Consider the following 72089-nt stretch of genomic DNA (forward strand, 5'->3'; position numbering starts at 1 on the left):
AATAAAAGGTGAAAAGAAAAAGAAGAAGAAAGGGAGAAAGTAGAAATCCCAACCTCCAAAAAACCACTGAGGGAAAAAGAAAAAAAAATGAGCCTAGGAAAATTCCTCTATATTTTTGAATGAGTGACTTCTCTCCAGGATCTGCAGCAAGTCATGATTTTCTCTGCCTAGTTTTATGGACTGTGGATTTGTAATTTTTCCCCCAACCCCAGAGGCCCCTCTATCGACACACTCCAGGCTGTGGCAACCACTCAGGGCAACACATCACTGTTCTTGTTGGTAAATGGGGAAAGCAATCAGGCCACTGGTGTCTCCTCTGCATAAAGGCAATAGATTAGAGGTTTGAGCAGACTGCTGGATTTAAATGCCAGAACTTTTAGCTCAAGCTACCTCTGAAAGCTACTCTAGCCAGGCTTGGTTTCTCACCCTAGAGTGTGGGGCTTGTGTCTTTTCCAGCCTGAATCTAAACTTCTAAGGGGTCCTATCTAGTCAGCATCCTCTCCGCATCTGTATCCTGAGGCTGCCAGTCACTGTTGGAGGGTCATATGGGAAACCTTAAAGTGAAGTTCTGTCAGTCTTCATCCCTTTCCAAAATGGCACCTGAATAAACCCCTTGGCAATATGGTGGGTGCTATCCTGGGTTTCTTCTCCAACTCTGGCCTACTATCAAGGAGTCACTTTCAGAGTAAAACCCCATGACATTTTTGTATAGGCTTTTCATCCGACTGGCACTGCTGGTGTGGTTTGTTATTTCTTCTTGGAGCTGCCAATTCTCTGTGGCTTACTTTTCCTCCCCTGGCACTGGCCTCATCCATGAATATGCCAGTTGGTTTGTCAGTGCCCCTGCTGCTCAGTGCCAAGGAGAAACAAAACACAGACCCATCCCACATCTGGCACAGGTGGCTGCAGCCAGGGCCCAGAATTCATGGGCATGGAACCCACAGGCATAGAGTTGGTAGGGGCTCATAGTTACATCTGATCCTTAAGAAGTATGGCTCTTTCTGGCCAGGGGAGGATATTGCCAAATAATTTTAAATCAACATTTTAAAATTTAAAAAAATCTGATTAACATCTAAAAATTAAAGGAGGGAAGAAAACTAAAATAAGAAAATCTCCCTCACACATACCCTAACCCCCTCGCCCCAAGCTTTCACTTTAATCTCAAACACTGCTGTGAGAACTTCAATCGCTTACTTTGTTTTTCAACCTAAAATACTGAAGCCAATGTAAATTTAAGTCAAGGGAGGAAGGGAAAGTTTTAAAATGCTTCTCTAATAATAAGAGTCATGTTGAGGGCATGCTTTCAAAAGAAACTCATACCTATACTCATTTATATGGACTAACAGGAAAAAAAGTTTGAAGTGCATCAAGTGAAACACCACCTCTGTGCACTCCTGCTTGGGTGTGTGCACACAAATCCAATCTTAAACCAGCAAAGATACCAGACAATTAACAAAAAATATCCTTCAATGCTGCAAAATATGCTAAAATCAAATTTTAAAACAGGAATAAATGGGAAGAAAGGTAAAAGCATCATACAAGTAAGAAATGTAAGATGGGGCCAGGAATGAAGTTAGCTTTAAAAGAAAAGAAAATGAAAAGCCTTGTCAAATCCTGTTTATTTGCTAGATGTAGAGAAGCCTCAAACTAGGAATTGTATCAGTCACCCCCGAAAGGAAAACATAATCAATTAATTACACATTTTTCAGTGTCCATAAAGTGAAACCCACCAATTCCACAGAACAGAAAGATATTTTTCCCACTGATCTGTAATGGAGCAAATTACGTGAGGTAGTAAACAGCACCCTTCACAGCAGCCCGATGGTAAACATGACCTACTTCACAACACCTTCAACATAGTTAATGATATAATGCTACAGTACAACTTAACAAAAGCCCTTCTGCAGTGAAGACCAAAGACAGAATGACAATATCTGCTCTCTTCTTATATGGCAAGAATCAATGAGTGATTTTTTTTTTTTTGGAATGGAAGCAAACCCTCTGGGCAAAACTACATACATGCCTTTTTTTCAAACAGCTTTTTTTTTTTTTTTCCGCAAGCATTGAGCAATAGTGAGCCCCAGATACCGCCTCTATGTAATAGCTAGGTTGGTATTATTCCAGGTTCTAGGTTAAGCACAGCTGCCTAGGTTTTAACAGCCAACTGAGCTGGAGTAAAGCTGTCATCTTATAAAACCAATGTGTTTAAAGTACAGTTGACTCGGAGGCATCGTTACTTCTGCATAGATGCAGCCAAAGGGGAAGCTAAGTGCTCTCCTTGAGCAATGTTGCTTAAAACTAGCTTAGTTTCAAACCAGGAGTTTTGGAGCCTTTGCTGCTATCATGAGCAACTTATGCTAGAATACAATTAAAACTAACATATTTCATTGTAAGCTAGGGGAAAACAAAATCTTTTTAGAAGTACAGACACTTAGCAGCATGGTGGCACATACCTAATAGCAATAGGGAAGGCATAGAAGGCTGAGGCAGGAGGACTGTCACAAGTTTGAGGCCAGCCTGGGCTACATAATGAACTCAAAGCAAGCCTGAACTACATAGCAAGACACTATCTCAAAAAAAGAAAAGAAATATATACTCATAAATAAAAATAAAAAGGAGCACTATTTCCTTTTTAAAAAACCAAAAATCTGATACATTTCATGCCAAATATTCTGATTAAATACCAAAATTACAATATCCATAACTTACTACAATGAAATTTTCCAAAGACACTAATTAAATATGCATCCCTACTTGTTTGTATCTGTCAGTGTTTACTAGAGAAACATACAAAACAAGATACAAAAATATGACAACGTACGACAATGGCTTATGCTGGCCACCCACAGTCAGGTGAGAAAGAACGCAGAGGGTGCCTGCACCCTGGAGCCCGAAGGGCCCACCTGAAGGTCTGGAGCTCACCGCAGTGCCCTGTGCCAGTTCGTATCAGGGAGCAGAGAGTTTGGGATGGAAGACCGAAGAGTCTGCACAGGAAGCCAGGAGATGTCACCCAAGGTGAAGGCAAAACTGGAGCTCTTCTGAAGATCCAGAAGCAAATCTGTCCTTTTTCCTTTTCCTTTTATCCCATCCAGGTGACTAACTGCCCTCGTGTGGGTCTCCCAGACCCCAAGGTGTGCAATTACTGAGCCAGCTTAGTTGAGCTTCTCTTATTCAAATTGACACAATCAATCAACAGTCTCTGAAGTTGTCTCTGAACCCAAAGGACAGAACCAGCCTTTCACATTCAAACAGCAATTGGAAGTGCTCTGTCACACCATTTATCACCCTGCTGACTGACGGTTTCTATGTCTGTTAGGACATCAACTTGAAATAACACAGAACCTAACAGTGATTCAAACAAGAGTTTATTTTTCTTACATAAGCGTTAAGTTGCAGATAAGGGACTGTTGGCTTTGGTTCAGTAACTCAGTGATGTCTCTGATTTTCTTGATGTTTCCTTATGGTCATGGGTACCTAGATCCTCCTACATTTAAGACACAGAGAAAGGATGAAAGAGGAGAGAAGGGGTGGTGTATCTGTTTTACTTACAACAAACATGTCTCCAGAAATCCTTCCAGAAAAGTTATTTCATCTTATGTCTCCTGTGCCCTGCTCTAAATTCAAGGAAGGCTGGGAAAGAAGAGGACGGCATGACCACAAGTGACTTCAGAGTCCAAGCTTTAGACTTACATGTTCGCCAGCTGGTCTGCCCACCACGGGGGACCAAGCACATTAGAGGACCGGGGAGAATGTAAAATAGATACTTCATTTATCATGTACATCTACTTCCTGAATTAGATGCAAACTTCTTGACAACAGAGATTATATCTGCTTCACTTCATTGGTTCTATCAAAATACAAAAGCTTGTCCACCAAGCAGAACACTACAAGGAACTTTTTCCTCCAGAACCCAAAGAGGTATCTGACCAGTAAGGTTCAGCAGGCCTTGCAAACAGAAACACTCTAAATAAATTATTTAGGGAAAACATCAAGGAGAAGAATAACCATTTGTCTTTTTAAAAGGAACAAGAAAAGTATGACGATGAGACACATAATTTGTGAAGCAATCACTGAAATGCAAGCTCTATATTGGATTTAAACAAGAACTCGCATAGAAGTTAAGGAAGTGTTCTTTATGGATTTAATTAAAATGCTACATAAGAGACCTTTCTAGTCTTACTGTTCTGCAACTGTATTAAGACACTCAAATCAAAATATTTACATTTAAATATTTTATAATGCCAGTTTAAAATATTAATGATGCCACAAGTAATCAGTGACATTTCTATAGCCTTTAGTATAGTAAGTTTGCAAGAAAACAGCAGTCTACCCATGTTATCTCCAGTCAGCTATTTGAAATTCAGCTTAGCAAACACACCAGCTTGCCCATGTCTACAATTCTAATGAAAACTCCTCTAAGAATTTAACTTCTTGCTATCACAATTTGTTCTTATTCTTTCTGAATAGTGGCATTGGAAGGAGGAAAAAGAACTATTCTCATGTCATTAAACGCCACTGCTGAGTTTATATATGCTCCTTTTCAGAGAGAGAGATTTATTGAAAGATTTTATTAAAAATGTGAAAAAGGCAACTGTAAAACATAACAGACAAGCAAGTCAGTGTTAATGGAATGTTCTGTAGTAAAGAGATCTTTACAAAGACCTCAGTGCCATTTGGGAATGGATCATGCTGCAAAATATTGCATTTGTACATAAGACAGGCTTTATAATCACAATATTCATTTCTTAACATTTCCTCCTTGAAAGCCCTGGAGAACTGCTACCTCTCCAGAGCCACAGAAATAACCTTTTCCCTCCCATCCTTTCCTTTGTCAGTGGCCAAACAACATGGCAACTGAGGAAGACATGACTCAAACCCTCATCTTTTATTGTTTATAGCAAGTCAGGAGTAAGTCTTTCTGTGATGATAGAGTACAGATATTAAATGTAAGGAGAATCATCGTAAATATGACAGGTGATTATTCCATTCTGTGCTCCTTAGAGAAAACTAATTATTAGGGTTAGTCCTGAAGGAAGGTAATGACTAGAAAAATGGTGGCCAAGTGACAGGGATGCTGCAAAACATGCCAAGTCCAGCACGTATTTACCAAGGGATGTTAGATATCTGGCTATCAGTTTTCTCTACTGCAAAAAATAATGGAATACCATTTCAGAGTCCTTTGAGAAGTTTAAAACACATTACGCTATTTTCATGTGAAGTTGTTTATGCAGGTTAAAATAGCACTAGTCTTACATTTGGGGTTGAGATAGGAAACATACAGTAATGTGATGGCAGGGGGTTTCCTGAAATATAAAATAATGATGACCCAGAGAAAAGTATTAAAAAATCTCCTAATAGTTTATACCACGGATGTAATAGGAGGTTACTACTTTCCTTATCCTAGAATCAGCTTTCAAATGTTGTTTGCAATTACCAGCTGCACTAACTTTTTAATCCTTTTCATGCTTCCATATTCTCTTGAAGAATACTTTTATTAAAGAGAATTTTTCCCTTCTTGAAATTCAAAACATTTAGCACACAGCTAGCATCCTACTGATATCAGAGCTCACATGTTTTGTATTTCTTCAATACAAGAAATATGCTTACTATATTTCTTTAAAGTACATTTAATTCATTTTAATTAGAATTTTTAATTTTTTTCTAAACAGTTACATTACTATTATTGAAAAATAGACTTGATTTTTTGGGTCAAACAGCCAAAATTAGGAGGATAAAGGAAAGAGAGACATCAGTACAAAGAAGCCCATAAGCATGCTATTTTATTCCTCATTCAGCATTATTTACTGAGCCTTACCAGTAAAAGGCATTCCACAGAACATGCATGACTTTTTCTCTATCTTTCAAAAATGCATATTCAAAAGCCCAATGTCCCAGAGCAATCACTACCCAACAACAAAAACAGATTGCCTGAAATAGCTGGACAGGTTAGTTGGATCACACTGAATGCTTCTAGACAACTGAGAGGACATTTTACTTAGCTTTTTAGATTGGAGAGTCCAAACTGAATTTAAAAATAACTCACCGGACATGGTGGCACATGCCTGTAATCCCAGCTCTTGGGAGGCTGAAACAGGAGGATCATTGCAAGTTCAAAACCAGCCTGGGCTACAAAATGAGCTCAAAAGCAGCCCGAACAGCTGCATAGGGAGACCCTGTCTCAAAAGACAAAAAAAAATCTTTTAAGACAATAGCACATTTCATTCTTATCTTTCCACCATAAAAATTTACTTTAAGAAGAATTTAACAATAATGTACTATTATAAAAGCTATAGAGAACTCTGGCAAAGTAGAAGATACTAACCTATCTTCATGTAGCTAATAATCAAGCTGTACAGAGAAAGCACAGCTACTCATTACCCAACACAGCAACAATAACATAATTGTGGTGGGCAGAATTGTAAAATGGCCCCGTAATCTCCAACTTCTCTTATGGCTCTGTGATTAGGTTATGATACATGACAAAAAGAATTTTGCAGATGGAATTAAGGTTACTAATCAGTTAGCCTAAAGATGGAGCCAGTGTCTAGATGGACATAATATACCAACATTGCTCTTTGAAAGCAGAAGCAAGTTTTCTCTGATGAGTGCCAGAAAGAGTCAGAAAGATTTCAAGAAAGAAAAAGATCCGACAGGTCATTTCCAACCTAGGGATAAAGAGGACCATGTGCCAAGGACTATAAGAGGCCTTTAGAAGGTGAGGACTCCTGCAGAAGGCAATAACAGGAAATTCTGCCAACCACCACCAGAGTTTCCACCTAAAATTCCAGTTAGAACTCCTGGATTTCAGTCTTGTGAGATCCTAAGCAAAAAAATATAGTTGCACCCCTTCAACTTCTGATTTGAAAAGCTGTTTTAAAAAAGAAAGAAACAAAGGAAGAAACCTATGTCATTTTAATCTGCTAACTTTGTGGTAATTTGCTACCCAGCAATAGTACCCTATTATATATTTACTGCCAAATTAGTACGAGCAGTCAGAGTGTATGGGAAAACTTGAAGGAAAGATTAGTGTGGCTAAAACAGACAGTGTCCACCTTGTTGGTTGCAAGTTTGCCCATCCCTACCCCTGGGCCTTTGCATATTCTATTCTTCTGGGGAGGTTGTTTTGTGTTGTTGTTGTTGATGGTGGTGGTGTTGGTGGTGGTATTATTTTGGTACCACAATCTAACTCAGGATCTTGCGATTGCCAGGCAGGCACTGTGCCACTGAGCTAATATCCTGGCCCTCTTCTTGTCTCTCATTGCCTTCACTTTCTCTATTAACCATTAACCACCACCAGATCCACATCCTCACTCAAGCATTTTCTCATATCTTGATCCTATAATGCTACCTCCTATGAAGGAATTTCTGCCAAATCACATTATTTCTAAAACTTCTCTCACCAACAATTTCCTTGCTCGTTTCAGTGTTACATGTATTTTCCTGTCAGCTTCCAACCTGATGAGCTCAGTTCTCTGTGTTCCCAAAGAAATTAATGTTAAATATTTGGCGTAAGTCTTGATAAAATTTTTGCTCTTACTTTACTGAAATCAAATTAAAGCTATTTCTTTCTTCCTTCATACTCATAGCTAAACACTTAAGCTCCCTCCGAGTCACATTTTAAAGTCACTCTGTGAGTAGCTATGTATGATTAGTACTGACCCCGTATTCACCTTCTCTGAAGACACAGAGTGGTAAAATGCCCTTTCTTAAAAACTTGCATACTCAGGGACTTATTTCAGAGCTGAACTATACCAAGACACTATTTTTAGCCATGCTACAGTTACTTCTTGAGAAATTATTTTGGTAGCCTCATCTACTTCTCAGACTCTAACAGCCTTAATGTCAAAATATTGTTTTATATTCTGTTGATAAGGGGCTGGTGGGCAACAATTTGTTTACTGTCATCTGAAAATACTGTCTGAAGCTTTAAAAAAATCCTTTTCTCTCCTTTGTTTCTGTCTTGTCCTCAAGTGATTGAATGTTTTGTTTTCCCATTTTAGTTCTTCACAAGATAAATCCTGCAGAAAATCAATTGTCTCCAAAAAATGTTGTTACTAAAAAGCAGAGAATGTTTAAAAACCAACAATTAATACTCCTTTAAAAATCTTCAGAAATGTAGATTTGCACAGCACCAACACAAATCTTTAAAATTTGTGCTTTTGAAAAACCCGATTCATCTCCCAAAAAGCTTTTGTTTTAATGCTTTAACAAGCTTTTCCTTGTTTTTTTTTTCCCATCCTCCATGATCTTCCTCACAGGAAGTTAAGATTCTCTGAAAGAGTTTGCAATTGTTGCCAAATTCATACAGAAATGTCATTAAGAACAATAAAGAATAAGTGTCTTCAATGTCACTTTCACAGAAGGCATACATGGATCATGGTGAGACAATACAGGCTTTAATTCAAATCTGCCACTTACTGACAGTACCATCTTTTCTCTTTCCAAATTCTAAAATCCCATGCCGACCAAATAGAGGTAATCATACCCACCCAGCAGACATCACAGAATGACAGAATAAAATTAGGCCAGACACATTAAAGTTATTTAAAAGGCAGCAAATGTCTCATGGTTTCAATGCACCTAACTAAAAGTAAATTGAGATTAGAAATTATATATTATGTGCTTGAATAGCAGTCTTGAAATCTTATATTTCCTCAAGTCCAAGTTAAGTGGGTTTTAGATCTATAAACATTTATTGACTAACTGAATGAAAACATATGGCTCAATGTGATTAAACTAAGATAACAATCTGATTTAAAATCAATCATAATTACACACTATTATGTGTGTTAGTTTTCAGTTGCTATGATGCGTTTTACATTTATTATGTTATTTAATCTTCACAATAACCATAATCCTAACCAAAACTATAATCCTAGTTTTAAAGATAAAGCATCCAAGATGCAGAGAATGACAGAGATCTGCCAGTCATGTAAATATTAGGTAAAGGGGCTGGAACTCACACAAAAGCATACAGTCCCATAATCCCTACAGCTTTCTACTTTGCACGCATGAGACAACAATAAAGATCATAAAGCAAAATCAAATTATATGATACCTTTCATAAGTGCAAAAAGAAGAGGATCTGGAGCAAAAAGAGAAGGCCTCAAAAAAAGCACAAGAATGTTACAATGGAATATGATACGGGACTTTTAGGTTAGTGATTGTTACATGCAGCGCTAAGTAGAGATCATGTGCAGAATGGATTCTTAATATTTTCTGAGTAGAAGGAAACTATGCCTTCCTGTGAGGTAAGCACCGCCACACCGATGGGAAAGAGCCCCAGCCAGAGGAGAAACTAAGCCTTCCCATGAGCCAGCCTATGCATGGGCCGAAAAACCAGTAGAGCACCCCCCAACCCCACCCCACCCCAAACCTGCCGCCTGATTCTTAGGACTCTGGGTGAGATGACAGCAACTGAGGGGAAGGAATAGCTCAGTGCTTGTATTGTTTGGTTGACTCTGCAGGTCTGGGGCTGGGGTCAGAGCATCTACCTGGAGGGTGGCTATGTGCATTGTGTCAACTGTGGGGGGTTTCCTCCTGTCATGTCTTTGAAATCCAATGTTTTGTTGCATTTTACTGGTTTGTTTTATTCCTGCATCTGGTAACCTGAGCAACTATTTTAAAGATAACAATGTGTAGTATTGTTCTGTTTTGTTCTGATTTATTTTGTTTTATTCAATGTTATATTTTGATTGGTTTTATTGTTTTATTTCATTTGATTTTGCTATGTATGATGTTATGGACAACTATTGTGAAGATAGCAAGATATATTATGATAGCCATTGTTGATTTCCTATTGTCCTGTTTTGAAGTTCTGTACCACTTTCACTGCTATGTTTTGATTGGCTTTATTCTGTTTTGTTGACTTTTGTTCTTTTTAAAATAAAATTTTAAAAATTTATGACGAAATAAAAGTGATTTTCCTAAATGTGATGCATAGCACTTAATTTTAGGAACCTACTCTATGAGTTCATTGCCATTTGAGGGAGAAGGAATAATTTTTTTTTTTCAACAAATGGTGTTAGAACAACATTCTGCTAGGCAAAAAAGTGAAGCCAGATCCCTGCCTTACACTGAATTAACTGAAAATGAATCACAGACTTGTAAGTGCTAAAATGTAAGTGCCAAAATTATGAAAGTCCTACAACAACACAGAAATTTTCATGGCCTTGGGTGAGGCAATGAATTAAGTATAACATCAAAGAAAAAGCAACAAAAGAAAAAGATAAATAAATAGCTCAAATTAAACACATTTGAGCTCTAAAGGCTATCATGAATTAAGTACAAACCAAAGGGTAACAAAAAATATTTGCAAGTAATATAGAAAAGAATACAAATCCTAGGAAGAATGAAAGAAATAGAAGCTTGCTGCTTCTCTGATTTTCCTGGCCTGCTCAACGTTTAGTTTCTATGGCTCAGACATACACAAGACAAAACACTGAGCTCCTACTGGTGTTATCATTTTGAAACACATTCAGATTGACAATGAGTCTTGTAAAATTCTCCAAAAATTAGTTCTGGGTCTACATATGCAAAATAACTTACTCTAAAAAAAATGCTTTACAAAACAAGGCTGCACAAATGATAAAGAGAAATTTTCAACTGGTTAAATGACAAATAATTAGCCTTTAAGTGATGACTATTATACTCGTCCATCTGGCAAACTATTCATTTTTGCCTTTTAAATTGAACTTCAAGATCATTGGACAAGATTGTATTTCCCTGTTTTACATTTCTCGATTTCAGTCAGTATATTGTTAAGGCCATCACACAAAATGACAGTTTTGTGTATTATTCTTTGCTAAATGGGACAATCAAAGCAGTTAAAACTATCTTTTTCTCCAATCTTCAAAAATTACCACCCTATATCATTTAGAATCCTCACTTTGTAAGTAATGGAGAACTCAGTTCAAATCGACTTAAACAAGAGAGGATTTATCAGCTCTTGTATCTGAAAATTCAGAGCAATGGAAGACAACACCGATTTATCAGCTCAACAATATCAAAAACCTGGTTTCCTTTCCTCTCCTTTCTCTCTTCCTTCTAATAGGCACTATCTAATGTCTTTCTTCTCTCATTGTGACCAAAATTAATTCCTGCATTATTTCCACATATTCAAATCAGGAGAGGAACACTGACGCATCACTTCACATCCTATAGCCTAGATTTTAGGCACGACTCTTTTCCAGGCCATTGAAGAAAGCACCCACTGATTGGCTTTGACTTTTACTCCCTCTGTATAGAGACAAAGGGGTAGGTTACCTTGTTACAACAAAAGAATTATTACCCACCCTACAGATCTAGGATTGCTGAAACAGCCATTCTTTACCCTGCTCGTTCCAACCCAAACTGCATAACCACTGCCTAATAAGAAAGAATAGGAAGGATGCACCAATCAGGTCAAACAGCTGTTTCTCACATTTCAACAAACTACTGTATGTCCACTTGATTCCTTAATTCCCAAGATGGTCTAGGAGCTTTCTTTCTCTTTTTTTTAAATTCGGCTTTTCTTTATTTTAAGTTGTGAAATGATTTCATGATTACAGAAGAGTTCAAAGATATTAGAGAGAATTCCTATATATTTTCATTCAATATCCCTTACTTTTAACATGTTACATAACCATGGCATAATTATCAAAGATTAACATTGATACAGTAGTATAAATTAAACTTCACACTTCACTTATATCTGACCAATTTTCTTAATCATATATTTTTATTTCCCTTTGGGTTCCAGTCCAAGACTCCACATTACATGCAGTTTTCATGACACCTTAGATATGTCAAATCCAGGTTTGATTTTTCTACCTTTCCTCGTTTTCCATATATTGGAAACTTGGGTATGCTGTTCAAGAATTTTGCACCAAGTTCCTCATTTTTGGCTATTTCAATGTTTTCTCATTATTCAACTGGTAATATTAACTGTGGAAAAATTGCCAACAAAATTAATTATCTTTCTATTTTGATGTATATTTGTATATCTTAATGGTGTATAATAATGCACTTATACAGTGTATAATGATAAAATCAGAGTGATAAGAATTTGCACCTCTTCAAACAACATGTGGGACCAGCCAAGATGTCCACCAATGCATCAATGAATGAAGGAATGGTGTATATATATACATATATATACACACACAATGGAATAATATTCAGCCATAAAATGAATGAAATTCTATCAATGATAGCAACATGGGTAGCACTAGAGGTCATTGCAATGAGTAAAATAACCTGGACACAGAGACACACAGCACGTTTCCCACTCATTTGTGGAAACTGAAAAATCAATCCTTAGAAGAATGAAGTGGAAGAGACTAAGAAGAGGGAGGGAAGACGGAAATAAGTTAGATCCAAGGTGCCAAAACCCTGTTAAAGAAGAAGGGTCAATTCTGGCTCTTGGCAGCACAGCGGCATCTCTGCTTCTGATCGCCAGTTCCCCAGCTTCCTTCCTCTCTTTCCACGCTCAGAAGTAGAGTCACAGTGCTCCTTCATGCTCTGTGGAAATGAATGGAAGACAGAGAAGAAGACAAGAAAGCAGATTTTACACTATAAGCCAAAGTTAAAGAAAGACATGGCACTACCAGTTCAGCTAGGGGTTCCGTACACTGGCTTATCAGACATAGATTTCTGGACTCACCCACTGTATGTGATCTATCACACAGGCACCCCAAGCAGGTACCCAGGAATGGAGAGAGGGAAACAAGAAGCTCTCATTTCTGGCACAGCGCCTTTCAGACCCCGTGTCCACACCTTCCTCAGTGGCAGGCATCTGGACACCAGCTATAATTCTACTTTCTTTATCAGTATTCGTCAGCATGGTGCCAACCTGCCCAGAAAATGTGCTCCATGACAGACTGTGACTGTAGCAATTTTAATATTAACTAATACAACTAAATGCCTTGGCTTAGTCCCTCAAGGGGATTTTTTTCCAGAAGATGAAAAATTAATAATATTATGTATTCTAAAATGCATTTATTTTTCCAGCTTTTAAAAAAAAAACACTGCATGAAAATCCTATCCTGGAAACAAAAGACATACAAAGAAAAACAACAAAGCAAATGTCTGTGAAAGATCAGAACATGATTTAGTTTGAGCAATGCATTTTGAAAAGAGAAAATCATCATTGAACTAAGCAGTCATCTGCATACAAAGCATGACACATTCCCAATGAGATTTCTTTCTAGCTTTGTTTATGTAACAACTTTTATTATCACCCTCAAATGGACCTCTAGGTTCTGAGCCCTGAATTAGAAATGATATATGTAGCAAGGTTTCATAAAATTTGCCCAAAAAGTAAAGCTTTTTAATTCTATTTAAATGTGGTTTGTCTAGTAAACAAAATACATTGTCTAATTTAAACTCAAAGAAACCTTAAGTCATTTAAATGCCACATTGATTACCTCTTCTATTGATCCAATGAAAGAATTTACTAACATGCTGAAACAGTTGAATGGAGCTTCTTTGCTTTTTTCCTTATTTAGTACACAGTTATTTTTTAAAAAATCACAGGATAATGTAGAAATCTGTTTCTACGTACCAAGTTCCACAATTTCTCACATAGCCATTAATATCGAGTACAATTGTATGGTCTTGATTACCTTCCTTTATAACTTTTACTAACATATTTTTTGCCTTTTAGTAAGAAACCATTTTCTCTCTCAACATATTATTCTCTATATCTTTCCCAACAAAGAACAAAGTCTTTTCAAAAACAGTCAACAGCTTGGAAGTTCTAATACATTATCTATTAGACAAACCTTTTTTTATTACAAACAGAACTATACTTTTAAATTAAAACATGTTTTACACAAACAAGTTTTGCTGAATATTGGAAAGAAAGATTAGAGTTTTAGTAAATCTATCTTCTAGTTAGGATAGGCACTGAGGTAACTGTAGCTCTTTTTATTAATAATTCTACTACTATTATTATTTTGGTAAACATTCCCTCTTGAGAATTAAATATGCTTTCTAATCATCATACATAACCACTGATATTTTCAAGTAATCTGGTTGCTGATCTGAGTTGGAATCTGGAGACCTTAGCAAACCTCAAAGTGAGGTACTGTATCCTGGCCACTGGGTCAGAGGGAATCCCAAAAGTTTATCAAGAGATTATGTCCACAAAATCTAGTAGATGCGTCTGCACATAGAGACTACGCAGAGATGAGCTGGCAATGATAGATCAGAAAGAAGGAGGCATGAATGGTAAAAAGAGCCATCAGACATCTAAAATGGATATTAATCTAGGCTCTTTGCATACCGGGATACCTTTTTGAGTACCTACAACTTCAAGGAGTGGGTAAAGAGGATCAACCAGGGGGTAACAAGCTACCTCAAACATACATGAATAGATTATAGATGTCTCTGTTCTTTTTTTGCAATCTTTTGAATCATTCTGAAAGTAATTTCATTTTCACAGAAAGCATTGAACAACCTTGTCAAAATGATCTATAATTTTCCCTAGGAAAATATGATGTTGTTGTCATATATAATTTTTTTTTCGAAAGTCCTAATGGGAGACAAGTGAATTTCTTCCAAGGCTCCCTTAAGATTTTGAAAACGCTTCTTTCTCTCCCAAAGAAAAATGACAACTTCTAGTTTTCCTGAGACCCACACAAAAAGAACCTATTTCTAAGTTTCCATGTAAGAACTGGGACTCCAGTAATTCTACCTAGACCCTCAAATTGTTTTTTGGCTCCAAAATTCAGGCAGCTGTCTAGGACAACCCAAGGCCATCCCATGACCCACGTGAGCGCAGGCTGCGGCACGCTTTCCTGTGCTCTAAGCGCCAGGGCCAATGCAGGCACACACGGTATGATTCTGCAAAGCCCTCTGTGGAAGATGAAGAATCAGACTGAAATTTTTCATACCAATCCTTTCTCCTCTTCTGAATTTTCCAGGCAAATGCTTCAAAATAGCTCTATCCACAAACTCTAAGAACTTACAAGTAAATGACAAAAACAGTGTCCCCTAACCTAGAGACTAATAGTGGCATCAAGGTTTAAGGGTCCTCCATTGTTAAGCTATTCAGATTTCCATGACTGGAAGCTAAGGAGACAGCCATAGTTCATGGTTTCCCTACAGAGTCAAGGAAAAATGGCTATTGGCCCTTTCAGATGGACCCAACGCTCTCTGTTAGCCCAAGTCAGTAACTAAAAAATAATTAATAATGGTTTCTTTCAAATACATATAACATGGTAATTATGAAATCAAATTACTTTAAGTTTCAAACATCTTTTAAAACACAGTTAAGTCTGGTGATCACATTTTCTTTGAAATACGAGTCAGCTTTCAAAAACCTTTCTTTTGAAATGCACCAAAAGTCTAAAAATGCATATTTCATCAGAAAGAAATTTTCATGAAAAGTGTATATGGACTACATCTTAGACAGCATTTGCATTTCTGGTACAAATGTCTAAAAAATACAGACATCTACTATATTTGCTGACTTTACTCATAAAATTCAAAGCCATGGAACATTAAGGTATAGATCTTGTACCTAACAGAAAAAAAATCAATTCATGTAAGTTCCTGCTTTATCAGACAAGATATTATCCCAATTTAGAGATGAGCAACAAAAGGCTAAAAAAGCTTAAGTGACTTATCCAAGAGTCCAGGTTAGTAACCAGAGGGAATAACAGTACCACTCCGGTCAAGTTCCATCCTTTCCATTGGAGTGCTTCTTCTAAAATGTTGCCTTGTGAATGATTCTAGCTAAAGAAAAAAATAAAACCTATGATTGCCAAAAATAGCTTTAAATCACCTATTTTAGATAATTGACTTCTAAAATTCAATATTTATTTATACTTGGAGAAAATTACAAAATATGTTATATGACTTCAATAATTAAGAATTAAATGTCCTAAGGAGTTATTGTGCTCAAATTATATTACTTTACTACTACTTTTCTGCAGGATGAAATACATATTAGTAGACAGAGAATAAGACAAAAATGAGTTGAATTCTAAAATTTAAGTTAGAAAGTGTCTGAGGCAAAGAGAGAAAAAAATCACAAAGTAAAAGGAAGATAAATGGCCATCTTCATAATGTAAAAAGAACAAATATTTTATTACAAAAACATATACATACACAAATGCATACATGTATATGTCCATTGAAGTAAACTAGTATGTAATAAGATAACAAGAAACTTTACTATTGGGCTCCCTATCTATGTAGGTACAGTGGTACCCTGATACATGAATTTCCATGATTCTGAAAAAGATGGCAGAATCCTGTAAAAAAAAAAAAAAAATGGCTAGTCATGTTCGTCACCTGATGCAGGGTTCACAAACAACACACTTTTACCAAACACTTCTGTTTGCAATCCAAACTGCAAACGAAAGCGTTTGTGAGCCAAGGTACCATGGCACATGTATTCTAAGTGCCAAACAACTATCACAAAATTTCACTATGTGAAGACTTCAAAGTTAAACACTTCCCATAGTTTAATTTATATTTTAATTCTCTTCAGAAAAATACACAATGCAGTTGATTTCAAGTATCAAAAATAATCATTCTTAAATTACATTTACAACTTTAAATAAGAAATTATTTTTGTTATCTATAATGGAAATCTTTTAGAGCTATTTCTTGCCTTCCCAGACTAAGTAGCAGAAAATAATTTTCTGTATACTGACAAAAAAATTTTTGTGAACAAAACAACCTCTGGGCCTGCTGGGCTAGTTATGGATATTTGCCTTCACTCTGAATGACTCCAGAAGGCCATGCTTACTGGGACAGTACTTGATTTTATGCAAGTTTTTGACTTCTCCTTCAGTATCAGATTTTCAACTGTTATGCAGAGTGTTCATATCATAACATTTAGAAAAGGGGTCAGAGTAAATTATTTCTAATTGAGTATTGTTTTTGGAAAAACATTAGAAGTCATAACTCTCTTCTTCCTGATGTCAATTAACATCCTAAATCATTACAGATACTGCAAATAATAAGACATGACCAAAGGTAACTTAAACAATAAAGACTTACTATCACCAATTGCAAAGTCTTGAGAAATTTCCAGGTTGATAACTTCCCTGGTTCAGCAAAGTCAGAGTTCCAGTTTGATTCTCTGAAGCCCTCTTTACTTTCTCTTTGCAGTTCCAAGGGGGTCCTATCAAACACCCTATCACGTGCAGATAACATCACATACAGTAGCAATTTGCAGTTTCCCTGTCCCAGATGCCATTTTAAAAGCAAGAAAAGTTTTCCAATGAGCCCTTCATGAGGATACATCTATTTGTGTCATTGTCCATAACTGTAACTCCAGCCCAGGACTTAACAGTCAAGCCACCGTGATCAGACTCAATCAATATTTATCTGCCTGAAAAGACGGAGGAAAAGAAGAATGAAAACACTGCAGTTAACAAGCAGCAGAAAGAAATAGCTGGTTATAAAATGCTCCCTTTTTAATGACTCTAATTTGCTGCTCCTACTCTGAGATGGACAGTGAAGATCCCAAAGATAAGCTTTTGAATTTATAGCTAAATTCAGATTAAATACATATTGCTGTTATTTCCTCATGAGTGAGGTATGTATTGCTGTATTAATTTCATGGTAATTTTTGGAAGTCTTGGAGAATCCTTTGGTCTCATTTCTCCAAGCCAAACCATGGGTGGCTAAACATTTATTTTTTAAAAAAAAATATTGATTAATGATCTTTTCCATACCAACCATTCTACTGGGCACTGAAGACACAAGAGAACAAAAATGAAATTATTCTGACCCCCAAAGAGCTGTAAAGAACTACAGCTAAACTTCATATCGAATCATTATTTACTAACTGGGATTTAATCAAGGACAGGAATTAGAAACCAGAAGTGGCATAAGTTTCCTTCAATAAACACATCCTATCAACATGTGATATTAGTAGTCTTATTTCTGTTTTTTCAAAAACAATACTCAAATCTTATTTCACATGTTTGGTTTCTACACAGTTTATTTTGTTTTACTTTATCAGAAAGAACACAAAAAGTTTGAGTTTGATCCATGGGTGAAAGCGCCACACTGAGCATGACATTCCTGGTGGCTGCTTTGTTTTACTATTCCAGAGTTAAACAAAAGGCTGTCTGGCAATATTTCCTTCAACAACAATATTTTGGATATTTTGTCCTATTATTCCAGTAAATTTCTAGTTTTGGTTTTCTTAACACTAAATATTCTCTTTTTAATTTAAATTAAAATGGAAATTATCTTCATGAGATTTACAGGTCTTGAAATCCTTCCTGTCGTCTCCTTCCATCAGTTTCTCTTTGATAAGTATCCAAAGCAATCATTAAATAAGGCTACCTTGATGTCACAAATTATATTTCTTTCCTCAATTAGCAAAATCAGAGAAGTCTATTTCTATATTCTCAAGAAGATAATACATTTGAAAATTTTATAGAATTATTTTTTAAATTTGTATTAAATATCCCGACCTAGAAAATAGTCCCCACAGTAAAATTAATGATACAACGCTCTAAAGGCTGAAATAGACCACTATAAAGAGAGCTAAATTTTAAAGTTTAAATTTTTATACAAAATATGATAGATACTATCAGTTATTTCAATGTTTAGAAGTAACTCACCCACTAACACACATCAAAGGAGGAGAGTATTTGCAATCATATTCTTGCAAAGGTATAGAAATACCAGGTCTTTGGAACAAATATCTGTGATTTTTTTCTCTTATTTATGCATAATCCCAGTCAAATTATTGTACTGCTGGTACAACTGAATCCATTCTCCATTGTATTCTTGAGAAATGTGGTCTCCTCTCCACACTCATTTCCTAAAGACAAGATAGGTTTATTTATCTTTGTTTGCCCAATATCACTTGTTAAAGTACTTTCCATGTGACAGGCACACAATAAACATCTTTCCTTCCCCATTCCTCCTGTGCAATTTAAGTAACCTAATAGCAATCATCAGAATACTATTAAGTCAACAGGGTCAACTACCCAGGAAAAAAAGAAAATATCTTTGACCATTCTTTAAAATGATGAAAAATCATACACTCCCATTTATGAAACTGCATTCTAAGATCTTACCATGTACTTAGGAAGTATGATACTTAGGCTGGATCCTATTGACTTGATTGGATTGAGAGCTGCCCAGAGGACTAAAAGAGACGATTTCTCAGCCTGCCTGTGTGGGTCAAGGCAAGGATATTCTTGCATAAAAAGTTAGGTCCCTGGCTTCTTCCTCTATGACATTTTTCTTCTAATGCTTTTCTTCTCTTCCACCATGAACTGAGCTCTGCTCCTCCATACCTTTCTCCCATCATGTTTCTGCCTTGGAGTCAACTGATTTTAGAATGAATCTCCTGAAACAGTTACATGAAACTCCTTCTCTTTAACTTGTTAATATTGAGTATTGTGTCCTTACAACAAGAAAGCTAATAGAGGAAGCTAAAATACAAATTATTAACATTAATCATCAGTCATCATTAATCATTAGTAGGGAAAATATATGGCACAAGAGTGCTAGAGATAGGCTTTAAGAGATACTAGAAGAAAAACAACTCTATGCCAAAGTTGTCAGAAAAATATTTACAGAAAAGAAGGATGTAAAGATAAGATTTAAAAGTAAAATGGGATTTCCAAATGATTTTGGAGAATTGAATGGTTGTGAAATAACTCATTTAAGAAAGAATATAGAGGTCAATTCATAGAGCTAAAAGTTCATGTACAGATAAGAGCCTACTGCTGATAGCAGCATGGGAGACTAGTAATGACTTTACATGGTCCTTCAATTACAAAGTATTTAAGTTCTTCTAATGTTTTTAATACATTTTAACATATTACATACTCTTCAATGGCCTTCTAGATTTACAGGAAATAAATGATCATTAAGAATGAATTTTCTCATTCTTTCTTACACACCACACACACACACACACACACACACACACACACACACACACATCAGAGCTGAGAACAGTGAGATTTAAGGAGAATCAGAAAGCAGCATTGTCAAAGAGGTGGCAGCTCACAATACTTCAGCAGACAGGAGAAAAATTCAGTGGCACAGTGGGAAAATAAACATGAAGATCCCAGGCTTAATCCTGAGACCCTCTAAATTAGCTGAAGTGCTACTAGTTATACAGCATCCCCCAACTCTCTGCAAAGCAATATAAATATTTGTCAGAGGAAAAGATGACCACTTTAAGCCTTCGGGATTCTCATAAATACCTATCAAACTAATATTAACTCACAATCGACAATCATCGATAGAGAAAAAAGGAAATGGTAAATTTCATTTGGAAAAGTAAAGAAATCATGTGGTGATGATAAAATGTCAAATATTAATTACTATAGAAAATGTTTGAAGAAATAAAGGATAAAATTCTGAAAATTAGCAGTCCACAGCAGATTGTCAGAAATCATCAGGTAAATTTATAGACTAGCCAAACAAAACTTTTAGAAATTAAAAAAAACAATAAAAGTAAAAATCCAATGTTTAGGTTAAACAGATTACACTCAATAGAAGAGAGATTAATGAGGAAAAATAATCATTTAAGTAGATGTAGAACAGATATTTAGAATTCAATACTCAATCAGCATTAAAAAGAAAACTTTAAGAAAACTAGAAAAAAATTCTCAACCTAAAACTCATTAGAAAAATTTAAACTATTTCCCTTTTAATACAGGAAAATAAAAGCTTAACACTGTTTCTTTAATATGTTTGGAAGAAAATATAGAAAAAAACCTAATTCCTATCCTCATGATAGGGAAGCTCTAACTTAACTGACAAAAAGAATATTCACATATTGATAAATTTAACTATAATTTTAAAATTTTACTCAACAGCAAAGAAGGAAAAAAGCTAATTTCAAGTAGAATAAGATATTTGCAACATATATAGCTGACAATAAATCAGTAAACAATATAGAACCTCTACAAATCAATAGAAAAGGACAGAAACCTCAATAGAAAAAGAACAATTGAAAATCAAAGCAAAAATTTTGCTAAAGAAACACAAATAGATAAACTAGTAAAAAGATACTCTCAATCAGAAAACTATAAATTAGCATATAGATGACATAGGATTCTACATTCACTAAATCACAAATTTTTATATAGCTTAAGAGATAATTTGTAGGAAAAGTTTGACAGAAGAGGTGATTGTTTTTCTCAAGAAGATTTACATTTACTTGCAGAAGGTAATTAAAGAAACTAGCAATTCAAGATTACCTCAATCCAACTATAGGAGTTGAGAGGATTCGAACCTGAGCTGTGCTGCTTACCAAAACTCATCTATTTGTGTTTCCCTTAAATACCAATAAAAATATTTCAATGTCCTAACACAAGGTATAGGACAGTGGTGGTGAACCTTCTCATGCATGCACAGCAGGCTGATGTCACTGAAAACTCTTAAAAGTTTGCCATTGCTGGTATAGAAGAATCATAGGCCGTCACTTGAGCAGACCTGAACATCAATTTTTGCTCTCTTCTCTTGGGAAACTATCAAAATTGCTGCTTCATCCATCTCTTCCTAAATAACCAAAGGCCCCTAGGATAAAAATGGCCTCAAATTCCTTACTTACCCCTCTGGGTTTTCACTTTCAGATTTTGGGTCCATAATTCTTTGTAATCCTCACTAGCAGACTTTAATATTCCTCAATCAGAGTCTAGTTTCAAAGAATCAGATACGCCATCAGTGGGGCTAGAAACCAACGGAAAACCTTTGTAAAATTCTGGTTCCCTGGCTTTATGTTACAAACAACCTCAAAATCTCTTATCTGGGCTAGAGATGTAGCTCAGTGGTAGAGCACTTGCCTGTCATGCACAAGGCTTTGGATTTGATCCCCAAAACAAAACAAAAACTCTCCATTCACCCTATAAACTTCTCAGCAAAATATTTCCAAATTCTTCAGTAAAGAGGCAAGTTTTTTCTCCTTCCTCGCCGCTTGCTTCCTTCCGCCAGCAGTTCCCGTGTATGTGAGTGGTCTGGTGCCTTCAGCCACTCGCTCTCACCTGTTACCCTAATCTTCACAGAAAACAGGGACTGAAAGCAGATTCTCTGCCCAATGGGGTTATGGGTGCTTTTTTGCTCTCTATTTTTACCTGTATTTTTTAAAGTTTCTGCAACAAACACGGTTGTTTAAACTTCTCATGTCTACTGTTGTAACGTTTCTTAATGATTTGTGTGCTATTATTTAATACCTCTGCATAATTTGATATTTACCTCTGCTAAATCAAGGCAGGCTGCTCCATTTGCACAGGTGATTTTCATGTTTCCCTAGGGACTTTAAAATTTTGCAGCTGTTTTCCTGTAGAACTAATTCCTGCACAGGTGTCCTTGCTTATATGGAAGACTTACAATCCTATTTCCAGGCTTCCCTGTCAACGAGCTTGCACTTTTACTAATGTAGCACTCAGATATGGAAAATTAATATTTTTCCTTTTCTTTGTAGTATAATGAGATAATATTTTTGAAATATTTCCAGATGTACTTTTGTACCTTGGAAATCATGCTTTTCTACTCATTGCATACTCTTACAGAGAAAGGGCTGAACCAGGGAGAATGACCATCAGATTTCCCCTTGCTCAGGAAATATATGTAAATCTCAGGTCTCTGCCCATATCATTTTTCTATAACACATTCAGACTCTAAAATAACATGTAAAATGTGTTGTTGAATAACCTACTTTGCCACTAAAGGAACTATTCTTACTTTTTAACCTTTATCAGGCTGTCACTTGTGGCACTAATATGTTGAGAACACCTCAAATTAGTACTACGAACTCGATGGCATAAAATACAAGAAACTTATTTTCTCATAGCTCTAACAGCCAGAAGTCCAAAAGCAAGTGGTAGCAGAACCATACTCTCTGCAGAGGATCTACAGGAGAATTTCCCCTTGCTTCTTCAGATTCTGATGGTTGTTGGTAATTCTAAGCTGCTTTGGTTCCTATCTGTATCAGTCCAATTCTGAGTTCCGTCTTCACACAGCCTTCTCTTTTCTATGTCTGTGGCTTTCCAATTCCATTTGTATAACTACTTTTTCACTGTAGTTCAGGCTTGTTCAGGTAATCTAGGGTAGTCTCATCTCAAGGTCCTTAACTATATCTGCAAAGACCTTTTTTCCAAATGAGAAGGCTATGTGAACACCTGTTTATAGGGTAGAGGGAGAAAGAGATACAGAGACAGACAGACAGAGACAGTTACAAAGACATGAGTAAGAAGATGGGAGGAGAGGAGGGAATAAATTGACGACTGAAAAGTTAGACTCACAGGAATAACACAGGTAATGGATGGGCTTTAATAGTTAAGTTTCTAATAAAAATAATACATTATCATATGTGTGGCTGGGCATACTTCATATACATTTAATTTAAAATCTTGTAGGACAACAGTAGATTTTATCCAACCTTGAATTGAAATTCAAGTGCCTAGCCTAGTATTCTTCACATGGTAATCAAGCAATAAATAATGGAAAATACAATAATACATATTGTATAAAATAAGTCTATGGTTACATACTACTCATTTTACCTTGACTTATAATTAGCTTTAAAACCATCAGATTTCACAGAGTCACTATAATTTTCAAATATTATTTTTCTGTAAGATGCTTAAAAACCAAGCATTATTTTAGGAACCAACAAAAAAATTGAGACCTAGGGAAAAACATGAATTAGATAATAAAACAACTGCAGGTATTTTTGCTATGGGAATTAGAAAGGTAAAGAGAACTAAGGGAAGTCTACTCAGCATTCTGATGTGTCCCAGAAGCATTTTGTGAGAAGTCTAGATGGAAAGCATAAAGGCATAATGGTGGAGAAAAGAATGGAGATCCTCAGAGAATTGCCCTCCAAATAAGGGAAAAGATTACCTTTCAGGATAGGATTGGTGTCACTGAAGAGGAGACAGTACACCTAAATACAACCCCCCAAAAGGAAAAGAAATTTTTAATGTCAGAAATATAAAATAATTATAAAATCCATAAAGCCAACTCTGTAAAATAGAAGCCATAGGTTATCATGAGACATGAAAAAATTATACTCCTAATAAAAATTCAAAACATGATCATTTTATTATCACTTAATCCAATCATGCCCAGCATGAATTATGCATGATCACTTGCTCACTAAAATGTGTCTGAGTGTCACACATATGTACATAATCATTTTCCTCTGTTACAGTGGCTTGGTGTTCTGCTTAGAAACAGCTGTATTTCCTGAGTTGGTATATGTAATTATCTGAAAATTATGTCAATAAGTAAATTATCTTTTTTGAAAAACTTCCTACGAGATTACCCAGTGGGGTTCAGAAGGACTAAATTTGTATCAAAAATATTGTCACCACTGAAAATCTGGTAATGATCAAGAACCAAGTGTATCAATCGTCAAAATTCCCAGTGAAATACATACCCTTCTCCCTCCAAACACTTGCAGATGACCAAAAAAAGAAAAAAATCCTAAACGCAATAAAGGAAAGTAAGATAATAATGGGAAAAAGAACTCTCACTAAGCATAGAGCTCAGTGGTTTTTGTTTCCTGGAATGCAGAAAGAGAAAGCACAAACATGTAAAGGTCACAGCGAAGCTGACTGCAGAGGTGGCCACTGATCCATCCATGTGAGCACAGGCAGGACCTCAGAATCCAGCCAAAAAGTAAGGCGCATGGCAAGAACAAAGTAGAAATTGGAAAGATCCTGGCATTCTCCTACCCTTAAGGCCTCCACTGAGAGCTGCTGTGCTTACTTCCACTTAGTGCCTAGACATCTGTTCTAAGTCATCTACTCCAGCTCCTGGAGGAAGATCAAGATGGGAAGCCTTTGGGGAAGATTCCTGCATTTCCCTGCAGGCTGTTCATCTCTGCCTAGTACAAAGAGCAATTAGCACTTCCAGAGTTAACCTCCACTTTCTCCATAAATATGAATGGACAATGAAAGTCTCCAGTATTTCAGGGAAAGATACACAAAAGTAAAAAACTATGGCAAACAGCTGACCCAAAAACATGGGGGCTGGAGATTTAGCTTAGTGGCATAAGCACCTGCCTGGCAAGCATAGGTCATGAGTTCGATCCCCAGTACAAAAAAAAAAAAAAAAAAAAAACAGCTGATCCAAGAAAGCTGATAATTCATAAAAAATGGAAACTAACTTTTATCCAAATAAGGATTCTTGAGCTGGAAAACATACTGTATCCCTAAAATTGGAATAGGATTATATACAACAACAAAGAATTTTTTTAAATCACCTTTCCAATTCATTGGAATTAAAAATGAATTGGAAATTAATTCTAAAAATTAATTTTAAAAATCCAGTAGAAGAGCTACCTTAGAAAACAGAAGAGACAAAGATAAGTGCTTGTCAGATATTAATATAGCTGCAATCATATTAGAACCCAAATTCTGATTCCAGAGATGTGAGACACTGTATTTAGGGGAAAAGGGTACTAAGGATTGAACAAGAGTCTTCATGACAGTAGGAAGCCCAGACACGGTGCCTAAAGAAACCAGCACTCAAAATTCAGTCAACACACATAGTCAGGCTAAAGTATGAGTAGAATTTATTGTAAAGTGGGCATAAAGAGAGTTACACCTTTGAGGGAAAAGATGAGTGAGGTCCTGAAGGTATCTGCTTTAGTATCTTCTTACATACAGGAGAGTCATTCCTGGGGTTCACCGAACTATGATGATTATCATTGTATAAACAGTGTTTGTATCCTCATTCTTCTTAGCAATTACTTTGGAATGTTGATATCTAAAATGTCTTCATGCTTCTCTTCAGCTAGTCATCATACCCTCAGGGACTTTGGTCATATAATAAACTTACAAATGAAACTTATGAAAGATAAATTAGGTCTCAGCCCAAAGACAGAGGCTCTTTCAAAAAACTTCCCCTTTTTGATTCATGGCATAAGCCAGGATTGGTTTGTTTATTTGTGTTTGTTTCAAGACAGGGTCTCACTAAACCAATAAATTGGCCAGGCTGTGCTTTACTTTTGATATTTTTGCCTCAGTTTCCCAAAGGGCTGAGAATACAGGTGTGTACCAGCTTTGGAGATTTTTTGTAAGACTTTTTGTATGTTTGTTTTTTAAACAGTCTTTCTGTATTGCTCAGGCTGGTCTCGAACTCCTGAACTCAAAGCATCCTTTGGCCTCAGCCTCCTGGTATGCTCTAATTACAGGTGTACATGCCCAGCTGAAACCTAATTTCTCACAAGCTTCTACCCATGCCGCCACTGCTTGAAAAGAGACCACAATGTTTAGTCATAATGAATTGTGAAATTTTGGAACAGGTAACATTTTAGAAGAGAAGAGGGAAGAAGAGAGGGATGCTGGGGATGGGGAGGAGGGGAAAGAAGGAGGTCCAAAGAGCGCAGTCCTATGGGCCCCAAATCACTGTTTGGAAGTGTTAGCAAGGCACTCACCATGACCCCATCTCCCTCAGCGCTCTCCTTCCTGGTCTCTCTCCAGCTTCCCTGTCGTTATTGAATTCCAAGACAGGGTTTGTTCCTCTTCAGCTTGTTTACTCTTCAAACGAATTCAGAGAATCAGGATTAATTCAGTGCTTTATTTTGCTTAGGAAGACAAAATTTAATAATGACAGAAGTGAGACTAGGTCATGCCAACCTTTATCCAATTACCTCTAATTTACCACACAATATGAAACAGGGAATACTCATTTATGAGTCTAAACATTTAGAATATAACTTTTATATTAAAAAAGAGACAGTCACAGCAATATCCTAACTTATTTTTCTTTCCTTGTTCTCAAGGTAATAGACTCACAGGAAATTTTTTTAAGTTTTCTTCTGCAGCAAAGTTACTCTAGTCACAAATTTACGTAGGTTAAAATTATAGATTTTAGGCTACACTTTGTATATTACTGACTGATTTTAAAAGTTCTGATGATTAAAGAAACTATATTTCAGCCACTGATACTTCAATATTCAGGTAGGCTAGCTGGTGAATCAAAAGGCTTGCTAACTTTGTTTTCCAAATTTGAATGTGTCTTTCATTTTAAATGTCTTTATTTTTATTTAATACTAATTATTTCATAATTTGAATTTTTATTTAAAAATTCTCTATGATACACCAATTGCTCAAAGAAATGTTTCTAGAGAGCTCCAAGTTAAAATGATGGCCTATTTTGTCTCTACAAGCAGGACCAATGTAATGCTTTCATATATATCATCCAGAGAAAAAAATGAGTGTTTATACTATTTGAGAGAGAATGATTTCAATCAAAACATTATTTCTAAATATTTCTGTTTTTAAAATGGCTCCTCCTTAGAGAGAAATGCAGATTCTGACTCTAAAAAATAAATAAATAAATGTTCCTGGTAACTGTTAGAGTTTTCTGGCAGAAGCAAAAGTACAAAATGAACAATTTTATTAAGTTGAGGACGTGGAAAGGAGCACACAGCACATGGTGGCTGGGCTGTCTCCTTCGACCAGATACAGAAAGGCAGAGGGTTACATGACCTCTGGAAGTGGCGCATGCGATAGATATTGATGACATGTTAGGAACCGATTGGAATTCTCTGTGCGTGTAAACAGGAAGGGGAGCTTCAATTAGGGCTGAAGAAGAAGCAGGAAGTGGTAAGCGTTCCCACTTTGGCCTTCTGCCACATTAGACCATCGCCATAACTGTACAATAATTTATACTAGGGCAAAACTCTTTCAGTAACAATGTATTTGTTACTCTTAGTGAGGCAGGAACTAACTAAGAAATGGCTGGAAACAGAAGGCAAGCCCTGCTTTGGACCCCACTTTCTGGGCTAGATGCAGCTTCTGAGTTGAACATTAATCCAAGTCCAGGATATCCAGGGTTAAATACAATGGGAGGAAGTAAGAACGTAATACACAGTCTCAGGAGTGCACCCAACCCTTGACTGAGTCCTGCCATAAATACCATGACATTGACTATGTAGTTCTGATCCTCCCCATCATGGGCTTTGGGCACCATGACAGTTTCTCTAAGTGCCATAAATTGGAGAGGCAGCATTAAGCTGCTCTCTGGCAAGAGCAAAACTTCAGACCAATTCTTCAGCTCTTTGCAAACTCATGATTAATACCCTCACCACCAAGGTTTCTTGGGCCCATGACCTCTTTTCACTGGCTTGGAAGCTCTTTCAGAATTTTCTGCTCAACTGTATGTTCAGCATACTAAGAAACTGAATAAGACCTTAATAATCTAGTAACATTGTCTTTGCAAGCTGATCAGGAAGTAGGCGGATTGTATTCCAATTTGGTCTTTGTCTCTGGTAGCTCATTGTGGACACAGGTCACACATTAATGGTTATTTAGATATCTGCCACTGAAAGTTTCCTGTGAGAGGTAAACAGAGTCATGAAATGGAGTATTTCAGGCTCCACCAGGCACAAGACGATTCTACACAACATGCAGGTCTATGTTTTGTGTTTCCAAACATGAAGTTTAACATGTCTGTTTTGCTCCCAAGCTTTTGTTCTTCCTGATACTTTGCTCATCTTTCTCTTTCGCTTTGAGAGATAGCTGTGGATAATATGGTCTCTTTCTTGGATAGCACCTACCTCCAGCTTATCCCTTTGGTGCTTACTATGATCAAAATCTCACTTGGCCCTTTCCCATAGATGGCATCCTTAATGAGGAATTTACTTCATTGTCCCAAAACCCAAACTTCAGGAGACAATCTCAGTCCATCCTTTTGCCACATTTCCCAGTTGTCCTCCTGGATGCTGGGAAGCTCACTTTTATAGACAGGAGCTATGGTCTCCATTTTGCGGGAACCAACAGACCTACCTACTTCTTTTCTAAATCTGGACAAACACCTCTGTTCCTTCTAACTCCGAAGGAAATTGCTGAAGTCCTTTATTATCTGAATCATGGGAGGATAGTTTTCTTAACCGAAAGATACATCCACTAGGTGACTTTATTTTGGTCTTCAAGGAACCATAGTGAGCCACAGGCTATAGACTGACACAGGCAATAAAGAGCACTTGTGCCTTCCACTTTACCAGAGATAGCTGGTAGGAAATGTGAAGCTGTCGGGGGATACCCCAGTCCTCAATGTCTAAATCTCCAGCTGTTATGGCTTATATCTAGATGTCTTCTCAAAGCTTTATGAACTCATAGTTGGGCTTTTGGGAGGTGGATGAATCATGGTGTATGATACTGGATTATGGGCTTGAAAACTGGATTAGTCCTGGAAGGATCTAAGGTGTGTGTTGGAAGAGAAGCTATCTGTGCCTCAGGTATCTAGGACAGGGCCACTGCTTCTCATGAGTTTGGCATGGCTCCATAAGAGACATACATAGCCCAGGGAGCTGATGTACAAAATGACTTAGCCCTCTCCTAGAATAATAAGCTCCTCTCTCGTTCCCCATATCACCACAAAGACATGTTTTGTTGAAATTAGATGTTTTTCCTTTTCTGAGTTTTATCCTCTCCTTACATTCTCTGTAAAAAGCCTCTTACGTTGACCATATAAGTAAATGTGTTGCAGTCATTGGGCAGTTCCTTTCTCCCATAAGGAGAGGGGGCTTTACCTGACCTCAGCTTCCTGCATTCTAACTCATCTTCATTTCTTCATCTTCCACTGTCTTCCCCCCAGAGTCTCAAGAGCTGCACTGGATGCAGCATGTGTGCAGATGAGCAATATGTAATAGGGAACAAACGCACTCTGAGGATGTTACTATTTCCCCTATGGAACCAAATTGTGATTATAACATGGGAGATCAGCATGAGGGAAAAGATGGTAATGGTCCTTATTATGAAAACAAATCCATTAGGAACCTATTAACACAAAAGGGTGAAAGAGATTCCACAGGGCTAATAGGAAACTACAACTGTTTTTCATATACAATTGGAGAAAGCTTTCCAAAAATATACAAACTTTGACCTGTTTTCAAGGAGGGATGGCCTGAATGGGATGACATTTCATTATTCAATCAGACCTAAATAGTTGGCATAAATTTCAGAACCTTCAAATGTGTTCCTAAACTCCTCTGGCCCTTTTTGTATGTTCAACAATAAGGATCTGGAGAAAAGTTAAAGGGGATAATCTGTGAACAAAGGCATGCCAAAATTATGTCTACTGCAATTGACAGTACCTAAAATTTAAGCACACCTAAATTGTTCAAGAAAAAGTTCAAGGCTAATTAAGGTAATGGTTCCTCTTTAAATGCAAAGAAACTGGACACTGGATGCATGACTATATTATGCCACCACTCAGGCCCTGCCCTATTAATTAAGTGGCTGATGTTACCAATCAATGACACTGAAGAACTGTCTCCCCTCCCAAGGAGGGGCTAGCCAATACTCTCAATGACCACTCTGATGAAAAGAACTAAAAGAGCCCAGGGCAAGCCATAATCCTCCTTTCCAGAGCACTGGATAACCCTGAACATCATGGGTAAGCAAATTCAATTTCTTATCAATACAGAGGTAATACGTGTCTTAACTTGCTTCTCCAGTAAGCCCTCTTTTAGATCTATAGCCATAAATTGAGATGGGGGAAGCCCCCCAGTCAGAGTTTCTTTACTCCTATCTTTATATACCAATTTAAAGATCAAATGTTTAACCATGAATTCTCGTGGTTACCCTAAGATACCCTACTCTTTCACTGAGGGCAAATCAATTATTGAAATTAGGAGATATTCTTCAAACCTGGAAAAGCACAACTGGTTTTTACTTCTTGAGAATACAAAACTTCTCTGACTTTCTTAGTCAACAGGTAGATCCTCACGTATAGTATGATTAAACTCCCAAAAAAGCAAAATCACAGTAACCAATGTGAGAGGAATCAAGGACCCAGAGGCAGGTGCATCCAGAGGAAGTCAGGTGCCTGACACCACGGGACCACAACCAGCATGGGAAGAACCAGGGGCTCCATAACTGGCCCTTTTTTCTCAATTTTTTTCTTTTTTCTTTCCTTTTTATTCCTTCTTTTTTTCTTTTTTGTCTCTTCTAAATAGCTGGGGAGAATGCAATCCTATCCCGCAAACTCAGAGACCAGGCTCAGATATTCCCTTTACTACTCCTTCATCCTTTTTTTCTACCTTCTTCCCTAGTTTTTAGTTTGTGTGACTATCCTTTGTCTTCCAGCCTTGCTTCTACTTTCTTCTGTATTATCTTTGCTTTACACACTACCCTCCCTAAATTTCCCAACTACAAGGAATGGTTATTCTACCAAGGAGAAGTACTTTGCATACAAACTCGTAATTTATGATCAGTTCTGTTATATAACTATAGATTTTGCTCCTATGGTCTGAAATACAAAATCAATAGTTGCCACAGTCTGTCAGTTTCTAAATTGTGCTTCATGTTATTGTTATTGCTAATTTTACTACTTTAGCTAGGATGTCATATCTGTTGTAATCACTTGTTCTCCCTCCTATAACAATACTGAGAAGCTCTGAGGAAATAGTCTCATCACAGTTGTGCACCCAAGGACTGGCAATTGAGCCAAAGAGATACCAACATACCATGCTTAAATAACTAGGAAGGTAGGATCTTGGCACAGACATGAACCTGGAATTTCCTACACAGAGAAGACAGCCCTGAAGAACAGACTTAACCTGGAAAGGCCCTGATATTAGTGATATAGGTATCTACTACAAAAACTTACAAGCTCATCACAGAAAACAAAATAAGAATTTTTGGAGTAGAAAGTGACAATAAAACAAAATCAAATTCAATATCATACCTCCAGCCCACCCAGAATGAGTCCAGGAGATATTCACATACAAGAAATTGGAAGACACAAAACTGAAACCTGTAAGATGATAGCAACTAAAATATAGAAACAAATTCATGGTGCTATACAGAAAATAATATCAGAAATAATCTCTAAGGTAAAAAATTCAAAATTTATAAAGGAATTGATCAACCAATCTAGAGTAGAGAAAGATTAAAAAAGAGATGATGCTAGGAAGATAATGTAAACCATAAATGATCAATATAGGGAAAAACAGACTGCATGAAACATATTCAAACAGATACCCAGGAAATTAAAAGTTTCATTGAAAGCTGGCAAAAATCACTTTAAAATATTAATGTTTTTGGTTGGATCATTGAACACAACTGTTTGCAGTCTCACTGTTTGAATTTCCACTTTGTATGCTTTGATACTATGATTTGAGCAACTATCTCTAAGATGATAATATGTAATCTATTAACTGATGATTTCTTACTGTTTTTTTTGTAGTTCTGTATGACTTATACCCTTACACCACTTTGTTTTGTTTTGTGTTTTTCTCTTTTTCCTTTTAAATAAAATTTAAAAAAAAAAACTAAAAACAGACTTTCAGACCTTGAAGACAGGATTGTGGTTAGTGATAGTGAAAGGAAAGATCTATTGAAAACAATAAATATCAGGAAATAACAATTTAACTATTGCAAGACAATGAAAGGTAAAAGAATATACGAATAATTGGGCTCAGTGAAAAAGCAGGAGACAATGCAAATGACGTAAGAATGTTAGAGAAATAATAGAAAAAAATTTCCAATGAATGTGAAGAGAATCTGACAAACAGAAAAGTGAGGCATGTAGAAATTCATACAAAATAAATCTATACCCAGTCACATAATAATCAACATCCCAGATATTCAGCACACTAACAGAATACCAAAAGCTGTTAGAGAAAAGGAATCACCTTTACATCACCTATAAAGTGGGAATTCAAACAGCCAGTTTGAAGTCAAACAGTTCTGTTTAACTGTCCAACAAAAACTTAGTAACATGGCTGTCACTCCTATACACTTAAACATACATTAAGTTATCCATATCTTCATTTAAGTTTAGATTAAACTAAAGCAAGTTAAAATCATTCTGAACAAAAAATGATAATATTGCTGGATTTCACATCATGACACTCCATGATCAGCACTGGGTACTATAAAGCCTTTTTTTAAAATTTAATTTAAAGAAAGACTAATAAAACAGAAAACAGGTAGAAATAATACATAATTTCAAAGAAAAAAATAAACGGTAAGAAATCACTAGTTGATGACTACAGATTGTCTTCTTACAAATAGTTATTCAAGATAGTAAAGTGAAATATATAAAGTGGGGATTCAAACAGTGAGACTGCATCCAGTTCTGTTCAACTACCCAACAAAAACTTAGAAATATGATTATCAATCCTATACACTTAAACATACATGCAATTATCCATATCTTCAATTATGTTGAGATTGAATAAACCCAAGCAGGATAATATCACTCTGAACAAATAATAATACTATTGCTGGGTTTCACATTATGACACTCCAGGATCAGCACTGAGTATTTCAGTGTCTCTTTTTCTTCAAAGTATCTGTTCATTTCATCATGTGTCATAAGATCAGTTCTCATAAACTATTTATAGATTCTACACATGCATGAGTCTTAACATGGATTTCTATCCTTTCTATATTAGAGAGAGAAACAAAACAAAGCAAGGCAAAACAAAACATATTCCTATAAACACATGAAATGAAATAAATATATAAGACCATTGTAGAGTTCTACCATTGTTCCTGTGTTGTCTCTTGATATCTCCAATAGAATTGGCTGTGTCATCAGACACAGTATAATTGAATATATCAGTACATAACAGCATTAATAAAAACACAACTTTGTATATAGTATAGAACTTCAAAAGCCAGCAGTTATCAAACCAGGATGTATATCGTAGACTCATCATTTTCAATGTAGTTGCCTATACTCTCAGACTTGATGCTATCAATAATATCAGTTTTGAATAAAATCTTCTCTGCCTCATTTCTGTTATACTCTTTTTTTGCCATCAGTTGTCTGCTTATCTTCTTCATTCTGTTTTCTGCTCCATTCATTGAGGCTCTCTGCCACTGTTCCTGGAATCCTAGTACTTTTCTCTCTCTCTGGAATGCTCTGCAGTCTTCTCTGTAGACTTGGATTGATGGTTGTGAATTTCCCAAGTTCCTCTTTGTCTTGGAAGTGTCTTGTTTCTCCATTAATTTCTAGAGACAGTTTATCAGAGTATATCAATCTGGGATACAGATTGTTTTCTTTCAGGGCTTGGAATATTTCACTCCAGGTTATTCTTGACATGATGGTTTATGTTGAGAAGTCTGCCATTCTGATAGGCCTTCCTTTATAGGTGATCTGTTTCTTGTCTCTAATAGCTTTTAATATTCTGTTTTTATATTGAATTTCTGTGATCTTGATTATTATATGCCTGGGTGTAGCTCTGTTTTGGTTGTAGGTGGCTGGAGTTCTGTATGCCTCATATATCAGAATATTGTTTCCTTTTCCTATATTTGGGAAGTTTTCCTTAATTATTTCTGTGAATAACATTTGTAGTTCTTTTGTTTGTTATCCCAGCTTCTTCATTCACATTCTTTATTCTCAAGTTATAGATCCTTTTTTTGTCTTCTAGCCTTTGTATTGTTACTGCTTGTTTCCTTGTTATTTTTTAAAAGTTTTCCCTTTCATACTCCCACATTGCTAAATTGTCCTCCAGTTTGGATAATCTATTTTTAGTTTCTTTCAAGCTGATTCGCCATCTTTCCATAGAGTTTTTAATTTACTGGTGATCTCTTTGAATCTGTTTCACATATTCTATATTCTTCATCAAATGATTTTCTTCTTTGTTTAAGTTCCTCCCTTCTTCTATCTGTGTCTGCTTGAGAGGTTCTTAGTATCTCTTTTATTAATCTTCTTATATTTTGCTTTATTTGGCTAACTATTTCACTTTTGAACTCATCTATTAGGTCCCGAATATATCTCTTTATGTCCACTGCTGCTGTGTCTGATATTGCATGTTTACTGTTCTCATTCTCCTTTGTAGTTACCTGTCCTGGGTCAACGTTCTCAGGGTTCTCAGACCTGGGGACTTTTTGTTGTGGCTTCCTCTTCCCATCATTTTTGCTTCTTCCAGGAGGCCCCAGTTTCTTTCTTTGTTGGTTACAATTCTTCTGAAGCACACTGGCTAGATGATCCTTCCCACTGCCATGTGCTAGTATGTTGCAGACAGGGACAGCATATGCTGTCCTCTCCCCTCCAGATCAGTCAAGCTGCTGTGGCTGCACTGTATTACTTTTTTTTTTTTAAGAGGAAAAAGAGAAAAACACAAAACAAACCAAAGCGGCGTAAGGGTACACGCAATACAGAACTACAAAACAAAACAAAACAAAACAAAACAAAAAACCATAACAGTAAGAAATTACCTGCTAGTAGATTACACACTATTTTCTTGAAAATAGTTCCTCAAATCACAGTATCAAAGAACACAAGGTGGACATTCAAACAGGGAGACTGCAAACAGCTGTGTTCAATGTTCCAAAAACATTGATAAAGTCAGCTATTTAACACCCCCAAACACACTTGCTGTTATATCCGTTAGAGATCCTTTTCTTTTTTTTTTTCCCTCTCTTTTTTACAACAAAATTTACACATCTTGGATTTTATTACTCCTTAGTGCTTATTACTTTCTTTGGGGGGGGGAAGAATACAGTCAAATATGGCAAAACAAAGCTGTCAGTCAATACCAAGGATAGACGTAGCACATGGTGTAGAACAGAGTACAAGTTTATCAACAATGGTTATCAACGTTGTCCCTTGTTTCCTTAAAAAGAATTGTCTATCTTATTAGATATTATAAAGTTGGACAAAACAGTAGAGAATAAGACCAATAAAACTTAGGCGTTGTAAACATTACAGGACTTCCAAAGAAGACAATAGTCAAACCAGAATGGGTATCTTAGTGAATCTTATTGTCTTCAAAGTAGTTGCCTATGTCTTCAAACTTGATACTATCATATAGAATGGAACAGAGTCTAATCAGTCAAAACAAGATCGTGGGAGTACTACAGGACTTCAAAACAAGTTAATAGGAAATCGAAAAGAGTTACTATTTATATATCCTAATTTTTTTGAATTTTTTCTTTAATTAAGACAAACATAAGAAATGACTAAATAATTTTTTTGAAACAATAAGGGGGAGATTGAGATAAAACAGGACATAACAATATAACAATAGAGGTCACAGCATGACTGTTTCAATAACCTAGTACTTCACCACCTTATAACCTGACTTAATAGTAGTTACCATAGTGTCTTTTTCCTTGAAATATTTGGGTAAAACTTCATATACTCTAGCTTCAAATATTTTCATATCAAGAAGCCCAGAATAAAGCCTTTCTAATTAATGAGTGAAAACTTTATAAGGCTTCAAGGCCACCTAATGGGGAATCATGATTACCACATATTTTTATATATTTGAATCATTACTTACATTAGGGAAACTATTCGGTATTCACACATGCGAGATTGATTTATTTCACTTATGAGTATGGTCTCAAGCTGTGCCCATTTATTGATAAATATCTCAATGTGATCCTTCTTTATAGCTGAATAATACTCCATTGTATAGAAATACCACAACTTTTTTATCCATTCCTCAGTTGATGGGCACTTGGGTTGTTTCCAAGATCTGGCGATTACAAATTGTGCTGCTATAAACATAGGTGCACATATATCACTGTGGTATGATGCTTTCAGTTCTTCTGGGAATATGCCTAGAAGTGGAATAGCTGGAATAAATGGGATTTCCAGTCCCAACTTTTTGAGAAATCTCCAGACAGATCTCCACAAAGGCTGTACCAGTCTACACTCCCACCAACAGTGCAGGAGAGTTCCTTTTTCCCCACAGCCTCTCCAGCATTTGTTGTCGGTTTTCTTGATCCTGGCCATTCTTTCAGGAGTGAGATGGTATCTCAGTGTGGTTTTAATTTGCATTTCTCTAATGACCAATGATGATGAGCATTTTTTCATGTATTTATTTTCCATTTGCATTTCTTCATCTGAGAATTGCATATTCATCTCAGATGCCCATTTTTGGATTGGATCTTTGAATTTCGGAGGTCTGAGTTTCTTTAATTCTTTATATGTTTTAGACAAGAGGCCCTTGTCTGAGAGAGAGTTCACTAAAATCTTTTCCCAGTTTGTGGGTTTTCTTTTCACTATGCTGGAGATTTCTTTTGACATGCAAAAACTTTTTAATAAGAAGTGGTCCCAGTTATTGATTCTGGGAAGTATTTCCCGTGCGGTTTGAGTCCTGTTCATGAATTCTTTACCTACTCCTATGTCTCCAAGGTTTCTACCTATTTTGTCTTCCAATAGATTTAGTGTTTCTGTTTTAATATTCAGATCTTTGACCCATTTAGATTTTAATTTAGTACATGGTGATAGACATGGGTCTAGCTTTAGTTTTCGGCAAATGGAGAGCCAGTTTTTCCAGCACCATTTATTAAAGAGACTGTCGTTCTTCCAGTGAACCTGCTTGGCTCCTTTATCAAAAATAAGGTGGTTGAGTGTGTTCGTAGTTGTGGTTGTATCTTCTAATCTATTCCACTGATCTTCAGCTCTGTTTTGATTCCAATACCATGTTGATTTTACTACTGTTGCTTTGTAGTATAACTTCAAGTCAGGGATTGTGATGCCTCCTGCTTTGTCTTTGCTGCTTAGAATTGCCTTTGCGATTCTAGGTCTCTTCTGGTTCCAGATGAAATTTAGGAGTGATTTCTCTAGATCTATAAGGTATGTTGATGGTATTTCTACTGGGATTGCATTGAATCTGTATAACAGTTTTGGGAGAATGGCTATTTTCACAATGTTTGTTCTTCCTATCCATGAGCAAGGGATGTCTTTCCATTTTCTGAGATCATCTTCAATTTCCTTTTTCAGTGTATTATAATTTTCACTGTATAAGTCTTTCACTTCTTTCGTAAGAGTAATTCCTAAATATTTCATTTTTTTGCTTGCTAATGTGAATAGTCCAGTTTCTCTTATTTCCCTCTCTGTAATTTTGTTGTTCGTGTATAGGAATGCTATTGATTTCTGAGTATTGATTTTGTATCCAGCCACATTACTGAATTTATTTATTGTATCTAAGAGTATTTCAATGGAGTTTAGGGGGTCTTCTATGTAGAGTATCATGTCATCTGCAAACAATGATAATTTAACTTCTTCTTTTCCTATCTTTACCCCTTTTATTTCTCTTTCTTGCCTAATTGCTCTGGCTAGTACTTCCAGTACTATATTAAATAGGAGTGGTGATAAAGGACATCCTTGTCTTGTACCCGATTTTAAAGTAAAGGCTTTCAATTTTTGGCCATTTAGTATGATGCTGGCTGTTGGTTTGTCATAAATGGCCTTTATTATATTGAGGTAAAGACCATTTATTCCAATTTTCTGTAAAGTTCTTATCATGAATAAGTGTAGGACCTTATCGAAGGCTTTTTCTGCATCTATAGAGATGATCATGTGATTCTTATTTTTGGCTTTATTGATATGGTGGATTACATTTATTGATTTGTGTATGTTGAACCATCCTTGCATTCCTGGGATGAATCCCACCTGGTCATGGTGTATAATCTTCTTGATGATTTGCTGGATCCTATTTGCCAATATTTTATTGAGGATTTTTGCATCTGTGTTCATTAGGGAGATCGGTCTATAGTTCTCTTTTATAGTTGGGTCTTTCTCAGGTTTTGGTACTAGAGTAATATTTGCTTCCAGGAATGACTTAGGAAGGATTGCTTCCCTTTCAATTTCATTGAATAGTTTGAGGAGTGTCGGCATTAGGTCTTCTTTATATTTCTTGTAGAATTCTGCAGTGAATCCATCTGGGCCTGGGCTCTTCTTGGTGGGCAAGGACCCAATTACATTCTCAATTTCATTAGCAGAGATTGGGTTATTCAACATTTTTATATCCTCTTGATCTAGCTTTGGTACTTCATATGCTTCTAAGAATCTGTCTATTTCTTCTGTGTTATCAAACTTTTGAGAGTAGAGGTTTTCGAAATAGGTGTTGATGATCCTCTGTATTTCTATTGGGTCTGTAGTGATTTCTCCTTTTTCATTTCTTATTGCATGAATTTGAGCTTTTTCTTTCCTTTTTTTAATAAGGTTGGCTAGGGGCTTATCGATTTTATTTATTCTTTCAAAGAACCAACTCTTTGATTCGTTGATTCTTTGGATTGTTTTCTTAGTCTCTATTGCATTGATTTCTGCTCTGATTCTTATAATTTCCTCTCTTCTTTTGGCTTTGGGCTTGACTTGCTCTTCTTTTTCTAGCTGTTTGAGGTGTAGCATCAAGTTATTTACTTGTATTCGTTCTGTTTTCCTGATGTGGGAACTCAGTGCAATAAATTTTCCTCTCAGAACGGCTTTCATTGCATCCCACAGATTCCGGTAAGTTGTATCTGCATTTTCATTTTCTTTTAGGTATTGTTTAATTTCTTCTTTAATTTCTTCTGTGACCCACTGATTACTCAAGAGTGTGTTATTTAGTTTCCATGTGTTTGCGGAATTTTTGCAGTATCCTTTGTCATTAATTTCTAATTTCAGAGCGCTATGATCCGATAATATGCAAGGGATGATTTCAACTCTTTTGCATTTGCTTAAATATGTTCTGTGAGCTAATATATGGTCTATTTTAGAAAATGATCCATGTACTGCTGAGAAGAATGTGTATTCTGATGTTGTTGGGTGGAACATTCTGTATATGTCTATCAAACCCATTTGTTCACAGGTGTGATTCAGTTCTGTTATTTCTTTGCTCATTTTCTGTCTGGTTGATCTGTCCCTTGGTGTCAGTGGTGTATTAAGGTCTCCTGTTACAATTGTGTTACTGATAATTTGAGTTTTCATTTCTGTTAATAATTGTTTTATATAACTGGGTGCTCTGGAGTTTGGTGCGTATATATTTAAGATAGTTATCTCTTCCTCTTGGAGTTTTCCCCTTACGAGTATGTAGTGACCTTCTTTGTCCTTTATGGTCATTGTTGGTTTAAAGTTCACGTTGTCTGCAAACAGAATGGCTACTCCTGCCTTTTTTTGGATTCCTGCTGCATGAAGAATTGTTTTCCATCCTTTGACTTTCAGTCTGTGAGTATCTTTCTGGGTTAGATGGGTTTCCTGTAAACAGCATATGGTTGGATTTTGTTTCTTGATCCATTCTGCTAGTCTGTTTCTTTTGATTGGTGCATTGAGACCATTTACATTAATGGTTATTACTGTTAAATGCTGGTTAATTGTAGGAATGTTATCTCTCTGCTGTTGCATCTTTATCTTTCTGTTCTGTTTAATTATTTGCTTTGCTTAGTGGTTTTTTCCTTTGTGTATCTAAACTGTCTTTCAATATTTTTTGCAGAGTTGGTTTGGTGTTCATGACGTTCTTCAGCTGTTCTTTGTCATGGAAGTATCGTATTGCACCATCTATTTTGAATGATAGTTTTGCAGGATATATCAGTCTTGGTTGGAAATCATTTTGCTTTAGGATCTGGAATACTTCACTCCATGCTCTTCTTGACTTTATCGTTTGTGCTGAGAAGTCTGCTGTGATTCTGATAGGTTTTCCTTTATAAGTGATTTGTCTTTTCTCTCTGACAGCTTTTAATAATCTATTCTTGTGTTGGATTTCTGGGATGGTGACTATTATATGTCTGGGTGTAGTTTTATTTTGGTTATGACTGTTTGGAGTTCTATATGCTTCACTGATCCTGATGTCAGTTTCTGATCTCATGCTTGGGAAATTTTCAGCTATTACTTCTCTAAATATCCTCCTGACATCCTTCATGTTGTCTCCCTCTCTTTCATTAATCCCTATCATTCTTATGTTATTCTTCATTGCATCGTCTTGCAGTTGTTGAATTGTTGTTTCCTGGTTCCTTGTTATTTTCAAAAGATCTTTCCTTTCCTGTTCACTAGCTGCAATCCTGTCTTCAAGGTCTGAAATTCTATCTTCACTTTCATTAAGGCGGTTTTTACAACTTTCAGTGGAGTTTTTTATTTCCTGTATATCTCTGTGCATCTGCATTATGTATTCTGTTTGTTTCTTATATTGCTCGTCTAGGGATTCTATCTTTTTGTTTAGTTCCTCCAATTTTTTATCTGTGTTTTCTTTAGATATATTTAGAATCTCTTTCATTTCTTTTATCATTTCTTCTTTTATCTGGGAGATTATTTCGAGTTTGAATTTCTTTAAAGCTTCCTGGAGTTGCTTGTCAATTTCAGTGGCTATTGTGTCCGATATATGAGGTGGATGGGATATATTTTCTTCTATATACATCGCTCCTAGGGTTTCTTGAGATGGGCTGGAGGTTTGAGGTTGTAATTTGGTCTTTCGTTTTGTCATTTTCCTATATTTCTGTGTTTCAAGTGTTACTTGAAAGCTTCCTCAGGATCTGTTGAAAATCCCCTTCTATGTTTGGAGCTACTGGGACTCTGGCGCCGCGCTACTCCAAGCCATTAGGCCTACAGAACCAGTGGCCCTCCTCTGCCTGCTCAGAACTCTGCAGTTCCAGACAAGCTGGGCCTCAGGGACACTGTGCGCCCACCTGCCCCTTGGAAGCTCCACAGTTCTTCGATCGCAGCCGGGTTAGGGTACTCACCACAGGCCGCAGTGCTTCAGGAACCTGTGGACCCTCCCTGGTTGCAGAGATATCCACAGTCCTCCAGACACGCAGAGAGGCCAGTGAGGGCACCCCAGATCTGCCCAGCTCCTCCTCTGCAGACCTATGACCAGGCGCGGCTGCTAAACAGGCTAGGCTAGGCTGGTTGTGTAGGCCAGCCCACCTATCGGGAGCTCAGCAGGTCTCCAAATGAAGCCTGGAATGGGGAGGCTAATGTGGAAGCCTCAAACCCACCTCTCGCCTTCACTGCACCTGGAAGCCTGAGGGAACTCCAGCAGTCTGGGCGCAGAAATCCAGAGTCCTCCAGACACGCAGAGAGGCCAGTGAGGGCACCCCAGATCTGCCCAGCTCCTCCTCTGCAGACCTGTGGCCAGGCGCGGCAACTAAACAGGCTGGGCTAGGCTGGTAGTGTGGGCCAGCCCACCTATTGGGAGCTCAGCAGGTCTCCAAATGAAGCCGGGAATGGGGAGGCTGATGTGGAAGCCTTAAACCCACCTCTCTCCTTCACTGCACCTGGAAGCCTGAGGGAACTCCAGCAGTCTGGGCGCAGAAATCCAGAGTCCTCCAGACACGCAGAGAGGCCAGTGAGGGCACCCCTGCACTGTATTACTTTGTGGTGCCTCCCCTCTGGGTCAGGTAAGCTGCTGTGGCCTGCACTGTGTTACTTTATGCAGCCTCCCCTCCAGATCAGTCAAACTTCTGAGGCTTCACTGCGTTAGTGTGGTTAGTGCGTACCACTGCTGTAGGGACTTGATTTTGGATAACCTATTGGGTCTCAGCCTGGTCACATGACCCAGGCCCTGCTCACTCCACCAATCCCATTTGGGAAGAGAACAATTGACTGAAATCACTGCTGCCCCTTGTACTTGCCAGTCCTGCCCGATCCCAGAATGTTGTCTGCCTGAGCCCCCATTTCTATGGAATGGCTCCACTCCTGTCACTCACCACAGGTCGATGTAGGTACCCTGCCAACTCAGCTCTCCATTTGGCTCACTGACCCCCGAACTCATTGTAACTGCGCCTCCAGTGAGTCGAAGCGGCGGGACCTCGGATGGCTCAGTAAGTCGCGGTGGGACCTTGGGAAGTCACGGTGGGACCTCAACAAGTCACGGCAGGACCTCAGATGGTCGGCAAGTTGCCTTAATTTCTTCTTGAGATGAGAGAATTCATCTCTATCTGTTTGGGGCTCCCCACTCTGTATTATGTTGAATTCTAAGTTGACTGTCTCAGGGAGTTTCTATAGCTAGTTGTTATCTATCCACCATCTTTGCTCCTGAGACCTGTATCAGGAAGTATTTCCTTAAAAGGAAACAACTCCCAAATCAGATTGATGAACCATGCAAAACTATCTTTCAAAATTAAGGGAGAAATCAGTTACTTCCATGACAAAGAACAACTGAAGAAATTCATGACCAATGTTATGGTTTATGTTCAGATGCCCCACCCACCCACCAAGCTTCATGTAATCATAGACACAGACAAATCTAGCATTTGTGATTAGTTCATTATCTAGCACTTGGACTGGTAGTATAAGTGCTACATGTGCTTGCAATTTGTGGCCACCATAAACTGCTGCCCCTCAGCCATGTCATTTTGCCTTGGAGCCAACTGAAGATGGGCTGAAATCTCCAACCTGTAAGAAATAAACCTCTTGATCCTCAACCTTGGGCATCAGGTATTTTGTTTCAACAATGGGAGAGAAAAGTCACTAAGACAGAATTTGGTACCAGAGATATGGGGTCATTGCTCTGGTTATGCCTGACCACATGGTTCAAGGGCCTTTGGAAATGGCTCATGGAAACAGTTTGGGAAGGTTGGAGATGTCACCTGAAAGAGTGGTGCTGGAACAGCTTAGGCTGTTCCATATGAGAGATTCTGGTCAGAGCTTAAAAGACAGCTGATTAGAAGCTTTCTGTCTTCAAAGACAGAAAGCTGATTACAAAGATTGCTGGTAAAGATGGGCTCAAGAGGTTTCTGCTAGGAAGAAGGACTAACTTGGTTGTTGGACTCCACATCATGTGTGTTATGGCTTGGCAAAATGTCTGCATTTTGTTCATGTCCAGAGACTTTGCCTGAGACTAAGATTAAGGGTGATGGGCTGATTAATCTGACAGAAGAAATTTCAATGCAGCTAACATTGAGGCAGTGGCATGGCTATTGTTGGGGCCTTTTAGCCAGATTTGTGTTGTGAATCAAGAGCAAAGAGCACAGCAGGGTGATTCAAAACATTATGAGTTTGATCAGAAAGCTGTCAACTGTAAAGATAGATCTGAGACCTCAATTGCTGAGAAGGAACAGAAAATAAAAAAGATGGTCTGGGGGCATCTTGGGAAGCAACAGGTCTCCACCTTTTGAAGCCTCAAAACTGCAAAAGTGAAAGATTTTGCTTGGAGGAGAAAGCCACAGAGCACCATGCTCCAGACTGGCAATGGAAGCCACAGAAGGTTCCAAAATGGCAGCAGCTGCACCAGATTCGAGTGGCAATGGCATAGAGAAGCTGTTCCTCAAATCAGGTTCAGAGAGCTCAGCAACCTAGGCAGTACAGCCAAGAGAGAGGAAAGCCTAGTTACTGCTCCATCTGGCAGCAGACTTTGGCAGCATCCACATGCCACTGGTTTTAGGCTAATGGAATTCTGAGATTAAGGCAGCTTTCACTCCAAGTTCAAAATGCCAAGGAGGCCAAGCAGTATGCCCCTGAGAGGGCAATGTGTAAAGCTGTATGTGAGAAGCCAAAGATGTAGTAGGTACCCAGAAGTTTGAAAAAGCCAGGAACATGGATCATCCAAGGAAAGCTGCAAAGATTGAGCAGTGGAGGCTTAAGAGAGAAGATGCAGGAGCTGAAATCCCTGGAAATGCCATGACGAGTAGAGTCACCCAAGCCTTTTGGAGCTTGCAACCAGATTGCTTCAGATGCTGAGCATGGAACTCCAGAATGTAATGTTTGTTCTGCTGGATTTTGGACTTGCTTTAGTTCCAATGTTTTAAATTCCCATTTGTAACTTTTGGAATGATAATATTATCTTGTGTCTTTTCATGTTGGAAGTGTTTAATCTTGTTTTCAGTTGTACAGGGGCTTACAGCTAAGAGTATCCCTTAAATCTCCAAGAAGACTTGGGACTTGGACTTTTCAGCAATGCTCAAACTGTCAGGACCTTGGCAACTTTTGGAGATGGACTAAATGTCTTTTGTATAAAGGATGTGCATGGGTCTTTGTGGGGGTCAAGGATGGAATTTTATGGTTTATGTTCAGATGTCCCCAAGCCTCATGCAATCATGGATACAGTCAAATCTAGCATTTGTGATTGGTTTGTTATCTAGCACTCAGATTGGTACTACACCCACTCAGAGGTGGAGCCAGCATACAGTGTAATGGTGGAAAGAAGGCATGTCCATCTCTTTTGCACAGTATGCACTTGCTATTTGTGGCCACCATGAACCACTGCCCCTCAGCCACATCATTTTACCTTGGAATCAACAGAGGATAGACTGAAACCTCCAACCTACAAGAAATAAACCTTACCTTCCCTAACTTTGGGTGTCAGATATTTTATCTCAACAACAAAAGAGAAAAATAACTAACACCACCACCAAACCAACACTACAAATAGTAAGAAAGATATTCTAGACAGGGATAAAAATGACCACAATTCAAATAACAACAGAAAGAAACCACCAAGCAGTTCAAGCAATTAAACAGAGGTTAAGAGTAAGGAACCAACATCAGCAAAATAACATTAAAAAGATAAGCCAATACATATCATTTAAACAGCCAACATCATACTAAATAGACAAAAATTGAAAGCTTTCAATCTAAAATCAGGAACAACACAAGTATGTCTAGTACCACCACTCCTGTTTAATATAGTTCTAGAAACGTTAGCCAGAGCAATTAGACAAGCGAAAGAAATAAAAGGAATAAGGTTAGAAAAGAAAGAAGTTAAATTATCATTATTTTCAGATGACATACTCTACATAGAATACCCCAAAAACTCTACCGAAAGTCTTCTAGAATTAATAAGCAAATTTAATATAACTGGATTCAAATTCATTTCTCAAAAATCAATAGCATCCCTGTATACAAACAACAAACTCATGGAGAGGGAAATTAGGGAAATGAAATCCTTCATAATAGCATCCAAGAAAATGAAATACATAGGAATCATTCTAACAAAGGAAATAAAAGCTCAACACACTGAAAACTACAGTTCTCTAAAAAAGGAGATAAGCTATCAGAAAATGAAACGATATTCACAGAGAGGAAAAGCCATTATGAAAATGACCATACTCCCAAAATTGTTACACAGATTTAACACATTCCAATCAAATACCATTAGCATATCTCACAAATCTAGACAAAACATTTCTAAATTTGATTTGGAAGCAGAAGAATCCTAGAGTAGCAAAGGAAATCCAGGGCAACAAAGGCAAGGCAGGAGGCATCACAATGCCTGACCTGAAATTACAAAGCTACTGTGATTAAAAAAAAAAATCAGCATAGTACTGGCAAAAAATAATCATACCTGCAGATCAGTGGAACAAATCAGAAGATGCAGAAACAACTACAAATACACTCAGTCACCTTATCTTTGCCCAAGGTGCCAAACATGTTCACTAGGAGAAAGATAGCCTCTTCAATGAGTGGTGCTAAAGAAACTGGCTTTCCACATGCCAAAGATTAAAACTTAACTCATGTTTATCATCATGCACTAAAACTAAAGTAAAAATTAATCAATGGTCTAAATATTAAAACAGAAACAGTAAATCTACTGGAAGAGAAATAGGTAGAAATATTGAAGACATCAAAGTAGGCAGAGAGTTCATGAACAAAACTCAAACTGCATAGAAGTATTTCAAAGAATCAACAACTGGATCTGATCTTATTAAAAAGTTTTTGCACATGAATAGAAATCACCAACAGAGTGAAAAGAAAACCCACAGAATGGGAAAAAATTTTAGCCAACTGTCCTCTCAGACAAAGGACTTCTATCTAGAATGGTCCCCCAAATTCAAAGATGCAATCCAAAAATGGGCATCTAAGACAAATACACCCTTCTCAGATAAAGAAATACAAATGGCAAATAAACATGAAAAAATGTCCAATGTCATTGGTCACTCAAGAAATACAAATTAAAACAACTACCCCAGAAAGAATAGCTATCATCAAGAAATCAACTAATAACAAATGCTGACAGGGCTGTGGGGAAAAAGGAACTCTTCTCCACTGTTGAGGGCAGTGTAGGCTGATATAACCATTGTAGAAATCAGTGTGGAGATACCTCAAAAAACTAGAGTTAAAGGTCCCATTCAACTGAGCTATTCCCTTTATGGGTATTCTCCCAGAAGAATTAAAGACATCATACCACAGCATTATATGTGCACTCATGTTTACTGCTAAACAGAAGTTTAGCGGTACAATTGTAATAGCTAAATCTTGAAAACAACCCAATGCCCATCGGCCAAGAAATGGATAAAAGAGACATGGTATTTCTATACAATGTAGAACTACTCACTTATAAAGAAGGATAAACTCAAGGCTTTTATAGGTAAATGTTACAATTATAGGCATTACTCGTAAGTGAAATAAATTATACTCCCATATGTAAACATCACATTGTTTCCCTAGTATAAGAAACTGAAAGAGTAAATAAGATCCGAAATATACAATACATGTAGTAAAAGGGAAAGAAACTCCTCTAAAGGAAAGAACAACTGGGGTAGGGAAAGGAGACAAGGAAGGGAAAAGAAAAATATACACATGTACAACACAGCTAAGATAATTACATTTCTTAATAATTCATTGAAAAGAATGGTTTGTGTTTATATTGTTTGATCAAATATGCGTGCCTATATATTGTAATCCAAGCAACTACTGTGAAGATAACAATGCACAATATATTAACCATCATTAATTTCCTATTATCTTGTTTGGAAACTCTGAATCATTGTTTTATTGGTTTCTTTTCTCTTTAAAATAAAAAAAACAAAATCAGGACACCAGTAGTTATAATGCAATGGCAAGCAGAAACACTCATAGGCAGGTTTCTTAAACACAGCTTTGTCAATCCCCTTGAAATACTTGAAATACTCCATTCTCCTAATAGTAATTAGGAGAAAATGTCAGATGGTACATGGTATGTTATAGTTTCTAGCTAGATGTCACCCAAAGCCTGGAGCATTTCAGAGTTGGCTGGAGCTAGAATGTGTGATGCTGTTGCAGGAAAAATTGCTTCAAGAGTACCCAGGAGCTCAGTAAGAAAGGAAATCTTACTGATGCAGGAAGACCCCAGAACAGTAATCTTCAAAGTTTGAGGTGGTGATTATTTTTAATTTTCTGGGCAAAGAAGATATAAGGTCTCAAAAGAAAAAGCTTAGACCTTCCTTCAGAGAATTCAAGGCTTAGGATATATGCTTATTTCTAAGACACAATTATCTAGCAAATGGACCCAGGCTATCCATGATCTTGAAGACCCAGCCATTAGGTGACAACTTTATTCTTTCCTGAGAATGGCTGGATTAGATACCCAATTTTGGACTAGTGGCAAAATCTTTACATGCAGCTGTCAAGGTCCCTGAGTTCAACTCTCTAAAATAGACAAAATTGATCAAAAATGTTTTTCAAGCAGTGAACATGCCCTCACCCAGACTCTGCCACTGAGAATTCCAGACTTTATCTTTGTTGCAGAACAGAGAGTTAGGGCAATTGCAGCCATAGTTATGCTAACAGAAATAACTACAAAACTTATTCTGGAACAAGAATTACAGACAATAGGTCATTCATGGAAGACAGGAGAGGAGTTTACCAAGTGCCAAGCCATGCTCCTCGGCACTCTTGAGATTATCCTGAAGACTTAACCCCAGCTCAATGGTGCCTACAGAATACAGATGTTAGTGCAAGTAGACAGGATAACAGACATCTGTCCTTCCAAAATACTGAGGAGGATGGAAACAGCTCTGTCTGAGAGAGACATCAAAAGGGAATGGCCAGATTCTGCTGAATCTAGATACCAGTTTTGGATTGATGGCAAAATCTTTATATGAGCCCATCAAGGACCCTGAGTCTAAGCCTCTAAAATAGACAAAATTGGTTGAAAATATTTTTAACCAGTAAACATGCCCTCATGCCATGCAGTTGCTAGTTCATGACAGGTCAGTAAGATTCATTCTCTGCCCCTCTCCCACTATCTGTTCAAAAAATAGAATTTACTGAACCAAATTGAGCTTTGATAATAGAAAAAAAAAGAGTCTGAACATTTGCACAGATTCCAGATATGCCTTTCTGATACTACATTCCCATGCAGCAATTAGGAAAGAAAAAGGCTTATTAACTAACAAACAAGCATCTGTAAAATGTAAGTAGGAAATCTTAGAACTCCTGGAGACAAGTCGCTATCACTCATTGCAAGGAATACAAAAAGGGCATGTCTAAAATCTCCTTGGGAAATCAAAAGGCTGACAAAGAGGCAAAAAGGAAAGTTTTACATCTCATCAAGACACTAGACTTGTTCCAAATTCCTCAGGAACCACTGAAAACAATCCATATTCCCCAGGAAGATGGTGAGCCTTGGGGTAAGGAGATCATGGTGGTATTTAGAAAAGAAGACTGTCACTCCTCAACAGACATAGTGGAAGGCTAAACTTTAAAAAACTTCATGGTAGCTGGGCATGGTAACACATGCCTGTAATCCCCAGCACTTGGGCGCTCAGGCAGAAAGACTGACAAAAGTTAAGGCAAGCCTGGGCTATGTGGCAAAACCTTGTCTCAAAAAACCAAAATAAAAAAAGAAAGAATTTTTAAAAATTTAATTAAAACTTCATGATTCTTCATACATGGGAAGAGATGATGCTATGTGGAGAATAGTCATTCAGATTTTTGCCAGGCCAGGCTTCATGATGACCGCTCATCAGATCTATCAGCCCCACCCTGTCTATACCCACAATAACCCTGGAAAGTCCAGAGCACCTACCTACTTGGTTAAAGCCTGTACAGAGAAAAGATCATACCCTAGAGGAAACTACCAGTTGGATTTCACTCACATGCCACCATGTGGAGGATTTAAACAAATATCCTGATTGACACTTTTATAAGGAGTAGTAAAGCATTTCCTACTCACTGTGGAAAGACACCTAAGGAAACTGTCCATCAGTTCACACTATCCCTGTCCCTTCAGAGTGACTATGGACCTTCTGTTCCCTCTCAAATAACTCAAGGTAGCAAAGGCTTTAGTAATAAAATACTATCTCCTCTCTGCATAGAGATTTCAGTCCTCTGAGTCAAAAGGACCAACTGGACCCTAAAGTGGACCTTGGCAAATGTTGCTAAGAGACTTCTGAACCTTGACTCAGATTACTGCCAATGGCCCTTACAAGAATTTGAAACAGCCCAAAGCCAAGCTAAATAAGAATCCATGTGAAATGCTGTATGGGAGGCCTTTACTACCTTCTCACATGGTGATAGATATGCAGGCCTCCAAACTTTTAGTCTTGTCAAACTGGGCCAAATTCAGCAAGCAGCAAAACAAAAATCCTACCAACTCATTGTCATGGAGGATCTCTTGTCTGCCCTGGAGACCAAATGCTTCTTAAAGCCTAGCAGGAAGGAACTCCTGCAGGCTAGCTAAGGCCAACATAGAAGGATCCCCTCCCTGTCACATTAGCCATCCTAACCATCCTAAAATTTGCTCTTGAAGATAAATGGATTCACCTCTTTGGGATCAAGCCAGCTACACCTGAGTCATATAAGACAACCGACAGCTAGGAAAAAGAGACCAAATATTCTTGTGAACCTGTAAAGGACCTCAAATACTTCTTCAAAAAGAAATAAAAAGATTCAGCCACAGACAAGTCATCCTCTAGTGAGCACAAATAATAATCATATTCCTAAATTCTTTGACATAATTTTAGTTGCCCTAAATGATTGTGACATTCTCTTAGATCCTGACCTATTCAAAAGCTTCCTTTGGGGTTTTCTATTACAGGGAAATTTACTGGATTATACTGAGAAAAGAAACTAAGGCTTTCTTCAAGTTATTACCAATGAGTTAGCCCAGGATAAGTGGGCACTTATTCTAGGGTGAGGATTTTTACTCTGTACTTTCATCTGGTTACTTTCTTTTCTACTCCAGCTCACTCTCTAGTCCCACACACAATGTTCTTTTTCCATCAAAAATCCTAACATTGGGCCAAGCATGGTGGCACACACCTACAGTTCCCAGCACTTGGGAGACTGAGGCATAAGGATTGCTGCAAGTTAGAGACCCAGATGGGCTATAAAATTGGTTCAAGGCCAGCCTGAACTGCATAATGAAGCCATGTCTCAAAATTACCAAAAAAATCCTAACTCAGCTTATAAAATCTACTTTCCACTTGTCTGAATTTGCACTTTAATATTACCTATAATCACTATCCAACTTTTTTCTTCCACCTAAAAAAAGAACTCACAGTCTCTTATAAATAAAGTCCACAAGATTGCTGGCTATCCATATCCCTTCCTCCCAACTGAACTACCCATGCATATCCTGCAGATCCTTCCAACTACATTCTTCTTAAGATATCTTAACACACTCATTTCCAATGGAATCTTCAACTCTCAAGGATATATTACTCCCTCCAATTCTCTTGTTCAAGACCCGATAGCCATATTAAAAGCCAGTAACTCATAACCTCTGTCTACCTAGTCAATATTTTGTCACTCATGCTCCAAACTACACACAGGCCATAGATCATCCTAAATACTCAGCTCTCGTGGGCAACGTCACATGCTGTCACTTTGCCCATATCTTAAACCACAAGTTTAGAGGCTCTTTCTCCAGCACAACAATTTCTGCAAACCAATCTGAATTTCTGTTTTTTCTACTTCAAAAGGCCTCCTGACACACAAGATAAAATGTTTGTCTTATATCGGGGAAGACCACTGCCTTCCCGAGTCCTTGATATAAGCCCCTGGATGACTGTTGCTGGTTCTACCCACTCACTCATTGTTTCTTTGCCAGTGCATCACTTTCTTGTCAACCACACACAGTTTCTCCTCAACTCACTGAAACAATACTTCTTTCAAAAACACAAGACCCAGGTACGTCCAAGCTACAACCTTCCTCTTTACAGCCACTAACAGAAATGGCATTTGTCACTCAACATTTCTTTAGGGAAGACACCTCCTTCACAACTTGATTTGCTGCTTCTCTTACTACCTCAGGTGCATTTTTATTTGCAGAAATCAAGCTGTCCTATAACTTACAACTGGACAAGTGTTTGTATCATGGATTATCTGACCTCTGATATGCAAATTGTTCCCAATTTCCAGCCTTTCCACCTCCATCTCACCAAAAACAGAGGTTACTGTATTTCTCCTCTTGGAGGCCTTGAAGGTCACCATGTAAATAGGGGCCAGAGCTGCAGGGCTGGAAATGGCCTCACACATACCACAACTTCTCCCTTGAGCTCTCTGAAGGCCTTACAAGATGAAATAGATTCTCTAGCTGTGGTGGCCCTTTGAAATTGCAGAAGTTTAGGTGTGCTAACAGTGGCACAGCTAGCTTTGAGAGAACAATGCTCCCCAAGGGAGTTGAGCCCTATTACTAACCATGGCAACTGGCTTGTTTACACATACTCCATTGGTTGTCTTCTTTTCCCTGCCTCAGTTTCCCCAATCCTCTGTCAATATTTTCCAAATAAGACACCTACATGTAGATTCTTATCTTGATATCTGCTTCTCATAGAAGCCAATCAAGAAAACAGTGCCAGGGGGTGGTCTCAGGAAGCCATCTTCAGGACAGGATTCTACAGTTGAATCACTTGACTGCCAGACGATAACAATAACCACACTTTTTAGGCCTAAATAGGATGGTGACGACTCTGAGAAGCTGTAATGTTACATTTACTAAGCCTCTAACTTGTGGTAGATCAGAAAAAATAATGTAGAAGAAAAGACAGATCCTTCTGAGAAAAAATAAAACTCTGAACAAGCTTATAAAGTATATATAAATAAAAATATAAACAGTAAGAAAAACTAAAAGGATAATTAATAAAGAGGTAAAAGACAAGTTATTGCATCTTTCCTATCACTAATTAAAAAAAAGTCTAACACTTAGTATATCTCTGGATTATAAACCACATAACATATTTACCAAAATTTTCCCAAAACCATTTATTAAGCCTTTGCTCCAGATAAAAGTTTTAAGTGGACCCAGGGCAATAGATGGCTCTATCATACTACAAATTTGGATACAAGCAGTACTGCTATTTAAGCTAAAAGATCCAAAGGTGCTGGAAGCATCCACAGTCCAAAACAAAGTCCTGTGGATTCTCTGGCTGACCCTTACTGGAAAAACAGTACAATCTTTGCTGTCTGTAAAAGGAAATTGTTAACTGTTACAAAGGCAGATCCTGGCATGATACGAAGGCCTAACATGCACTGAGTATCTCAATAAGGTACATCAAACCACTATGCAATTGGAGATGCTCATTATAAAATGAGAACTGTCAGCCACCAAGTGGTGAAGCTGAAATGTCACAGCAGCAGCTCATCATGTGACGGACCATCACTTCCAGGACTTGACCTGAGTGGATCTGAAAAGAACAAATAAGCTAAGCAGGGAGGCCCAGACCCTCGTCTTGCCCAGCCCTGCTGCAGTGATTGCATTCTCTCCACTCATACACACAGCTTGCATTCTCTCCACACATACATACATACATACACTTCACCAGGAAGTGAAGGAGGGTGAAACCTAGCCCTGATCCACAATTTAATTAGCCTGACTTATTAGTTTTGCTGAATGTATTGGCATAATAAAGTCCCATGTAAGACAGTGAAAGACAGTAGTGAGTGGATATCACTCAGTGGGTTAATGAAAATGCTGGCTAATGAAGATTGGTGGGAGAAATTATCATAAAGGCAAGAAATTCTGAGCAACAAATGTTGCTTCTTTATAATTTCTTCTATAGCCAGGCCAAACTGTCTTATCATTAGTCTAAGAAATTATTAGATAAAATGGGATCCGAATGTAGACATTATTTAGGGACTACAGCATTCTAGCAGTCAACTGGAAAATACTTATGAAGGACTTACCTGTTTGTACATGTAGAAATGAGCACCAAATTAAATCTTAAAACACAATCCTTGCCCATGAAGAACTCCTATTTTAAAATCTCCATTGACCTCCATCATCCACACATTCTATGAGCGCATCATTGAGGAAAAGCTAATTGTCTGGATGCCATCTTAAGGACTGGGGCTTCTAGAACCATAAAATGTACATGGTTGCAAACACACACATGCAGGTGCACACAGAAACATGTACACACCCCACCTCTACACAAAACATACCTGTTGTAACTTCTGACAACACTTCTGGATTTCTTCTAAGACTACTGAAGTTATAGCATAGGATCCTTTCAACTATCTCTGATTCTCTCTCTCTCTCTCTCTCTCTCTCTCTCTCTCTCTCTCTCTTTCTCTCTCTCTCTCACCTCTATCTATCTTCTATCATTTGTCACTTCTACAGTGATTCAGATCTCATATAGGGAAGCTTGCCTTCTACTAATGTTAGTATGCTACAGATCAGTGGTGATGAACCTTTCTCTTGGCACACAACTAATTTGCCCCAGCAGCCAAGCACTGACTATTCAAGTTTAATTGCAGTGTTGGCACTTGGTGATAAATACGTGAGCTTTGGGTTGCAATTTGAGCACTCAGTCTCTAAAAAATTCACCATTAAAAATGATATCCTTACTATTAAAGATAAATATGACTACAGATTTCATGTTGAAATATCAAGTTTGGTTTTGGGTAGTTCATGTATGATATGACTATACTACAGTAGATTGAATATTAGTGTCTGAAGTTCAGATAAGTATAGGATTCATCTTCATGCTGAGAAGATGGCCCTGAAGATGACTGGGTGCGATTCATTTAAAAACTTTTATTGATAAAAGAGAGATGTTCAAGGTCTGAGCCTAATGGCACTGTATCATTCAAAAGACAGATCAGTGAGAAAAATAGCAGAAAGAATAGTAAAAGAGAACATCTATTGACAGAGGAGGATAAATGAGATTTCCTGGAGGCCAGGTGAAGAATTGTTTCAAGGAGGAGTTTTACATGAATAGTCTGTTGTTTGCTACTGATAGGTTAGATGAGACTAGATTTAGGATCTATAGTATAGATTGGTAATGATGAAACTTTCAGAGACTCAGTGTCCAAACTGCAACCCAAAGCCACTTATTTATCACAAAGTGCCAACACTGCAATTAAATCTGAATATCTGATGCTCAGGTGCCAGGAGAATCTGCTCACATGCATACGGAGTGGACTTTGCATGCCCACTATGACACGCGTGCTATACATTCACCACCACTGCCACAGATCCTTTCCCTCCTTCTGTTCACCCTGAGAAAGGAGTAATTGTTGCTATGTCAAGATTTTGGTTGTCCTTGCTCACTGCATAAATGACTCTGGAATATATTTCCAAACAAACATTCATTTTTTTATTTTCCTTATTTCTGGGCTTAGTGCCACTCAAATGCTTGAGGGTACCAAATATCCCAAGTTTCTTGTAAATGAATGTAATAATCCTAAATTTGTTTATCATAGTCCCAGCAGTGATGAATTTGCAAGCCCATGCTTTTATTAAGAAAGGATATAACAAACGGTTCTTGAACATCTCTCGCTTCTATAGAATCACTTGTCTACACACTGTTGCTACTTGTTTGATGTACTCATTTATTTAATGGGCATTTGCCAAGTTTCTACTATCTTTAGAGCTCTTTGTTAGACACAGGAAATATAAAATAAGTAAAATACAATCTATCTTTTTAAGGAACCTACAGTCTATGGAGAAAACAAGCAAGCACATAACTAATTTTATATGATTTGATCAATATTATCGCAGAAATAGACACAAGCCAAAGTAAGAACTTAGAAGAGGACAGATCCCTTGCAGAATAGGAAAAAATCAATCTGGACCATATGTTGATAGAAAGTAGAAGTGTTCTAAGACAAAAAGCTATGAATTGGAAAGGGAAGAAATTACAGTGTCATTGCACAAAAACACTCCAGAACAATATATCCAGTAAAGGAGGTGTATACATCTGAGTGAAGGAAATAGGCTCAGGAGAAGTGCAAGGTCACAATCTAGAATGACACTGTGTACCCTATAGAGACTGGAGAACCATTTACAGACTTTATACATGACGGCAGCATGATCAGACTTTTACTTTACAAAATCACTCTGTATACAATATAGAAAATTGGAGAAAGGTAAGCTGAGAAACCAGATGACAAGTTAGGAGAAATAAAAGCCACAAGCTAGTAACAACCAGAGGAAATTTAGTAGCAAAAGAGATGGACTAGAGAAACATTTTAGGAGGTAAAACAAATAGGTTCAAGTGATTGTATGTGGAGAGCAAAGAAACAATGGAGGTGAAATTAACAAAGGAAAGAGTCAAACTTGACACCCAGAAGTCCAGCATGACAAACGGACAATGGCTTTGGCTTCCTGGACTAAGTAAAAAAGATTTGGAGGCAGGGAAAGGTTTGGAAAACAATGGAAGAATTTATTTTTAGAAATGCTGAATGTCAATAGCCTATAGAATATCCTATTGGACTTTAGAGGAGATTGCAGTTTCAGGAGAAAAATCAGTGCTAGACACATAGGACACATAGCTTTTCAGGAGTTGCTAATTTCTTTTTCTGTTGCATAAATTTAAGATGTACCTGATATTTTGATACAAATATGTGCAGTGAAGTGATGATCACAGCAAAGTATTACACAGGTATAACTGCTTTAAATAAAACTTTCCTGAAATTGCCATTTGAAATAGAAACCACACACTTGTATCTCATTTAGAAATGAATGTTAATTAATTAATTTTTTAAAAAGAAATGAATATGTAGAAACTCTGCCCAAATGGAGACTAACATTAAGGATTATTCAGGTACTAAGATAATTAGCCCTGTCTTCTAAGGTTAGTCCATATAATTACTCCAAATGAAATTATGTTATCATTTTTAATTTTAATTTTAAAGGGAATAAAACAGAACAATAAACTCTATTGAAATAGCAATAATACAGTAGGAAATCTTAAACAGTTACTATATTGCATATTGTCCTCTAAATAGCTGCTCAGACTACCATCTTATTAGGTTTGCAAAGTCAATCAAACAATAAACTGGTTATTCAAGGAGGAGGCTGTTCTCTCCCCAGCGCACCGCTTGCTGGCTCACAGGTAGGGAGGGATTTAGCTTCCTTCCTAGTTCTCCCCACCCGTGCTCCTTATGTTATCATTTTTATCTTTTTCATTAATCAAAACCAATCTCTCTTCTCCTTTTGAATGTATTCCTTTACACACTATTCTTACTATATTTCCTAATTAATGTAATCCAAATATCCATGGCCTTCTGTATTTAGCTCTGACTTTACTCCTGATATCTTAGGCAAAGGAGATACACTGTCCAGATCTGGGGTATTACTTTTCAATTTGTGTTATTGCAAATTTTTAAAATTTATACTAACTTTTAAAATTTATACTAAATGAAACAATTGTGTCAACCATTAAAATAAATATTTAAATCTGATAGTCATCCTACCTTTTTAAATGTTTCCTTCAAACAATAAGTACTGATCTAAAAGAATAATATAATTGCCTCATGATGTGGGCAGTTTCCCATTTTATAACATATTCATTATTGTCTTACACAAATTCTATAATTCAGAGAATGATGGATTTTTTTAAAAAATGACAACAAAAACTTGGTAAAAATCAAAACTTATTCCTGAATCTATTTAAAAAAATATTTGGATTTTAAAGTACAATCCAGTTCTAACCACATCACAATTGGTAGATACTTATACAAAGAGCTTATATGAGAATTATTGGACATTAAGAAAGTCACTTCCTGCATATGAATATGTGATTATGCTTCAAGATACATAAAGTCACCCACAGTTGAAAACACGCTAAAATAACAAAGATAGTTTAAAATGTTATTTTCATTATGAATTTCTATTCTATTTTAGGTAATTCTGATCTTCACCTACTTTTAAAAGAGATACATTATTTTAATTTAAATTTTTATTTCCTAAAATTCCTATATATAGAAAATTAAGAAAGTATATCACTGACAAATATAATAGTTTCTACACTCAGAAAATTCCTAGGAGGGCTTTACATTTTCATCTCAAAGAGGAAAATAAAATAGTCATGTTTAAATTCATGTGCCTAATTAAAGTAGATAAGAAGGATTTAAGATTTGTTCACTAATGTAAAAACTGTTATCATGAACATAGGAAAGATAAGAAAGATATTTCAAGGCCACTAAAAGAACTTCATAGTACTATTTTTCATTTCTCCCATATCATTTCTAAGTTGTCAAAGAAGGAAATTAATATTTTTAAGCAACCACCTAGTCATATAATAGTACACACCACCTAATTTAATCCTTTCAATCTACATTATTAGCTCCCATTTCATAAAAGAAAAAAGAAACATGTAGGCCTTGTGGTGGTTTTAAAATATGTTCAGGAATCCACAGCAAGGTAGAGTCCAATTCTTTTCCCTGAGTACAGGTGCATAAGGCAGTCACAGTACAGAGTGTTAGGTCAGTACCTGTAGCTCATAGTAGACACTGAGACTTCCTCCTTGCTTCCCCTGTGATGGCACACCTGGTGCACACTATCCTCCATGTCTTCAGCATACCCAGGCAGCCTGTATGAGTCACTCAGGTTTCCACAGTGCAATATCAGGTCCTGAGAAACTGAAACAACAGAAATTAACTTCTCCATTCTGGAGATGAGGAGGTCCAAGTCCTAGGTACTGGCCATTCCGGTCCTGAATCAGAGAAAAGTGCAGGTGGCCACCTTCTTGCTATGCCCTCATATGGCAGGGATAGAGCAAGCTCTGCTGCCTCTCCTTCTTTTTATAAGAACCCAGCCCTATCAGATTAGACATCAGCCCATATGATCTCATTAAAACTTTTCACCTCCTCCCAGCTCTTGCTGCCTGGAGTTGCATTAGAAGGAGGGCTGTGACATATGAATTAGGGGCTGAGCACTCAGTTAGTAGCACAGCCCTATGAACTGAGCACTCAGTTAGTAGCACAGCCCTATAAAAACAGATAACTTAGCAAGGACCTACCTGAGGTGCCTTGCCCTCAGCCACAGGAGTTTCCCAGTTTAGAAGCACTTCTTCCAGCTCTAATCAAGCCTTCAGAGGCCTGTGGCCCCCGCTGGGATTTTGAAAGATGCTGAACCTGAACCATCTCGTTTAGCTGACTCTAAATATCTTAATTCTCAGAAACTGTATGGAAAAAAATCAGCATCTGTTATCTAACAGTTAAGTTTGGGGTAACTTGGAACAGTAGTAGATAATAAATATAAGCAGTTCTCAGTGAGTAAATGATAAAACAGGTCAGAAGCCAGATTTTTCTGATGAGTGAAACATATACTCTTTTATCTACCCATGTGGTTTCCTCAGTATTTATATAAAAGTTCATCCATCTGTTGTGACGCTTTATACATGCCACCTCAGTTAACCCTCAAAACTACCTTGAGAAATTTAGAAGTTCACTTTTAATTAAAGAAGTTTTAAGTAAAATTAAAGATAAGATATGACATTACAGAGGTGGTTCCACCTCTAGAGAGTGCTCTCATCTGTCTAATCCACTGTGACCACCCTGATATACGTCATATCATCTCTGGCCCAGACAGCCTTGGTGACCAACTGCTTTCCTGCTTCCCAGTTGTCTTCAGTTTATTCTTCAGCTGGAGGAATGACTTTATTAAAGTATAAATCAAAAGATGTTACTCTCCTACTTAAAATTACCTGTAATTTCACATGATTCTTTTTGATGGTTACATTTAATGTATCTAGATCAGGGTGAATGATCCTAATCACATGGTCATTTAATTGGTGACAACACATTGCAGTCACAATACCATGCATAACATCATCTGTCTTCTTCCACTTCCTTTCTCTTTCCCCAGATGGGATTTTTAATAAACCTATAAACCTATCTTAGGTCTGACCTCAGGGCCTTTACAATTTAAAAGCCAAGTAAGAGGATGAGCTCAAAGGAATGAAAAGTGAGCTCACTTTCCTAAGTTAGAAATCATCTCCAGAGTATAAACACTAAGAAATAAAGGCAGGACACTGAAACTGTTAAAGCACAGACAAGAATATAACTAAATATATTTAACATTTGAATAAAGCATTCCACACGTACTATAAAAGTAAAAGTATCTCTATTTACAAGTAACCTAAACAAATCTGAGTTTATTTATACCCCTAATTTCTCCAGCCAAATCACATTAGATACCAACATCTACATCAATAGACCAGTTCACCTTTCTGTTCTGCCTTTCTTTCCTGCCACATAGTGTCTCAAATTATCTCCCTGCTGAACTGGCTATGGGCCTGAACAGTAGACAGTTGCTTGTTAATGAGCCACACATCCATAATGTACCGGGTGTTCAGACTTTGTAACTTTACAACGCAATTCTGCCTTTCCTGGCAACCACTGCTGATATGCTCACTCAGCCTCCACACTTTCCTTCGACTTTGTTTCATCTTTCCCTGACTTTCCAAGTAAAAATGTCCATTTCTCAATCCTATATGTTGTGTACTTCTAATAATCCACTAAGTCCTGGTATTTTTTTATTCTGTCCACAAATCCTTCTGCCTTACATTTGCTTAACATAGAAGAATAATTTACCTCAGAAATCTTGTTTCTTGACAGTGGACTAAGGAGACAATTTCCTCTAGGAAATTCTACTCATCTAGGAATCTCCAGACTAGTGATTAAGAATCGTCTTCATGGGGCTGGGGATTTAGCTCAGCGGCATAAGTGCCTGCCTTGCAAGCAGGCAGTCGTGAGTTTGATCCCTGGTAAAACAAAAAAGATAAAACAAAAAAGACTAAAAAAAAAAAGTCTTCATTTTTAAGTGTGCTTAACTGTAGGTATGCTGTAAAAAGAAAACTAACTGTACAGGAGACTTGTTTCCTAGACAAGTTCAGGGTTTTTATAACTTTAAGGTAAAAGTTATATATAATCAAGATTATACTTGAAAGTCTCTTACAAAACCCACATTGAAGATTAATATACATATCTCAATAAATCAATCACACTTTTCCTTCTGGGGTTAGACTAAGCGATTCTTTTTGATTTAACACAAATGAAAGAACTGGCTTGTGTTTGGAGTCCAAATTGTGTTAATAAATGATCACTGAATGTTGTAATCACAATCTCACAGTAAGATCTCATGACATGGGTCCATAAAAGCACTTGAGAAAGAAAACAGGTTAGCATCTCTCCCACTCTGAGCCATGGGTACACTAAAGAGAATGGTGAAATCACCTCTTCAGTCCTCTCTGTCTCAACTCACTGTCTTTCCTTTCCTCTTCCTGTTAAGTTTGTCTAAATTATACTCAGATCATGGGAGTCCAGAACATTCATCTAAGGCCCCAGCTGAATGGTAGAAGCCTGAAGGAGAGAATACCCTCTTCCTGCTCTTAGACATAACCAGGATGTACATGTGACTTACTCCAGGTTGGAATGGATGAGCACCATGTCTGTAAACAAATACAAATGTATTTGTATTTACATTTGCATTATGTAATAGACATTAAAATAAGATCACCTATATTTCTAAATATTATGGCTATTCTATACATAAAATAGCTTGAATAATTATAATCCCAACTCCAAGTCCATAAACCAAAATAAACAACTAATTGTTGAAGACAAAAGCATAAAAGTGGTAAGACAAGTTACCACAACAAATAACTGTTGTATCAAATATATAACTGAAAATCTAAAAGATCTATGTATCAGCAAATATGCCCAGATTTTTTAGTATGAAAAGGCATTGTCACGTGATACCCAATTTTGTCTTAGTCTATATCCTTAAGATAATTTAATTGTACTCTCTCAGGCACTCAAGAAATCAGAAATATATATTTAAATAATTTACCCATTACTTACTAAATTTGGGATAAAAAAATCTTTCTTTATAACTCATGTCTAAAAAGCAAAAGTTAGATAAATTTGAAACCTGGTATTTAAGGAAGGAGCATCTTCTCCTTGGAAGGAAGGTAATTAGATGTTAATTGGATGATTGGAAGAGAGACCTGCTGATTTCCAGGCAAAGTGAACGTGTCCATTTAGAAAGAAAATGATTGTTCACATCGATTTAGATTGGACACCTGGTCAGCCATTTAGAGCATCATGTTCCAGTCTCAAAAAAGGGCAACATAGGCTCAAAATGACCAACGACATATACAAAGCCATGATCATTTCATTTTCTGCCGGTAATTCTGTAAAAACTAGAGGCGTAGAAAATTAAAGGCTTTTATTGCAGGACAGATGGGTATTCATACTGGGAAGCCATATAGCTGGTCCACACAAAACGGATGAACACTCCCTGATTTTCATAATACTGCACTGAAAGACACAGTATATTTCCTGGCTAAGTAATGAAGCCACTGGAAAGGGAAGGATTTCTTTCTAATATTTTTCCAGATAGTTAAATTATATAGACAATTTCCATTTACAGTTAGGTTGGCTGTGCTTGGCATGCCTTTTACTGGGATTCATTATTATATTCAGCTTTAACCTCCTGGAGGAGCCAGGGGAGAAGGGCTGTGTCCACATGGCTTTGCTGTCTGCTATCTGTTAATCCTGCCTAACTAGGGCAACAGCAGAGTTGTATTATTGCACCTCTGGGGCCACTGTATTTATATTTATCACAAGATCCCACTGATGGTTCCGGCTGTGGTTTGAATGTACCACCCCCAAATTCATGTGTGGAAATTTAATCTATAAACTCATATGCTGATAACATTTGAAGTGAAGCCTTTGGGAGAGCATTAGGATTAGAAGATGTCATGGGATGGGACTTCCATAATGGGATTACTGGCTTTGTAGAAAGAAAAATTTCCCTCTCTCCAAGTAATGCATTCTGCCATGGGATGTAGAATTGAAAGGCCCTCTATAAATGCTGGCACTTTAATATCTGACTTTTCAGATTCTAGAACAAGGAGGAATAAATATCTTTTCTTTTTCAGTTACCTAGTCTGTGGTGTTCTATTACACCAACAGAAAATGAACTAAGGGGGCTGGGGATTTAGCTCAGCGGCATAAGTGCCTGCCTTGCAAGCAGGCAGTTGTGAGTTTGATCCCCGGTACCAATAAAAGAAAATGAACTAAGACAGCTCCAAAATCTTAGCCTGGGAAACATTAAAAAAGATTCTTAAGGGTCTGGGGACATAGTTCAGTGGTAGAGTGTTTGCCTAGCATGCCTAAGATCCTCAGTTCAATTTTTAACATGAAGAAATTTTAAAAAGAGTCTTCAGGTCCTGCTATGATTCTGAGTTAGCAGGTTTGGGAGAAGGATTACCAGAAATCTAGTTTTTATGGAGGATTCTCAATAAGAAAACTTCCATTTGGTAATTACCACTTAGACGATCAAAAGGCATCAAAATCCAAAGTCATAAATCTATAAGGTGGAATTTAATATTTTGGCAATGGAAATAAAAATTTTTCAAGGAACTCACACATTAGCAGATGCTTATCCATCTTAACCAAGTTGCGATAGTTTAAATTTCCATGTAGCAGAGTGCAAGCGGAAGGATGCACATCAAGCCCCAGCCAGCCCTGCAGCCTTGGCACCTCACTCAGAATCTGGTAGGGCCCCACCCAGTGTCCCCCATCAGCTGCAGACCTTCAGGTAGGTTCCTATGGACCTGGTTGGACACCACTGAGTAACTGCAAGTGGCTGAAGAATCATCTGAGCACAGTAGTACGAGCCGAAGGTGCTCACAGCAACCCACACTCAGCCATGCAACCTGGGCAGCTCTCCTGGAACCTGGTAAGGCCCCATCCAGTGATCTCAAGAAGCTGTGGAGCTTTGGTGTGCCATGTGGCATGAGCTGAAGGCCTGCATAGCATACCCCATCTAGGTGTTCAGCCTTGATATACCACTCAGAACCTGGTGCAGTCTGCTTGGCAACCTCAAATAGCTGGGAAGCTCCACAGTGCCACATCAGGTATGTTGAAGGCCCACCCAGCACACTACCCACATGTGAGGAGCCTTCAGGAGCTACTAGGGACCTGGTAAGGCCTGACAAATGACCTCCACTCAACTAGGGAAACTCTCTGCAGTACAAACAGACATCCTCAACCCAGGAAGCAACTGAGATCTTGCATTCAGCTTCGCCAGGGGAATAGAGGAAAACGACAAAATGAAAGAGCACAATGGCATCTGAAGGGAGGAGCAAAGATGACAGATAGATAACAACTGGCTACAGAGGCTCCCTGAGATAGTCAACTTAGAATTCAACATAACACAGGGAGCCCCAAACAGAGAGAGATGAATTCTTTCGTCCCAAGAAGAAATTTAGGTGAGAAGAACCAAACAAACAGTGGCAGAGAAGCCTCAATGAATGGAGCAGAAAACAGAATAAAGAAGATAAGCAGACAACTGATGGCAAAAAAAGAGCATAACAGAAATGAGGCAAAGAAGATTTTATTCAAAACTGACATGATTGATAGTATCAAGTCTGAGAGTATAGGCAACTACACTGAAGATAACAAGACCCTATGATACACATTCTGGTTTGATAACTGCCTGCTTTTGAAGTTCTATACTATATACAAAGTTGTGTTTTTATTAATACTGTTATGTACTGATATATTCAATAATACTATGTCTGATGACATAGCCAATTCTATTGGAGATAACAAGAGACAACACAGGAACAATGGTAGAACTCTTTGTACAATAGTCTTATATGTTTATTTCATTTCATGTGTTTATAGGAATATGTTTTGTTTTACCTTGCTTTGTTTTGCTTCTCTCTCTAATATAGAAAGGATAGAAATACATGTTAAGACTCATGCATGTGTAGAGTCTATAAATAGTTTATGAGATCTGATCTTATGACACATGGTGAAATGAACAGATACTCTGAAGAAAAAGAGACACTAAAAAAATACTCAGTGCTGATCCTGGAGTGTCATAATGTGAAACCCAGCAATAGCATTATTCTTTGTTCAGAGTGATATTAGCTTGCTTGGGTTTATTCAATCTCAACATAATTGAAGATATGGATAATTGCATGTATGTTTAAGTGTATAGGATTGATAACCATATTTCTAAGTTTTTGTTGGATAGTTGAACAGAACTGGATGCAGTCTCACTGTTTGAATCCCCACTTTATATGGTTCACTTTAGTATCTTGAATAACTATTTGTAAGGAGACATCATCTGTAATCATCAGCTAGTGATTTCTTACTGTTTATTTTTTTCTTTGAAATTGTGTATTATTTGTACCTGTTTTCTGTTTTGTTTAGTCTTTCTTTAAATTAAATTTTTAAAAAATACACTACAATACCCAGTGCTGATCACAGAGTGTCATCGTGTGAAATCCAGCAATACTATTATTCTTTGTTCAGAATGATTTTAACCTGCTTTAGTTTGTTTAATCTAAACATAAATGAAGATATGGATAACTTCATGTATGTTTAAGTGTATAGGATTAACAACCATGTTACTAAGTTTTTGTTGGACAGTTGAACAGAACTGTTTGTAGTCTCGCTGTTTGAATTCCCACTTTACACATTCCACTTTTGTATCTTGAACAACTATTTATAAAACAACAATATGGAAACATCAATGATTGGTTACTGTTTATTTTTTCTCTGAACATATGTATTATTTCTACCTATTTTCTGTTTTGTTTAGTCTTACTTTAAATAAAATTTTAAAAAACACAAACAAAAAAAATGGCATCTCAAACCTCCAGCCCATCCCAGACAAGCCTAGGAGACATGGAAATAGAAAATGTAGGCCACACACCTGAAACTACTCAAAGGATAACTACTGAAGTAAAGAAACAATGCCATGAAGCTGTAAAGGAACTCAGATGAAAAATAATCTCCCGGTAAAAGGAGGAATGATAAAAGTAATAAAAAGTGCTGCACTCATCTAAAGAAGACATAGTTTAAAAAATTGAAGAGCAGTCCAGCAGCACATTACTAAGAAGACCCCAGCTAGATGGGCTGCTTTCTGTGACATCTACAAGCTGCATAGGAAAGACCCTAGGAGACCCTCAAGCTACGCAATCCTTAAAATTGATTGGACAGGCTGTGGGCCGGTCCATCAGCCTGGCATGCTTGGGTCATATTGGACTGCCACTGCAGGCCCACCCCTTGGCCCAGAACACATGGGATGCCCCCTGTACAACAGAGCCACATCGGACCACCACTGCCAGCCCACCTCTCTACCAAGAAAGCCTGGCATGCCCCCGGCAGGACTGAGCTGCCTCAGACCACTGCTGCAGGACTACCACCACAGGCCCCGCCCTCAGCATGGCATGCCTGGGATGCCCAGACCACTGCTGTGGGCCACCCCTTGGACCACCCCCCCCCCCAACTCCTACACCTAGTACTGTGGTTGATCTTTGGATCCAATCCCTTCTCCGAGAACCTTGGACTACAGCGGATTACCATGCTGGCTCAATGGGAGACTCAGGAACCCCTCACACAAACAGAAGACCTCAGCAGCCTCCAGTCAGTTCGGTGAGTTTGCCCCTAAAATAGAGACCTGCAGTGGGTTGATAGGAGCAGAAATGAAGCTCTCTCCAACTGTAAGACCTTGGAGAACGAGGCAAAAGAGTGGGTAATCCCCTCCTCCACATACAGAACACCAGACAGGTTGAGGAGTGCACCAATAAGGCTTCCCTCAACTTGAAGAAAATTAAAAGAGTTAGTGAGACACACAGTGACACAGTAGGGTCTCAGCTGACATAAACACTATAGACAGGGAGATCTGGTGACCTGCAACAACCGGAAGACACAGGAACAGCAGGAACTAAGAGTTGACCTGCATCAATATTTCTAGGCTAGTTAGCCCAAGAAGAATATAGGACTCACCCAACAGGCCCTGTAGGAGGAATTCCAGTGACTGGTCCTCCAATTCATTGTGGAACCCAGCAATTGGAAAACATCAGTCACACAGTAGGACCCTAAAATTCACACTACAGACAGTTGAGACTGATGGGATTGAAAGACTAAATATTTACTCAAAAAATGAAAATGACAAAATGAAAAGGCAAAATACAATCTCAAACATCTAGTCCATCAGGAGCAAGTACAGGCGATATCAAAATACAGCACTTTAAAAGTCATATGCCAGGAATCTCTGAAAAGATAGCACATGAAGTAAAGAAACAAATCCATGAGGCTATAAAGGAAATCAAATTAGAAATAATGCTTACATAAAGACAGAAATCACAACCTTAGTAAAGGAGTTGCTCAACATAGCTAGAGAACAAATAGAACAAACAAATACAGGAGCATGGGAAACTGATTGAAACTTTAAATGAACAATGTAAAAAATAACCAGAATCCATGAAACAAACTCAAAGAGATATCCAAGAAACAAAAATTTCTACTGAGAGCTGGCAAAACTGTTTAAATGAAGCTGAAGATAGAATTTCAGACCTTGATGACACAATCATAATTAGTGATCATGAAAAGATAGAACTTTTAAAAATAACAAAGCAGCATGAAATGACAATCCAGAAGCTTCAAGATGATACCAAGAGCAACAATGTAAGATTAATAGGCATCAGTGAAGATGCAAGAGTCAATGCAAATGACATACTAAAATATTCACAGAAGTAATAGCAGAAAATTTCCCAAACATGGGGAAAAAATCTGATATGCAGGTAAGTGAGGCATATAGAATGCCAAACAGTCACAACCAAAAAAAAATCTATACCTTGACATATAATAATTAAGATCTCAGACATACAGCACACAAACAGAATACCAAAAATTGTTAGAGAAAAGACACAACTCACCAACCAAGGAAAGCCCATTAGAATCATGGCAGACTTTTCAGCACAAATCCTCAAATCAAGACAAGCTTGGAGTGAGATATTTCAAGGCCTGAAACAAAACAACTTTCAAATCAGACTGATGTACCAGCAAAACTTTCATTCAAATTTAATGGAGAAACAAGATACTTCCAAGAAAAGAACAACTGTCGAGATAAAGAACATAGTAGATAGAGAAAAAAATAACCAAAATCCCAGAACAACAACAAAAAGAAACACCAGGTAGGACAAGCAATTAAACAAGGGGAGAAAGCATAAAGCAAACAACTGGAACATAACATGACACAATCAAGCCAGTACATATCAGTGATATCTGTAAATATAAATGGCCTCAATTCACCTATGAAATAGAAATAGGTTGACAGAATGGATCAAGAAACATGATCCCATAATATGCTATATACAAGTCACATCTAACCCAAAAGGAAACTCATAGATTGAAAGTCAAAGGATGGAAAATAGTATTTCATGCAACAGGAGTCCAGAAAAAAAAGAGGGGTAACCATTTTATTTGCAGATAATGTAAACTTCAAGTCAAACATGATTAAAAGAGATAAAGAAGGTCACTACATACTCATTAGTAGAAAAATTCAAGAGAAAGAACTAACAGAACTAACAATTATAAATATATATGCACCAAATACAGGAGCACCCAACTACATAAGACAGATACTAATGGACATGAAAAACCAAATATACAAGAACACAATTATAACAGGGGACCTTAACACCCCATTTTCACAAAGAAATAGATCAACTAGACAAAAAATCAACAATGAAATAATAGAACTGAATCATACCTGCAAGCAATTGGACTTAGTAAATGTTTACAGAGTGTTCCACCCAACCACATCAAAATAAACATTCTTCTCAACTGCGCATGGGGACATTCTCCAAAATAGACCATATATTACCCCATAAAACATTCTTAAGTAACTGCAAAGGTATTGAAATTATCCCATGCATAATATCTGACCATAGGGCATTGAACTTGGAAATTAATGGCAAAAGAATTTTCAAAACTTTCATAAATACATGGAAATTAAACAACCTTTTGAACAACCGGTGGGCAACAGATGAAATTAAAGAAGAAATAAAGCAATCTCTACAATTCAATGAAAATGCAGAAACAACATACTGCAATCTGTGGGATGCAGTGAAAGAAGTCTTAAGAGGGAAATATATAGCAATAATTATCATATCAAGAAAACAGAGCAAGTGCAAATAAACAACCTAATGCTTCATCTCAAGCTTCTAGAAAAAGAAGAGCAAGTTAAACACAAAGCTCACAGAAGAGAGGAAACTGTAAACATTAGAGCAGAAATCAATGCAGTTGAAAATAAAAAAATAAAAAGAATTAATGAATCAAAAAGCTGGTTTTTTGAGAGAATAAAGAAAATTGACAAACCTCTAACTAACCTTACAAAGAAAAAGAAAGAAAAAACCCAAATTCATGCAATAAGGACTTAAAAGAGGGGAATTACTACAGACCCTACAGGAATTCAAAAGATCATGAATACCTACTTTGAAAATCTCTGCTCACATAGAGTGGAAAACAAAGAGGAAATGCAGATTTCTAGAAACATATGAACTAAGAAAGCTCAACCTAGAAGATATGGTAATTTTGAATAACCCAATATCAGCTATTGAATGAAAATGTAATTAAAAACTTAACAAGAAAGAAAAGCCCAGTCCTGATTAATTCACAGCTGAATTCTACAAGAAATTTTGAGAAGATATGATGCCAATACTCCTTAAACTCTTCAATGAAATTGAAAAGGAAGCAATCCTCCCTAAATCAGTCCTGGAGGCAAGTACTACTCTGATACCAAAACTAGAGAACGACACAAAAAGGAGAACTATAGGCCAGTCTCACTAATGAACATTGATGCAAAGACTCTCAATAAAATACTGATAAATAGAATGCAGCCAATTGTCATGAAGATTATACATCATAACCAAGTGGGATTCATCCCAGGAATGCAGGGATGATTTAACACACACAAATCAATAAATGTAATACACCACATCAACAGACCCCCCCCCACTCAAAAAAAAAAAAAACCACATGGTCATCTCAATAGATGCAGAGAAAGCTTTTGACAAAGTCCAACACATATTCATGATAAAACCCCTTCAGGAACTTGGAATGCACCATGTCTACATCAGTCTTATAAAGGCCATCTATGACAAACCAACAACCAACATTATACTAAATGGGCAAAAACTGAAAGCTTTCACTTTAAAATCAGGAACAAGACAAGGATGTCCACTATCCCCACTCTTATTCAATATAGTTCTGGAATCACTAGCCAGAGCAATCAGACAACAGAGAGAAAGAAAAGGAATAAAGATAGGAAAGGAAGAAGTTAAACTATCACTAGTTGAAGATGACATGATAATCTATATAGAAGACCCCAAAAACTCCAATAAAAGACTACTAGAGGTAATAGACAAATTCAGCAACAGAGCTAGATACAAAGTCAATACTCAAAAATCAATAGCATTCCTGAACACAAACAAAATCTCACTGGAGAGAAATTATGAAAATATCACCTTTCACAATAGCATCTAAAAAAATCAGAAACTTAGGAATCAACCTAACCAAGAATGTAAAAGACCTGTATGCCAAAAAGTGTAGAATTCTTAAAAAGGAGATTGAAGAGGATATTAGAAAATGGAAGGACATTCCCTGCGCTTAGCTAGGAAGAACCAACATTGTGAAAATGGCCATTCTCCCAAAACTGTTATACAGATTTAACGCAATCCCAATCAAAATACCATTAACATACTTCACAGATCTAGAGAAAACACTCCTAAAATTCATTTGGAAACTGAAGAGACCTAGAATAGCAAAGGCAATTCTTGGCAACAAAGGCAAGGCAGGAGACATCTCAATTCCTGACTTAAAACTATGCTACAAAGCCACAGTGATAAAGTCAGCGTGGTACTGGCAAAGAAATAGACCTGAGGATCGATGGAACAGATTAGAAGATGTAAGCATAACTACAAAGACACTCAGCTAATCATTACTTGACAAGGGGTCGAAACATGTTCACTGGAAGAAGGATAGCCTGTTTAATAAATGGTGTTGGAAAACTTGGCTCTCCACATGCCAAAGACTGAAACTAGATCCATGCCTATCACCATGCACAAAACTAAAGTCAAAATGAATCAAAGACCTAAATATTAAAACAAAAATACTAAATCTACTGGAAGACAAGGTAGGTAGAAGTCTTGGAGACATAGGGTTAGGCAGAGAATTCATGAAAAAACACAAACTGCATGGGAAACACTTCATAGAATCAACAACTGGGATCTCATATAATTGAAAAGTTTCTACACTTCAAAAGAAATCACCAACAGAGTGAACCCTCTTACTGTCTTTGTTTCTTTAAATAAAAAAAGAAAATAGGAAACAAATGTTGGAAAGGATGCAGGGGAAAAGGAACACTGTTCCACTGCTGGTGGGAGTGCAGACCTGTACAACCACTGCAGAAATCAGCATGGAGATTTCTCAAAAAACCAGGATTGGAAGTTCCATTCAATCCAGCTATTCCCGTCCAGGGTATTTTCCCAGAAAAACTGAGAAGGAAGGTCATGTCACAGAGATATATATGCATCCATGTTCATAGCAGCACAATTTGTGATAGCAAAATCTTGGACACAACCAAAATGCCCATCAACTGCAGAGTGGATGAAAAAGGTGTGGTATTTTATACAATGGAATACTACTCAGCTATAGAAGGATGATCTTGAGGCCTTTATAGCTAAATGGAGACAACTTGAGAATATCCTCATTATCTCTCTAGTGTAAAAAATAATAAAAACTGACAGAATAATGGGATCCAAATTTATAATAGATATGGTGAAAGTGAAAGGGAAGGAGTATAACAGTATGTATAGTGTGTAAGATAGATGACCATATTTCTGAATCTCTGTTGGAACACTGAACAGAAGGATTTTCACTGTCAATGTTTGAGTGTCTAGCTACTATTTATGCTTTCATTTTGTGACTTTGGCAACTATTTTTTAAGACAACAATGAGTAATGTATCAACTAGCAATTTTATGATGATAATTTTTTTAATTTGATATTGTTCTACCTTCTCTTCTGTTTTTCTATTTTCTTTCTTTGAAAAAAAGAATAATATGCAATATAATAACCATGGTTAAATTTCTTTCATTTTGTTTTGAAAACCTATGTTATTATTGCTTTGAGTTTGCTATTGTTGTTTATTTTTTTCTTTTTGTTTTTCTTTTCTGACTTTCTCTTTTTAAAATAAAATAAAGAAATGGGCTGGGGATTTAGCTCAGCAGCATAAGCGCCTGCCTTGCAAGTATGTGGTTGTGAGTTCGATCCCTGGTACAAAAATAAAAAGAATTGAAATAGTCCCATACACATTATAGGATCATAGTGCTGTGAAACTAAAAATCAATGACAAAAGAAACTGTAAAAAGTCCATAACACATATAAATTAAATAATACACTCCCAAACAATCAATGTGTCACAAAGGAAATTAAAGAAGAAATTAAACAATATCTACAAGCAAACAAAAATACAAATACAACTTACCAGAATCTGTGGGATGCAATGAAAGCAATCCCCAGAGGAAAATTTATTGTGGCAAATTCCCACACCTGGAAAACAGAATAAACAAATAAACAACCTGATAGAGCACCTCAAACATCTAGAAAAAGAAGAGCAAATCAAGCCCAAGGTCGAAAGAAGGGAGGAAATTATAAAGCTCAGAGCAGAAATTAATGTAATAGAGACTAAGAAAACAATACAAAGAATTAACAAATCAAAGAGTTGGTTCTTTAAAAGAATAAATA

General features: G+C 37.2%; 2 long non-coding RNA genes across 2 annotated transcripts; both read right to left on the reverse strand.

Moving 5' to 3' along the window:
* Positions 1-16104: 16104 nt before the first annotated feature.
* Positions 16105-21892, reverse strand: LOC134470964 (uncharacterized). Its single transcript, XR_010040259.1, has 4 exons — positions 21536-21892; positions 18576-18778; positions 16996-17329; positions 16105-16241 (listed from the first exon to the last, which is right to left on the reverse strand). It is a non-coding gene; the product is annotated as an uncharacterized LOC134470964 (long non-coding RNA).
* Positions 21893-26351: 4459 nt separating this feature from the next.
* Positions 26352-58615, reverse strand: LOC134470969 (uncharacterized). Its single transcript, XR_010040263.1, has 3 exons — positions 58491-58615; positions 57963-58110; positions 26352-26471 (listed from the first exon to the last, which is right to left on the reverse strand). It is a non-coding gene; the product is annotated as an uncharacterized LOC134470969 (long non-coding RNA).
* Between the last annotated feature and the right edge of the window lie 13474 nt (positions 58616-72089).

The sequence above is a fragment of the Cavia porcellus genome, unplaced genomic scaffold (genome assembly GCF_034190915.1).
Source record: "Cavia porcellus strain 051 isolate PalLab524CR breed Dunkin Hartley unplaced genomic scaffold, mCavPor4.1 scaffold_1, whole genome shotgun sequence".
Taxonomy (NCBI): Eukaryota; Metazoa; Chordata; class Mammalia; order Rodentia; family Caviidae; genus Cavia; species Cavia porcellus.